Here is a 72,089-nt window from a genome sequence, read left to right on the forward strand (position 1 = left end):
GCAAAAAAGTATTTAGTCAGCCACCGATTGTGCAAGTTCCCCCACCTAAAATGATGACAGAGGTCAGTAAGTTGCACCAGAGGTACACTTCAACTGTGAGAGACAGAATGTGAAAAAAAAAATCCATGAATCCACATGGTAGGATTTGTAAAGAATTTATTCGTAAATCAGGGTGGAAAATAAGTATTTGGTCAATAACAAAAACACAACTCAATACTTTGTAACATAACCTTTGTTGGCAATAACAGAGGTCAAACATTTACTATAGGTCTTTACCAGGTTTGCACACACAGTAGCTGGTATTTTGGCCCATTCCTCCATGCAGATCTTCTCGAGAGCAGTGATGTTTTGGGGCTGTCGCCGAGCAACACGGACTTTCAACTCCCGCCACAGATTTTCTATGGGGTTGAGGTCTGGAGACTGGCTAGGCCACTCCAGGACTTTCAAATGCTTCTTACGGAACCACTCCTTTGTTGCCCGGGCGGTGTGTTTTGGATCATTGTCATGTTCGAAGACCCAGCCTCGTTTCATCTTCAAAGTTCTCACTGATGGAAGGAGGTTTTGGCTCAAAATCTCACGATACATGGCCCCATTCATTCTGTCCTTAACACGGATCAGTCGTCCTGTCCCCTTGGCAGAAAAACAGCCCCATAGCATGATGTTTCCACCCCCATGCTTCACAGTAGGTATGGTGTTCTTGGGATGCAACTCAGTATTCTTCTTCCTCCAAACACGACGAGTTGAGTTTATACCAAAAAGTTCTACTTTGGTTTCATCTGACCACATGACATTCTCCCAATCCTCTGCTGTATCATCCATGTGCTCTCTGGCAAACTTCAGACGGGCCTGGACATGCACTGGCTTCAGCAGCGGAACACGTCTGGCACTGCGGGATTTGATTCCCTGCCGTTGTAGTGTGTTACTGATGGTGACCTTTGTTACTTTGGTCCCAGCTCTCTGCAGGTCATTCACCAGGTCCCCCCGTGTGGTTCTGGGATCTTTGCTCACCGTTCTCATGATCATTTTGACCCCACGGGATGAGATCTTGCCATGGCGGAGTTTGGAGTCTGACTGTTTGAGGCTGTGGACAGGTGTCTTTTATACAGATGATGAGTTCAAACAGGTGCCATTCATACAGGTAACGAGTGGGGGACAGAAAAGCTTCTTACAGAAGACGTTACAGGTCTGTGAGAGCCAGAGATTTTCCTTGTTTGAGGTGACCAAATACTTATTTTCCACCCTGATTTACGAATAAATTCTTTACAAATCCTACCATGTGAATTCATGGATTTTTTTTTCACATTCTGTCTCTCACAGTTGAAGTGTACCTCTGGTGCAAATTACTGACCTCTGTCATCATTTTAAGTGGGGGAACTTGCACAATCGGTGGCTGACTAAATACTTTTTTGCCCCACTGTATGTATGTATATATATATATATATATATATATATATATATATATATATATATATATATATAAAAAACACCCAGCACGCCCCTGCGGGCGGTTTATCCTTCAAGCTCGGGTCCTCTACCAGAGGCCTGGGAGCTTGAGGGTCCTGCGCAGTATCTTAGCTGTTCCCAGGACTGCGCTCTTCTGGACAGAGATCTCCGATGTTGTTCCCGGGATCTGCTGGAGCCACTCGCCTAGCTTGGGAGTCACCGCACCTAGTGCTCCGATTACCACGGGGACCACCGTTACCTTCACCCTCCACATCCTCTCGAGCTCTTCTCTGAGCCCTTGGTATTTCTCCAGCTTCTCGTGTTTCTCGTGTTCCTTCTTCCTGATATTGCTGTCATTCGGAACCGCTACATCGATCACTACGGCCGTCTTCTTCTGTTTGTCTACCACCACTATGTCCGGTTGGTTAGCCACCACCATTTTGTCCGTCTGTATCTGGAAGTCCCACAGGATCTTAGCTCGGTCATTCTCCACCACCCTTGGGGGCATCTCCCATTTTGACCTCGGGACTTCCAGGTTATACTCGGCACAGATGTTGCTGTACACTATGCCGGCCACTTGGTTATGGCGTTCCATGTATGCCTTGCCTGCTAGCATCTTGCACCCTGCTGTTATGTGCTGGATTGTCTCTGGGGCATCTTTACACAGCCTGCACCTGGGGTCTTGCCTGGTGTGATAGACCCCAGCCTCTATGGATCTTGTGCTCAGAGCTTGTTCTTGTGCTGCCATGATTAGTGCCTCTGTGCTGTCTTTCAGTCCAGCTTTGTCCAGCCACTGGTAGGATTTCTGGATATCAGCCACCTCCTCTATCTGCCGGTGGTACATACCGTGCAGGGGCCTGTCCTTCCATGATGGTTCCTCGTCTCCCTCCTCTTTCTTGGGTTTCTGCTGCCTGAGGTATTCACTGAGCACTCGGTCAGTTGGGGCCATCTTCCCAATGTATTCTGAGATGTTCGTTGTCTCATCCTGGACTGTGGTGCTGACACTCACCAGTCCCCGGCCCCCTTCCTTCCGCTTAGCGTACAGCCTCAGGGTGCTGGACTTGGGGTGAAACCCTCCATGCATGGTAAGGAGCTTTCTTGTCTTTATGTCAGTGGCTTCTATCTCCTCCTTTGGCCAGCCTATTACCCCAGCAGGGTACCTGATCACGGGTAGGGCGTACGTGTTGATGGCCCGGATCTTGTTCTTACCATTCAGCTGACTCCTCAGGACTTGCCTGACCCTCTGCAGGTACTTGGTGGTTGCAGCTTTTCTAGCGGCCTCTTCATGGTTCCCATTCGCCTGCGGGATCCCCAAGTACTTGTAACTGTCCTCTATGTCTGCAATGTTGCCTTCTGGTAGTTCAATCCCCTCAGTTCTGACTACCTTCCCTCTCTTTGTTACCATCCGGCTACACTTCTCCAGTCCGAACGACATTCCAATGTCATTGCTGTATAGCCTGGTAGTGTGGATCAGTGAATCGATGTCTCGTTCACTCTTGGCATACAGCTTGATGTCATCCATGTACAGGAGGTGGCTGACAACTGCTCCGTTCCGTAGTCGGTATCCGTAGCCAGTCTTGTTAATGATCTCACTGAGGGGGTTCAGGCCTATGCAGAACAGCAGTGGGGACAGAGCATCTCCTTGGTAGATCCCGCACTTGATGGTGACTTGTGCTATGGGCTTGGAGTTGGCCTCTAGTGTTGTACGCCACATCCCCATTGAGTTCCTGATGAAGGCTCTTAGGGTCCCGTTGATCTTGTACAATTCTAGGCATTCCAGTATCCAGCTGTGGGGCATTGAGTCATAGGCCTTCTTGTAATCAATCCAGGCAGTGCACAGGGTGGTCAGTCTGGTCTTGCAGTCTCGGCTGATTGTTCTGTCTACCAGTAGCTGGTGTTTTGCGCCTCTGGTATTCTTGCCAATTCCTTTCTGTGTCCTGCTCATGTATTGACCCATGTGCCTGTTCATCTTAGCCGATATGATGCCTGACAGGAGCTTCCATGTAGTACTGAGGCAGGTTATTGGTCGGTAGTTGGAGGGGACCGGTCCCTTCTTGGGGTCCTTGGGGATCAGGACCGTCCAGCCTTCAGTTAGCCATTCTGGGTGTCTCTCGTTAACTAGCAGCTGGTTCATTTGTGCTGCCAGACGCTCGTGGAGTGCAGTCAGCTTCTTCAGCCAGTAGGCGTGAACCATGTCGGGCCCTGGTGCTGTCCAACTCTTCATACTGGAGACCCTTTCTTGGATATCTGCCACTGTGATGGTTACTGGACCCTGTTCAGGGAGGTCGCTGTGGTCTGCCCTCAGATCCTCTAGCCACTGAGCATTGCCGTTATGGGTTGCATCCTTCTCCCATATGCTCTTCCAGTATTGCTCCGTCTCCAGCCTTGGTGGTGCTGTTCTCTTATTGTTCCCTTGCCACTGAGAGTACACCTTTGCTGGTTCTGTGGAGAACAGCTGGTTTATTCTCCTGCCTTCTATCTCTCTGGTGTACCTCCTCAAGCGGCTGGCCAAGGCTGTGAGTCTTTGCTTGGCAGTTTCCAAGGCCTCAGGTATGGACAGCTTGCTGTATTTCTTAGGCACCTTATTTGTCGCACCTTTCTGCAACTCCGTTAGTTGGCTAACCTCCCTCCGTGCTACTTTGATCTTGCCCTCTAGCCTCCTTCTCCATGGAGGGTACTGCCCCTTGTCGCTGTTCAACTTGTAGCCAAGCATCTCACTGATCACTGCTGCCGTATTGTAGATCAGCTTGTTAGTGTCGGTAATCGTGGTTGTAGGTATTGCCCGTAGTGCTGCATTAACATCATCTAGCAGACCTTCTGAGGGTACTTCACGTAATCTTGGTAACCGGCTACGGGGGATCCAGGTTTCAAGCTTGGCCATGATCCTATTTTTCAGGTCAGTTCCTCTCGCACTCAACGATCCTTCTCCTATCGCACTTGGGGCTATGTACCCAATCTCGGGTGGGGGTGATGATATCGCCCCCCTGACCTGGGGTCCTGACTCCTCCTTGCCGTAGCATTTGTGTTGTACCTCGTCAATCTCTAGCTGTGAGAGCAGTCCCTTCTTTCGAATGTTGGAACACTGAGCTACTAGTTGTTTCGCCGTCATTGTGGATGTTGGGTATCGAAGAATCCATAGGTCCCTTATCCTATTCATGTAGCCCCTTCCGCCGGGGTTACTTGCGTAGTAGCATTCCAACAACGCCCTGTTTTCGTCTCTTGCCCACCGATGCCTTCTTGTTCCAGTTCCAGTAGCCCACTTTTCGTCAGGGTGCCCTGGTTCCTCAACACCTGACGCGGACCTTGTTGATCCGGGCGACGTCCGAGCCGGCATGCCTTCATATTTATCTGTCTCGCTCATGTCTGCGGTAGGCTTGCTTAGCATAGGGGGTCTAGCCTTAGGACCCTTACTGGATACAGACGCCCCAGGCAGGAATCCAACTTGCGATCCTCTGTTCCAAAGGCGTGTAGTCTAACCGCTACGCTATCCAGCTGGTTTTATATATATATATATATATATATATATATATACACATACATACATACATACAGTACTGTGCAAAAGTTTCAGGCAGGTGAGAAAAAAATGCTGTAAATAAAGAATGCTCTCAAAAATGGAGGTGTTAATTATATATTTTCATCAATCAACATGGAATTATCTTTAATAAATGTATCAGTTCTGATCCATTTTCAGATAAATGTTTTTCAACTTTTTTATATTTTTTCATTTTTACTTTATTACTGATTCTTATTTGCAATATGCTACAAGTGCAACATAGATGGAATAGGTAGTAACACTTTATAACTGTTGCTTAAGGCCCTGCATCTTCATCTCTTGTCACATATTATTGTTCTCTGTGGGTTATAAACCAAACAGATGTATGTAGAAAAACAATCTTGAAAAGTACAATCCCAGTTACAAAAACTGGGGACACTGTGTAAAATGTAAAAAACAAAAAAACAAAACAAAACAGAATTTAATAATTTGCCATTCTCATAAACCCATATTTTACTCACAATAGAACATGAGAAACATATCAAATGTTTGTTTGCTTTAGGGCTAATACCTCATGATTGGCATTGCAAATTTCTGTTTTTTTCCATACTGTATAGAGTGTATTGTAGGTAGGTTTTGGAAGTAGAGTGTTACTCTGATGCTATCAGATACAGCACTTCCTCACAAACCCTCACAGGAATGTGGCATTGATCATAAATCTGTTGTTATGGCATGCACTCTACACCCCTTCTTTAACTCTACAGGCCTGACCAGAGCGTAAGAGGTGGTTGTCATGGTAACGAGGGTGTTGCCTGCAAAAGGGCATCTCCATATAACGAGATGCCCAGAGAGCTGCAGAAGAAGAAACATGTGCTGGTATGAGACCTAAGGCCACTCTCAACTCATTTGACCAATCATGTTAACATTCAGTTTCTTTGATTCATAAAAGTGTATACCGCCCTGGCACAGTGCCTTTGTCTCTGAGCCAGAGAAAGGAGATCCATGGCGCCATGTAAAGCAATTAAAAATTCTAAATATTTCGATGATAAATTTTGAAAACTTAAAATTGGAGCATATTGTCTTCTCTCTCCCTCAACAGTTTCTTAGTTTAGCTGCTTCAATTCAATTCAATTTTATTTATATAGCGCCAAATCACAAGAAAAGTCGCCTCAAGGCGCTTCATAAATACAGAGAAAAACCCAACAGTCATATGACCCCCTATGAGCAAGCGTTTTGGCCACAGTGGGAAGGAAAAACGCCCTTTTAACAGGAAGAAACCTCCGGCAGAACCAGGCTCAGGGAGGGTCGGCCATCTGCTGCGACCGGCTGGGGTGGGAGAAGGAAAACAGCATAAAGACATGCTGTGGAAGAGAGACAGAGGTTAATAACAGATATGATTCAATGCAGAGAGGTCTATTAACTCATAGTGAGTGAGAAAGGTGACTGGAAAGGAAAAACTCAATGCATCATGGGAATCCCCGGCAGCCTACATCTATTGCAGCATAACTAAGGGAGGATTCAGGGTCACCTGGTCCAGCCCTAACTATATGCTTTAGCAAAAAGGAAAGTTTTAAGCCTAATCTTAAAAGTAGAGATAGTGTCTGTCTCCCGAATTCAAACTGGAAGCTGGTTCCACAGAAGAGGGGCCTGAAAACTGAAGGCTCTCCCTCCCATTCTACTTTTAAATACTCTAGGAACAACAAGTAGGTCTGCAGAGCGAGAGCGAAGTTCTCTAATAGGGTGATATGGTACTACAAGGTCATTAAGATAAGATGGGGCCTGATTATTTAAGACCTTGTATGTGAGGAGCAGGATTTTGAATTCAATTCTGGATTTAACAGGAAGTCAATGAAGGGAAGCCAAAACAGGAGGAATATGCTCTCTCTTTCTAGTCCCTGTCAGGACTCTTTCTGCAGCATTTTGGATTAGCTGAAGGCTTTTCAGGGAGTTTTTTGGACATCCTGATAATAATCAATTGCAGTAGTCCAGCCTGGAAGTAATAAATGCATGAACTAGTTTTTCAGCGTCACTCTGAGACAGGATATTTCTAACTTTAGAGATGTTGCGCAAATGGAAGAAAGCAGTCTTACATATTTGTTTAATATGTGCGTTGAAGGACATGTCCTGGTCAAAAATGACTCCAAGGTTCCTCACAGCGTTAGGCCAAGGTAATGCCATCCAGAGTAAGAATCTGGTTAGATACCATATTTCTAAGATTTTCAGGGCCGAGTACAATAACCTCAGTTTTATCTGAATTAAGAAGCAGAAAGTTAGCGGCCATCCAGGTCTTTATGTCTTTAAGACATTCCTGCAGTTTAACTAATTGGTGTGTGTTATCTGGCTACATGGACAGATAGAGCTGGGTGTCATCTGCATAGCAGTGAAAATTTATGCCATGTCTTCTAATGATGCTGCCTAGGGGAAGCATGTATAGTGTAAACAGAATTGGTCCTAGCACTGAACCCTGTGGAACTCCATGATTAACCTCAGTGTGTGAAGAGGACTCTCCATTTACATGTACAAATTGGAGTCTATTAGATAGATATGATACAAACCACTGCAGTGTAGTACCTGTAATACCTACAGCATGTTCTAATCGCTCTAATAGGATATTATGGTCAACAGTATCGAATGCTGCACTAAGGTCTAGCAGGACAAGCACAGAGATGAGTCCACTGTCAGAGGCCACAAGAAGATCATTTGTAACCTTCACTAAAGCTGTTTCTGTGCTGTGATGAGCTCTGAAACCTGACTGAAACTCTTCAAATAAACCATTCCTCTGCAGATGATCTGTTAGCTGTTTGACAACTACTCTTTCAAGGATTTTTGATATGAAAGGAAGGTTGGAGATTGGCCTATAATTAGCTAAGACTGCTGGGTCTAGAGATAGCTTTTTGAGTAAAGGTTTAACTACAGCCACCTTGAAGGCCTGTGGTACATAGCCGATTATTAGAGATAGGTTGATCATATTTAAGATCAAATAATTAATTAATGGCAGGACTTCTTTGAGCAGTTTTGTAGGAATGGGGTCTAAAAGACACGTTGATAGTTTGGAGGAAGTAATTATGACTTAACTCAGAAAGATCAATTGGAGAAAAAGAGTCTAACCTAACATCAATGGTACTAAGAGTAGCTGTAGATAATATTACATCTGTGGGATGATTATTGGTAATTTAATCTTTAATCTTTCTTGTTCTTATATTCTTCTGATTATGCAGTTTATCCCCGTTGATTCAGGTTTATTTTAGGGTATTTAGTTTACTTTAGCTTTTCTCATTCTGTCTTGTCCTCAGTGTCTTGTCTCCATTTTAGTGTACCTCCTTGTGTCACTCTTTCGCTCTCTCGCTCTGTCTTGCTCACTTTGCCTCTCTGTGTGACCCTCATTCTCTCTCTCTTTCTCTCTCTCTCTCTCTTTCTCTCTCTCTCTCTCTGTCTATCGCTCTCCCTCTCTAGCGGTCTCTCTCTATTTCTCTCGCTCTAGGTCTTACTCATATCTCTGTGTTTTGTCTCTCTTACCTGTTCCCATGTTCCTCTCTTTTTGTGTTTCGTCCTTGTCTCTCTAGTCTGTCATGTTGCAGTGTTCCCTAATCCCTGTCCTAGTGTGACGTTCATATGTTTTCGATACTCCTTGTCTCTCATTATATCTTATTTGTTTCTGCTGTGTTTCCCAGCTGTCTCCACTCGTCTATTCTTCCCCTTGTGTATAAATTTTCTCAGTAGCCTCTTGACCCTTGTCCGATTCTCTTCTCATCAGTTTTTGTGTCTCTCGGGGTCCATGTCCCTAGTATTTTCCCAGTTTAGTTTATTTGTTTGTTTGGTTGGTTGGGGGATTTTCTTTGTACTTTAATGTTCAGCCTAAATAAACAGCTCGCTTTTTGCTAAGTAGTTCCTTTTCTCCTGTGTTTGGGTCTTCTCACCACCTCACACATTCTGCAGCCACAGGTCCAGACAAATTAGTTAATCTGTGCTACATAGTAGAAGTGTGCTTAAATTAAAAACAGTAAACAGAAAAAATTTCCAATTAACCAATCACATCTTCATGGATAAACCAGCTGACATATAACAGGTTTGTACTGGTTCATTGGTTAAGTCACACCCAAGTAAATAGGCCATTAATGGTGAAGACAGAGTGAGGACACATAATCCCCACCTGTCTTAAAATAATACATGCATGACATACATCAGATTACAAAGAAAAGCATTTAATGAAAAAGAAGTCAGTGCAGTCATTAGATTAAAAAGCAAGAGGACATCATCACATGGAAAAACATTTGTGGAAAGGTCCTCATTTATCAATGGAGAACTATGAAGTGTCAGCTTGCTTCCTTGCAGCAATGGTGGGATATTGTTAAAATAGAAATTCAGCAGTTCTGTGTTCAATACACATAAGTGAGATGCTAAAATCTATATAAAACATTAGAGACTGATGTAGTGGATCTTCAAAATTTGAGTGAGTCCACAGGAGATCGAGACCATTTTCAGGCACTCAAAAGTAAAAACGCTGTTTTGGGTGATGTGCTAGGGTTTAGAGCACAGGCCGCCCTGGTCCATTCATGTTTTCAAAATTTTGCTGAAATGGATGCTCCCTCAGAATTCTTCTTTAGTTTGGAAAAAAACAATGGACAGAATCGCCGTATTCACTGTATTCAATTTGAGGATGGGAAAGAGCTGACTGAACCCACTGAATTACAGAAAAAGTGTCACGATCCTGGGTCTTATGACCCAGTGTTTTGAGCTTTAGTTCATTTTGATGTTTATAGTATGTTTAAGCTCATTAGGTCTCCTATGTTCATTTGCTTATTAGTTCCCCCTTGTGTTTCCAACCCATGTTAAGTCTCCCCTGCTCTTCATGTGTTTCATGTCTGTGTCTTACGTTGTCAAGTTCAGGTTGTCATGTCTGCATCTCATTATGTTTCCTATTTTATTTTGAAGAGATCTTGTGTTTTTATATTATGGTTTATGTTTTGAGTCCTTTGTTGTTCTTTTTCTTGTTTCCCTAGGTCTCAGTTAGGGTTATCATAGGTTTAGTTCTTTGGCTTTGTAATATGGCTTCCCTGTGTTCCATGTTGTGTCTACTGTGACGTTTTTGTACCATGTTTAAGGTTCCTATGTTCTGTCTCCCCAGTTGCTGTTAAGTTTACATGTCTAGAGTTCAGTCAGTGTGTTTCCTGTTTTACTTTGAAGGTCCGTGTCTCATGTCAATGTTTCTAGTTTTGCTTCCCTTGTCTCGTCCAGCCTGATTACTCCCAGCTGTGCTCTCCTTCTGTGTCTTGTTCCCTCGTTATCCCTCTGTGTATTTGAGCCCTGTGTTTCACTTTTTCAGTGTTGTAGTCTCCCTCATGGCTGTTTCCCTGTGTGTTAGTTAGCCATGTCCCAGTTTAGTTTTCCCATGCCATTTTGCAATAAAGCAGCTTTTTGAGTTTAATTTTGTTGTCGTGAGTTTTGCGTTTGGGTCCTTCTCCTGCCTGTACACAGCCGAAACATGACAAAAAGGCTGTTGATTATTTTTCAAAGCTGTATGTCAGCGAGTTTAGAGAAGATTCCGTGGCTAGTGAAGAGTTTCTCAGTAACTTGCCAGAGGTCTCAGAGCAAGACAGTATCGTCTTGGAGCCTGCCTCAACTCTGCAAGAACTGCAGGAAGCTTTGAGTATGGAAAATGGTAAAGCTCCTGGAATAAAGTTAAAAGGTAAAAATCATACGCCTTGGAGAGAACATTTTAAGGTTGGTTTTGATGTGACACCTGTATGGGGGATGCTGTACAAGCCACCATTAACTAAGAACACAGGTGATTTAGAACAACACGCAGCAACACTACACATGAGCGGGAGGAGGGAGGTATGGGGTCTTCACACACTCCCGTTCTCTGCTAGCCATGGGGGCGGGGGGGCAGGGAGGAGATGTTAGCTGTCCGATTGGCCTCCCTGCTGCTGCGGAGCCTGGGACGGTCTGCTTGCCTACACCCCGGGGGGAAGGGTAACATCTCTTGGGTCTGGGTTCTGTTTCCTCCTCTGGGGGCGAGGGTACCTGGACCCGGGGTATAGAGTATGTTTGGGGAGTGTGATTGTGTGTACATGTCCATTTATGTCAATCCTTACATTGGGTGAGTGCTGAGTGTTTCTATATGTGTGCATGAGGGTGGGAATGCATGTTTGTGTCTGTGTGTGCCTGTTTGTCTGTGTCTATATGTCAGGTCGGGTCTTAGACTCCACCTCTCTGGGAACTCCCAGGCCCTCCAAGGCCTATCTCCCCTCACCACACTCCCTGCCGGTGACTGATGCCCTTAGGGGTCGGTACATTGGTGGTTCTTGGTGTCCGGGGCTGGGCACTCAGGTATGTACCAGCTCACTCCCGGTGGCTACCTGGCGGGGCCTGGCGCCTGTTGCTCGGTCAGGCCTCCTCCGGGGTGCAGGGGGCCCTCGGGCCTCCGGCCTCTGGGCCTGCGGCTCGGTTCACTCTGGCACAGCTGGCTGCCGGCAGAGCCGGCGGGCACGCCGGTGCAGCCCCCTCTAGCTTCTGCTCAGTGGCTACTGGGTGACGCCTCGTCTGGGGATCCTCAGCCCTTCCCATGAGGGTGGCACGGATGCCCCTCCGGTGGTCCTCTTTGGGCTCTCGTGCTGTGGGAGCCTCTGGATGTCTGGGGCCTGGATCTCCTCCATGCCTGCTTCATGCCCTGGGGGACGGGGCTATGGCTCGCTACATCCTCTTGCAGACCATTACATGTGGAAACCATTTGAATACAAGCGCGCTGATCCACACAGGTATGCACACGGGTGTTCACTGTTCGTAGACTTAAATTACACCTTTCTTGGCTGCTACTTCAAAGCACATTGTGCGCTGTCTGTCCTGCGTGCTGCACAACAACATTGAATATTCAGTATTTACTGCTGTTTACACTTAGCTAGATTAATGCGATGGTGTTGTGTTTAGTATGTTGCTTTGGGGTTTTTTTTGCTTGTTTTCTATTCTTCTTCTCTCAACAGGTGATCCAGGAGATTTTTTTTTCTTCCCCCCTTTCTCACTGTCCCTCTCCCCTTCTGTTTTTCTTTTCCTTCCTCTTTCTTTCTCCCTTTCCTATCCCTCACTCATGTCTGTCCCGTCTGTAACATCTGAAAATAAAATATAATAAACAATAAAAACAAAGGTCGATCAAACGGACCAATACGGCAATGCCACGATGATCCATTTGGCAAAGTAAATCCATTGGGTATCCTTGTTGGTCTTCAGACAACAATTCTGATGGCTAAAGAACCAAATGGGACAGGCAAAAAAAACAAAAAAAAACAGGTGATTTACAGTGGCGAATTTTACATGGTATCATTGCAGTTAATGCTCTTATAATGATGATAATAATAATGGATTGCATTTATATAGCGCTTTTCAGGACCCCTCAAAGCGCTTTACAATACCACCGTTCATTCACTCTCACATTCATACACTGGTGAAGGCAAGCTACAGTTGCCTTCACCAGTTGCCTCTTGTGTCCATCATGGGGTTTCAGATAAATGTCCTTTTTGTTCAATGAGAGAAACTATTTTTCATTGTTTTGTACAGTGTTTCGGGTTAATGGATTCATTTTCAGTACTTAATGGTATTTGGAAATACTTTGTAGAATTTTTTTTTTCAAAAGAGTGTTTTATTTTTGGCTTTTCATATGACAAAAGGAAGAAGAAAAAGGGACGATGTATCATTTTTTTCTTGGGTCAAGCAAAGTTGGTAATTTACTTGAGTAGAAAATATAAAATTTATAATGGACGAAATATTGATTGTGTAGAGCTCTTCAAGAGTATGTTAAGAGCAAGAGTGATGTTAGAGTATAAATATTATTTCAAAATGGATGGCCTGGATGTTTTTCAAAATCTTTGGGACTATAAAGGTAGTCTCTTTACTTTAAATAACTCTGAACTTTTATTTAGCAATGTGTTGGTTTGAGCAGAATTTTTGTATGATTCACTATTAAGTGAATAAATGTGTTTTTGAAAATCAATCTCTCCTGCTTGCCTGGGCGCAGCTCATTGTGGGCTCTCCCTCTTGACCCATGCACCTGCGGTGATTGCCTCCATCTGTTGCTGATCTGCTGGAGCTCCGTATGAGTGTTCGGCACGAAGCAGTCTTCGCTGGAACATTGAATCACAGCTTGAGCAAACTCTCTCTGTGTATTTTGCCTGTTGGATCTAATCGTGCTCTCTGTGTACACATTTCCCCGGAGCTGGTGATGTACCCTTCCCTGTGATCCCTGAGTGTGGCAGCATGAGTAGCGGCGGTTATTGTGCTGAAGAGGAGAGCACGTGTGTGGATTCCCGTTTTGTAAATAAACTGTCACCTTTTGCTTGCCAGAACTCCGGCTGCAGGTGTGTCCATTGGTTAGCCATGACAGCCCATACTTAATGTCAACACAAATAAGTAGAATAGGTTTAAAAATGATGTAGTGAACTGACAGTAGTCTCTTTTTACATAAGGTATAGCCTGTGGCTAAGGGATCAGAGGTAAGATAAAAACACATGAGAAGAAAAGTAAATTTAACAAATCAGTGATCTGTGAATTCATATTTTTATTTTTTGTCTTTAAATTCAATAAAGCTGCTTTACACTTTTCATCTCCCAGCATTCAGCACTTCAGACACTCAACACCCCACCCAGACGACAGCCTTACCATGACCTGATGAGAAAGATGGATGACCAAAGGACAAACCGGAGAGTGGTGCTGTTTTCCAACTATGTAAGTTATCATACATTTAGTCTTGGAAGACTAAATTCTTCCAGTAGTTGGTATAAATCATGGTTTGATGTCAGCAGCACTGTAGGTTTAAGTTTATTTAGTTTTCATGTGTGTATGTTGGATTTAAATTGTGTTTAACGACATTTAAATTGTTGCAACAACCAACAATGAAAATCTGTTTTGTGTTAAAATGACAACTTTCTTGTGTTATTGCTTTGCAGGGCAGTGTCTTTAGCAATCCTGGAACAGCTGAGAGTGGACAGAGCTGCACAGAGGACCAAAGATCCACTCTCAGCACTTTATATCTGACCGGCCCCAGCACCACCCCTCTTCACCCAACATGAGGAGGGTCCTGACCCCACCTGCACAGAGGGAGTTGTGGACATCCATTTCTGTGTCAGTGAGTTTAGGAACCTCCTCACACACACACGGATGTACACTGTCACTAGAAGATGTCTCCATTGCATCAGCAGGATGTAAGCATTTATACAATACTGCAGTTTGTGATATTTCATACATGTTTTTATCTCTTCAGTTAAAACTAGGAGATATAAAATAAACCAATTTTCACAATATTTTCTGTCTATTTCTTTCACAAAAAGTTATTTGGAGTTATTTCATGGGTGTCACGGCCAGAGGATCAGCAGGCCGCTGACTAGTAGTGTTCTCTCTCTCGCCAGGGCGGAACTCATGGTGGGTTCACGTCCTTGGCCCACGCCCCTCTGAAGAGGAAACACCTGGGCCTCATCAGCGCAGCCAGCATTTAAGCCAGGGTGTGGCTTCTACTCATCGCTGGATCGTTGTGTGTGACTCGCATCCCCTGGACCCGACCCTGCATTCCCCGAGTGGATTCCCTTTTGTGTGAGTGTTTGGAGAGAGAGCCAGAAGAGGAGCAAGTGTCTTTTCCCTACCTGGATTTCCCCGGAGCCCTTTCCCTGTCACCGCTTTGTATATAGCACTATCCCCTGCACTGTTTGTATATACACCTGGTGGAACTGTAATAAATACTGACTGTGCCTCTGAGTCCTGCATGTGAGTCCTCAAGCAAACCGTGACAATGAGTCATCTTTCCGTGTGTCCGCTACTTTGAAACGCTTGGGCCGCTCTGCCCGCCACAGTTTCAAACTGGTCATGTGACTGCATGGCCTCATCTGATTGGTAAAAAAGTTACGGGAAACTCCACTGGCGGCATGCTATCTAATGTGTTAAACTAATTATTTTTTTTTAAAAGTAATGAGTCAAATTTTGCAAATATAGCGGAGTAAAAGTACAGTTCTTCACAAATGTACTCAAGTAAAAGTAGAAAGTCTTGTACTTGTTTTTACACCTTGCAATGTTAAAGTTGGCCTCTGTGCCTTTCAGTGTTGGAAATACACTTTGTTGCACTGAGGTCTGCTTATTTTCAATATCTTGTACCTTTTTTTTTTTTTTTTACACCTTTTAATGTTAACTGCCACTCTTTGCCTCCATCCTAAATTCCACATTTCTCAAGTTGAACTAGTTTATTCTACTCCACTGTGTAAGATTTAAGATCTCAGCTAAAAAGATTTTGTGTTGAAGTCCTGCAGTGCTAAGCAAAAGAGAGTGAAAAGGGTGAGATGAACCTCCAATGTTCAGCTCCTTGGAGGCTTAATTTGTCTGATAAAAACCTTCCACACACTGTAACTGCTCACTGTTTGCGTGATGGTGCATTTTTCAGTATTTTCCATTTATCCACCTTGTGCAATTTGTTTAATGAAACATTTTGTAGTTTTAAAAAAAACATCAATGGATGAAGAATTAAATGTTACCTATATAACTTTTGATGGACATGTGGAAATTAACAAATACAGATATGTTTATTTTTTTATTATGTTCACATTATATATTCTAATAACTTGCAGTAACTCTATTATTATATACCTCATTTTGATCCACAAAAATCTCCACAAACCTATGTACACTTTTATTGCAGCATTGCTACTGAATGTTGTTATTTACAGCACAACTGTTTACCCAAAACTCCTGATTGACTTTTTATCTGAAAAACAAATCATATCATATTCAGCATGTCTCTTTCAGTTTTTCATAATTTATTCTCTAGGTTGTTCTGAGTTTTTTCTCTTGGCAGCCATGGCCTATGACAGATATGTGGCTATATGTAAACCTCTACAATATCCAACCATCATGAGAAAAAGCACTGTGAGTATTTTCTTGGTCATAGCTTGGCTTGTACCTGCTTCTAATATTGCCGTCCAAGCAATAGGAATGGCTAAAAGTAAACTGTGTTCCTTTCATTTAAAATCAATATTTTGTAACAATACAATTTACACTCTTCAGTGTGTAAAATCAAGGTTAGTTACTGTATTTGGAATTGTTAGTTATTTAGATCTCGTAGTATTTCCTATACATATATATACATATACAAATATATATATATATATATATATATATATACATATACAAATATATATATATATATATATATATATATATATATATATATATATATTGTAAGACCCCGAGACTCATTTATCCTATTTAGATAAGCTAGTCGTGCTTGCTTTTTGGTGACAAATCCACAGTTCTCAAGCATGACATACATGTTGGTGACCATCAGCCCATTAAACAGCATGCCTACTTTTTAATCTACTGAAGTATTCATACTTTACACATACACAAAAATGTTCTTCATGTCTTATCGAAGTTGTAAAGAAATTAGGAAGAAAGCTGCAGAGACCTCTTTACCCCACCTTACAGTTTTAATTAGCTTTTCCTGTTTAAGTTGCTATGATGTCGTTATAGCCCGAGTGGAATCAGATTTTCCAAAAACTGCACGCTTAATAATGACATTACAACTAGCTTTGTATCATCCTTTGTTTAATCCATTTGTATATGGGCTTAAAATGAAGAATTTTTTAAACACCTGAAAAGGTTGTGTTAGAGTGAATTGTTAAATGTTGTCATTTTATGCTTGCCAACTCTGATGAAAGGAATTCCACTGTCCTTCTCCCCAAATTCTTGAGGTTCTGGATGGGGGCTGTAATGTTTTATTGCAGATACATTCTATCTGGAAGATCTGTTTCTTGTGATGTTGCTCCTGCTTTTATGACCATTTGGTCAGCAGGAGGTAACACACACACATTCTTACACACACACACATACACATTCTCACATAACACGCACATACACATTCTTACAGAAGTTCACACATATACATACAATGCCTTGTCTTAGAACCAAGTGGGCGTGGCTTTGCTGTGATGTGTTTTGTGTGAACTGTCTCTCAATAAAAGGCAGCAAGAGGAGGTCAGATTTGGGGTCATTTCCGTGGTGGACACAGACGGGGCCTCCCTTGCGCAAATAATGGCTCGATCGACTGTCTTGTTTTCTTCATGATGAATAAGTCTCTAGAATTAGCGGGGCTTGTGGAAACACAGACCCAACATTTATTTGGTCCTCCGAGCCGGAGCCTAACATATTGAACTGTCGCGGTTCGAATTTTGAGGAAGAGACATACGACTGAAAGTCCATAGTGGGTCAACACAAATTATTTTATTAAAACACATATACAGTGGGGCAAAAAAGTATTTAGTCAGCCACCGATTGTGCAAGTTCCCCCACTTAAAATGATGACAGAGGTCAGTAATTTGCACCAGAGGTACACTTCAACTGTGAGAGACAGAATGTGAAAAAAAAATCCATGAATTCACATGGTAGGATTTGTAAAGAATTTATTCGTAAATCAGGGTGGAAAATAAGTATTTGGTCACCTCAAACAAGGAAAATCTCTGGCCCTCACAGACCTGTAACGTCTTCTGTAAGAAGCTTTTCTGTCCCCCACTCGTTACCTGTATGAATGGCACCTGTTTGAACTCATCATCTGTATAAAAGACACCTGTCCACAGCCTCAAACAGTCAGACTCCAAACTCCGCCATGGCCAAGACCAAAGAGCTGTCGAAGGACACCAGGAAAAGTATTGTAGACCTGCACCAGACTGGGAAGAGTGAATCTACAATAGGCAAGCAGCTTGGTGTGAAAAAATCAACTGTGGGAGCAATCATCAGAAAATGGAAGACATACAAGACCACTGATAATCTCCCTCGATCTGGGGCTCCACGCAAGATCTCATCCCGTGGGGTCAAAATGATCATGAGAACGGTGAGCAAAGATCCCAGAACCACACGGGGGGACCTGGTGAATGACCTGCAGAGAGCTGGGACCAAAGTAACAAAGGTCACCATCAGTAACACACTACAACGGCAGGGAATCAAATCCCGCAGTGCCAGACGTGTTCCGCTGCTGAAGCCAGTGCATGTCCAGGCCCGTCTGAAGTTTGCCAGAGAGCACATGGATGATACAGCAGAGGATTGGGAGAATGTCATGTGGTCAGATGAAACCAAAGTAGAACTTTTTGGCGGAAGGAAGGGGGCCGGGGACTGGTGAGTGTCAGCACCACAGTCCAGGATGAGACAACGAACATCTCAGAATACATTGGGAAGATGGCCCCAACTGACCGAGTGCTCAGTGAATACCTCAGGCAGCAGAAACCCAAGAAAGAGGAGGGAGACGAGGAACCATCATGGAAGGACAGGCCCCTGCACGGTATGTACCACCGGCAGATAGAGGAGGTGGCTGATATCCAGAAATCCTACCAGTGGCTGGACAAAGCTGGACTGAAAGACAGCACAGAGGCACTAATCATGGCAGCACAAGAACAAGCTCTGAGCACAAGATCCATAGAGGCTGGGGTCTATCACACCAGGCAAGACCCCAGGTGCAGGCTGTGTAAAGATGCCCCAGAGACAATCCAGCACATAACAGCAGGGTGCAAGATGCTAGCAGGCAAGGCATACATGGAACGCCATAACCAAGTGGCCGGCATAGTGTACAGCAACATCTGTGCCGAGTATAACCTGGAAGTCCCGAGGTCAAAATGGGAGATGCCCCCAAGGGTGGTGGAGAATGACCGAGCTAAGATCCTGTGGGACTTCCAGATACAGACGGACAAAATGGTGGTGGCTAACCAACCGGACATAGTGGTGGTAGACAAACAGAAGAAGACGGCCGTAGTGATCGATGTAGCGGTTCCGAATGACAGCAATATCAGGAAGAAGGAACACGAGAAACACGAGAAGCTGGAGAAATACCAAGGGCTCAGAGAAGAGCTCGAGAGGATGTGGAGGGTGAAGGTAACGGTGGTCCCCGTGGTAATCGGAGCACTAGGTGCGGTGACTCCCAAGCTAGGCGAGTGGCTCCAGCAGATCCCGGGAACAACATCGGAGATCTCTGTCCAGAAGAGCGCAGTCCTGGGAACAGCTAAGATACTGCGCAGGACCCTCAAGCTCCCAGGCCTCTGGTAGAGGACCCGAGCTTGAAGGATAAACCGCCCGCAGGGGCGTGCTGGGTGTTTTTTATATATATATATATATATATATATATATATATATATACATACATACAGTGGGGCAAAAAAGTATTTAGTCAGCCACCGATTGTGCAAGTTCCCCCACTTAAAATGATGACAGAGGTCAGTAATTTGCACCAGAGGTACACTTCAACTGTGAGAGACAGAATGTGAAAAAAAAATCCATGAATTCACATGGTAGGATTTGTAAAGAATTTATTCGTAAATCAGGGTGGAAAATAAGTATTTGGTCACCTCAAACAAGGAAAATCTCTGGCTCTCACAGACCTGTAACGTCTTCTGTAAGAAGCTTTTCTGTCCCCCACTCGTTACCTGTATGAATGGCACCTGTTTGAACTCATCATCTGTATAAAAGACACCTGTCCACAGCCTCAAACAGTCAGACTCCAAACTCCGCCATGGCAAGATCTCATCCCGTGGGGTCAAAATGATCATGAGAACGGTGAGCAAAGATCCCAGAACCACACGGGGGGACCTGGTGAATGACCTGCAGAGAGCTGGGACCAAAGTAACAAAGGTCACCATCAGTAACACACTACAACGGCAGGGAATCAAATCCCGCAGTGCCAGACGTGTTCCGCTGCTGAAGCCAGTGCATGTCCAGGCCCGTCTGAAGTTTGCCAGAGAGCACATGGATGATACAGCAGAGGATTGGGAGAATGTCATGTGGTCAGATGAAACCAAAGTAGAACTTTTTGGTATAAACTCAACTCGTCGTGTTTGGAGGAAGAAGAATACTGAGTTGCATCCCAAGAACACCATACCTACTGTGAAGCATGGGGGTGGAAACATCATGCTATGGGGCTGTTTTTCTGCCAAGGGGACAGGACGACTGATCCGTGTTAAGGACAGAATGAATGGGGCCATGTATCGTGAGATTTTGAGCCAAAACCTCTGATAGGTTTGTAGCTTGAACCCATCCGCTGGAACGTTGAAGACAATATAATTACACTGCTAAGCAAGACACAAATAGGCAAAGTTCTTCATGTTACTCGTGCACGGGAGAGACCGGACAGAGCGCCGTCCCTTCGCTTGACCCCAGTCGCTCTCGTCCGTCCTCCCGTAACACTGTCCTTTTATTGAGGTTACATGAATATGCATAGGTTCATTAACATACGACGTCTACATACAAACAAAGAGTACCTTGCCTGTGTGTGTGTGTGTGTGTGTGTGTGTGTGTGTGTGTGTGTGTGTGTTGCTGATCAAAGTGTCAAACATCCTTGGTCAGGAAGAGGGTAGACTAGACCCCCCCCCGGTGAGGAAGTCCAGCAGTTCATCTAAACAGAAAAGCACTTAGACTAGAACAGACGTAGCTACGTTAATCCTACCATAAAACAATTAAAACAAGATGCGACCTCTTCCCGTGCTCCCAGGATGTAGGTGTGCATTCTAGTGTGGAATGCACACCAAGCCTCTGTAGCCTGTTAAAGATCACACAACTTATCACTACACAATTGATTATACACCTCTAAGCATCTATGGTTAAATATTTCTAAGCATAAATAACAATCAACAATACAAACTCTAACATTCCCCCGTTTTTGACCTTTATGCTAGAAAGTTCCCAGTTATGAATACCTCATGTCTGACAGTTTCAACGCAAACATTTATTTACTCAGCATATGTCAAATCACCCTAAATTACTGTAAAAGTTACACAGTTTAATAAATGTATTAGCAGTTACCCCATTCATTGAGCTCATCTCATGGCAAACTGCATCTTACGAGCAACCAAAGAAATTGTTAATTTAATAGTGAAACTAAGAAAGTAACATTTTCAAAAACATCTCAGCTTGGTGATGCTTCCTCCGGGTGTGCAAATCACATGTCTCTCTGCAGAGTGGTTTGAGTTCTGCAGGGCGTCATGAATGTCTCTTCTAGTTGTTTCGTTGTCCATAGGACCAGAGTCCAAATGTATGTAGAATAAACATTCAAACATACCAGTTAGTTTTGTTGTTTGTCAACATGGGTCTCAGCTATTTCCAAAGCTGCAGACCTCTCAGCACTCTAGTTTTATGGCCTCCCATCACCTCACTTCAGGCCTTCATCCTGCGAGGGGGATATTTATGACTCCTTCATTGTCCACGCTCTGCAGAGAAACACCTCTGTGGAAAGGGTGCAGGGTTCAGTTGTCTTACTGCTGTTATGATCCCAGCAGCCTTCAGAGTGTCATCGTATGCACAGTATAGTGGCACAGCATTAGGTGATGTTCATAGGAAACTGCTGTCATCACCACCATAGCTTCTGGTTCCTGTGCTTTCACAGAATCATGATGTCATCCTCGAACTCCTTCTGCGCTGTCGATGGAGCTTGGCACGCTCCCCTCATCCCACGAGTTTTCATGTTCCAACGCTGCTGAAGGTTTAAGGCAGAGCACGTCGTACACCTTAGTTGTCTTCCTCAGCGTCAATATTGAATCTTTCATTTTATTTAAAATCTCCTGGAAGCTCAGTAGCACAGCTCTCTGTGTGATGTCTGCTGTGCTGAAGATGATCTCTGATCCTCCTGAAGCCTCTCTCCTGGCCTCAGCTCCCATCTTGTGGACGATCCTCTCCTCTATTTTGCAGGCAGTTTCATGGTCCTTGCTGTGGCTCCAAGGTCTGATCTCATGATGGGCCCCAACCAGCTTGACCTTTGACCTCAACCACTGCCTGGCTGTCAGCTATGCCTGGAATGGTTCACGCTTCTCACTGGGCCTCTGAAGATTTCTCAGGAGATTACTGCTGCACCTGTATTTCCTTGCTAAGAAAAAAAACTTCTATTTGGAGAGCATGTCAACAATCATCAAACCACATTCTTTAGTTCAGTGAACTTCACTTATAGGCCATCAAAGCCTCATCTGAACATGGATGCACCACTTGCATAGGTTTAATACTTGTAAATAAACGGCTAATCACACAAATCACTGCAACAATAATAGTAAACATTGTTTAATGTTAATCCTTGCACTCCACCTCTTGACGCATGGACATTCCCATGCGTCAACTCACCAAACCTGGATCCCTGTCTTAAAGAAAAAGATTAGCTAGATCATGTCCCAGGCAACATCAGGGCACCTCCTCCGGAGTAGCTCCGTAACCCTGCAATAAAAGATGTTAGCGTGTGTTGCATATTAAGTTTGCTTAACACCTGGCTCTCCCAGGAGCCAGCATACACACCATCACGGCCTGGAAAGCAAAATCTGGAAGTGAAATCAAACTTCATACCTGTAAACAATTGTATCATAAGAGTAATAAGCATTCAACATCAGCAAGACAAGTGTCATGTGCAGGTTTTCTCAAATCAGTAACTACAACTATTACCCTAATTCACCTCAGACATGGATTATCCCATGTACTCTGTTAACATTAATGTAATCAGTGACTTCTCTTAAGCAAAGTCACTCCACTCATATATTATTATTATTATGGGTTCAAAAGTGGCCAGCAAATGAGCCCATAATAAACTATTCCATAATTACCGTAATCTCTTATTTGTTTTACTCATGTCACTTGTCCGCTTCAGCTGAATCTTCTAAATGCAGTCTCAGAAAAACAAACATTAGCAATACACATTGACCATCCTGGTGGGCAGGCGTCGGCCATCCACATTCCAGAGGTGCCATAAAACACCATAAAGTTAACACTCGCTGTGGAAAAAGTAACACTGGTCTCATCACAGTATGTCTCAAACTATATTAATTTCTCCATCAACATATAGCCTGTAACTGCAGTTTTCTTCACACATAAACCCAGAAATCTTGTAGTAGAGAAACATTAGCCAGTATTCCTATAAATCACATGATCAAACACATGAAGAACCGTAATGCTGTAAAAACGAAAATGCAAATGTTAGCGCTTGCGCAGGCGTATGCATACTTTGTCACAGTTATCTCTGTGAGCACACAAGCTAGTGAATGACACACACATAGTAAATTCACAGACACAGAAAATGGCATTTAAAATGTTAAATCATCACGCAACCTCGAGTGTTGCTGTCATCTTTCTGCTTCTGTAAAGGGAAGCACACACAGACTCATCTGCACCCCTGCCAGGCGGGGGTCAACTTCACACAGTCGTGTTACATCAGTAAAGTCTTGTCAGCTTTTGTCAGCTTTTACCAGTCAGTCAGTTTGTTTTCCTTTCACTCACTCATTCATGCATTCATTCTTTCTTTCTTTGCTGATAGTGGAACCTATCGTCGCATTTAGTTTCCACTCTCAGCAAAATGACGTCATTTCAAAAAGAAAAAGAAGAACTTTAGTTTGGATTACATCGCTGAATCCTTTTGGACTGGGACTGTCATTTAATAATTGTCCCAAATAAGTGGCTTTCTCCAGAGTCCATTTAAATGTGGAGAACTCACTTGGCACAATTTTCTCGACGACGTGTAGTGCTTTTAATTCCCGACGTGCAGATCTGCTTAAAGAACAGAGATTATCGAACAAAACTTTCAGTGCACTGTGAAAGTATCAAAATAAAAAGGCCTTGTTAAGTCATGACACAAGCTCCTCATCTCAGGAGGGTAAATCATACCATTAGCATGGTTCATCATACCATCATACTAATCGGCAGGCTCAACTTCACAACAAAAGAAAAATCATCAGCTAGATTCACTCCAAATCAACCATCAGCTGCACAAAACAACATAACCTTAATGCCTTATTAGCTATGAGTTTAATCACCAGGTCTGTGCTCTTCACTCATTTAGGTCACAGATCTATTTTATTCAATTTTCCTTTTCCCTTCATCATAAAACATGTGACATGCTGTCATGCACTTCACAAAACAGTCTGTTCTGACGTATTCAGAGTTGTGTATCTAAATACAGGATTCACTCGCACATCAAAGCAGGAAACTCAGTGTTTTAGAGTCTCCACTCAACACACAACAACTCCAACACATCTCATTCACTCGTACTAGAATTCAGTCACCTTTCATTAATCTAAAACCGATCAACTAATTTGCATATCAGCTATTAACCCACTAAGTTGACAGGACGACAGAAAAGCATGTTCAAAATAGTATCACAAAAGACAATTTCCCTCATACAGTAAATCACTTGTGCTGCATTAATCAAGCAGGAAGCTTCTCCCAATTTACTATATTAACAACTAAATTTATTGTCTGATCACTGGTCGGTCAAACCAGAATCTTTTTTCCCACAAAAGTTAAACTGTTGTCCTGCAACTTAGAGAGTCATTTTTTTTTTTTTTTTTTTTTGCATTGGATAAATTCAGCATTTGATAACAAGTGTCTGCTAAATTGACACTATTTTAACACTGATGAAAGATAACAAGCTAATTTTCATTACATGTGTTTGTGTTATTAGGCAGGTCTAATGCATGTCTGTGGAGCTGCATCTCCAGCAGAGCATGTTCTTAAAGCTGCCTTTCCTACACACTTCTCTGCTATTATTTAATCATTTCTTAACTAATGTGCTATGAGTCTTCATGAGTCATTTTGTGTTTGGAATTGTTAGTAGGGTTAATGCATGTTCTGCTTGTGTGTGTGTGATTTTGTATATGTTTCTATTTTCGCAATGTTTCAGACTCCGTCTCAATTTTCCAACTTAAGCAGTCAGTTTTCTTTTCCCCAGGTTTGCTAACCCAAATTTTGATTTCCCACATTAAATAATTCCTATGTGTTCTCACCTAGTCTTCTCACTCTGTTGTCCTCTCACTCTTTTGTCCTCTCCCACTTTAACAGTCCACAGCCGGCAGTTCTCCTTCAGCTTTGTCCTGTGTTCCACTGTCTCTTCTTGCCATTTTACTCCACAGGTGGCAAATGTCAAACTCCAACTGTTCAGTTCTCCTCAAACGTTTTCTTCACATGCACAGTGAAGTTTCAGCTTGTTGTAAACACAGTGCCATTCATCCGATCAGTCAGGATGATGGGTTTGCTCTTCTTCTCTGATACTGTTTGTCCACATTGCTGCTGCTTTGCTGGGACTCTTTGCTCAGGACTTGCTGCTGTCTTTATCTGCCATGTTATTGCTCTTTGGAGCTGCATTCCTTGTCTTCAGGGAGGAGTGAGAGCTTGCTTGTGAGGTTGAGAGACACATGGCGCTGTAAATAAGTCAGCCAGAAACTTGGCCTGCATGTTTCCAATGATGTTAAAGTATAACTTTCTTCCGACCGCTGCATGTGGAAAATTGATTCAGGTCTGCTTTTCACCTGAAAGTGACAAACTAAGACATGTTCATTATTATCATCACTGCTTAACCAACACACATCTCTCTCTCTCTCTCTCTCTCTCTCTCTCTCTCTCTCTCTCTGTTTTTGTGAACAATCCTTTCTTAAAAGCAGAAAATGAAATTATAGTTGTTTTTTTGGTTGATCAACACAAAACCTTTTTCCTATGATTATTTTTTTCCTACAATATAAATTCTCCCTCTTATTCACTCTTTTTTTTTTTTTTTTTTTACAATAGCTGGCGACCTGCAAAATCACCGCTGTCACTCACAATCAAAGGCAATTACTTTTGCACAGTGCACAAAAACACTGTGATGTCAGACACATTCACACTCACTTTGTCATCTGCATAAATAAATCATATGGCTGGAGATATGTGCCATGGTGATCCATAGGCATGATCACACGTTTATTTAATTATTTTCAACCCAACAAAACAAATAAACAAACACATGATGCTGATGCTATGAACACTCCACACACAAGAGTCAAGATTCAGGAAAACTGCTCATGGAAACGCTGCACACTCCAGTTATCACAGTTATCATAGCGCTGTTTCCCTCTCTTAGAGTAGTTCTCAGACAGCTCTCGATCTGATAATGTGTAGCCTGCTCATCAGCTCAGAAGAAAAAAAAAAAAACCCGCAACGCAACATCACACAGTAGTTGCTCTGCCCACAGCGGCAAAGTCTTACACTTTCATATTCAACACAGCTTCTCCATCATGTACTTTTAGATGTTTCATACAGGGTTCAGCATAGTTGTTTTCACAGGTGTGCTGTATATCTCAACAATGGTTCATAATAAGACGACAGTCTTCCACACAGGTCAAGTGCCTCTATGCACTTCATTAGTTTAAATATTTATCTATATCACTTCACCTCACATGTCATCGTACTGAATTTAAGCAACCACAAGCGTAATGTAGATGACTTTTAACAACTATCCACCTCAATTACGTCTATGGTCTGGCACACAGGCTGAAGAGTTAACGTTTTGTGTCAGCAAGGGGTGGGGGGACAGCCACCCACCAGAGCATAGCTGCTGATGTGGGCTGGCCTTCTCCACACGCTCTTCAAGGCTGGTGTGTTTTCTGAAAACTTCTTAACATCTTAATCTTTTCCATTTATAAGCCTGCGATTAACCGCACGGCTCAGGTCCGCGTGAAACCCGCGTGACCGCGCTCGCGTGAACCCGCGCAGCTGTGGAGCCGTCGCTCCCTCTCTTTTTTACATAAATACTTTGTGCTGCCAGGAGCAAAGTCCAGCACAAACGTCTGTCTCCCTCCGACTCACTCTTGGTTGCTTAGAAACCCATGATAACAACAACAGTCAGTGTCACAGACCACGTGTTCTGCTCCGCACACACCCACACAACAACAACAACGACGACAACAAAAACAACACAAAATAGGCCTATCGTCCAGCACAGTCTGGACCCCGCGGAACCTCTCAACGCCCCACAAAGTGGCGGAGAACTCACCTCTCGCCACACAAAGTAGCGAGGAACCTCTTGCTCCACAAAGTAGCAAGGAACCCGGGTATCGCTCCACAAAGTAGCGAACTTCTCAACGCCTCACACAGTGGCGGAGACTGCACAACCACACGGTTATAGAGTCGGGCTCTTCTCAACGCCTCACACAGTGGTGGAGACTGCACAACGACACGGTTATAGAGTCGGCCTCTTTAAACTTACTTGGCATTGCTTAGAGTGTAATATCAGCCCGAATCCCGCCGACCGTCATTCATCGAGGAGAAAAGACAGACCGCGAATCCACAGGAACTTCCTGGCTGACGTCAGTCTTTCAGCGTGCCTCTCCTCCCCTCGGTGAATGCGATTCCAGGGCTCCGGCATCGAAGGACCAATTAATGATAGGTTTGTAGCTTGAACCCATCCGCTGGAACGTTGAAGACAATATAATTACACTGCTAAGCAAGACACAAATAGGCAAAGTTCTTCATGTTACTCGTGCACGGGAGAGACCGGACAGAGCGCCGTCCCTTCGCTTGACCCCAGTCGCTCTCGTCCGTCCTCCCGTAACACTGTCCTTTTATTGAGGTTACATGAATATGCATAGGTTCATTAACATACGACGTCTACATACAAACAAAGAGTACCTTGCCTGTGTGTGTGTGTGTGTGTGTGTGTGTGTGTGTGTGTGTGTGTGTGTGTGTTGCTGATCAAAGGGTCAAACATCCTTGGTCAGGAAGAGGGTAGACTAGACCCCCCCCCCGGTGAGGAAGTCCAGCAGTTCATCTAAACAGAAAAGCACTTAGACTAGAACAGATGTAGCTACGTTAATCCTACCATAAAACAATTAAAACAAGATGCGACCTCTTCCCGTGCTCCCAGGATGTAGGTGTGCATTCTAGTGTGGAATGCACACCAAGCCTCTGTAGCCTGTTAAAGATCACACAACTTATCACTACACAATTGATTATACACCTCTAAGCATCTATGGTTAAATATTTCTAAGCATAAATAACAATCAACAATACAAACTCTAACAACCTCCTTCCATCAGTGAGAACTTTGAAGATGAAACGAGGCTGGGTCTTCCAACATGACAATGATCCAAAACACACCGCCCGGGCAACAAAGGAGTGGCTCCGTAAGAAGCATTTGAAAGTCCTGGAGTGGCCTAGCCAGTCTCCAGACCTCAACCCCATAGAAAATCTGTGGCGGGAGTTGAAAGTCCGTGTTGCTCGGCGACAGCCCCAAAACATCACTGCTCTCGAGAAGATCTGCATGGAGGAATGGGCCAAAATACCAGCTACTGTGTGTGCAAACCTGGTAAAGACCTATAGTAAACGTTTGACCTCTGTTATTGCCAACAAAGGTTATGTTACAAAGTATTGAGTTGTATTTTTTTTTATTGACCAAATACTTATTTTCCACCCTGATTTACGAATAAATTCTTTACAAATCCTACCATGTGGATTCATGGATTTTTTTTTTCACATTCTGTCTCTCACAGTTGAAGTGTACCTCTGGTGCAAATTACTGACCTCTGTCATCATTTTAGGTGGGGGAACTTGCACAATCGGTGGCTGACTAAATACTTTTTTGCCCCACTGTATGTGGCGAAGATAGGCTCTGCAAAACATCAAGCTCCATCTCCCCCCTTACAATAGGTGGGTGTAATATTTATTCTTATGATGACCAGTAACTCACGTCACTAAAACAGAACAGTTCCTCTTTCAGTTCCTCCACCGCCTCCCAGATGCATCCTGTTATTACACTTTTCTAGACTTAGACAACCCTTGCCATCAGTTTACCCAGACAGGCTATGTGTCTGTGTCGTTAATCTAAGTGCATGGCCCCCCTCTACATCATCTGTTACCAGGCAAACATCCATAGCAGCCTGCTGAATGCACACAGGCAACATGTAGTAAATTTATACTGTAAACATGTAGGCAACCTTTCAATAGCTGAACTTTGCTCCATTGATCGGCCAGACATCGCGCTGCCCGTAGCTTCAAACCATTAATTAACTTAACCGAGCTTCAACCCTTTAATTATGCAATATGCGTATAACATGATTACATTTGCACCTGCAATAAAAGATTATTATGTGCTTATGCTAACACCTGAAATACAGACTTTAATATAACATCATCAGTTTCAATAAATGTGTCAATGAAATGATAATAATGATAAATCATAAATGATACAACAGTAATAATAAGGATTATGGATGTAACATAGATTATGAAAGTAAAATAATATTTCATCTCGACAGCATCCACCGAGGAGAGGGAGAGTACGCCACCGCAGTCTGCTAGCAGCCAGCGTCTGGGACGATTGACCAAAGCCCTGGTACTTTGCTTTGTTACCAGGCCGGAAAGTTTGCGCCTGAACTCCCCTCGGGGTGGATGGCGATTGACGGGATCAGAAGGCCTTAGAGAGCGGCTACGTGCCCGTGCGTTAAAGCAGGTACGTGAGTGCGCAAGCTGTGCGTGTAGACGCAAGCTGCCTGGTTTCTCCGCCAGTGTTTTTGTTTTATTCTTTTTGATTTATTTAAGGAGGGTTAAGTCGGTTTCTCCACCGAATAGGAGGGTAAGGACGGTTTCTCTACCGAAAGGAAGTTCATACATATACATACAATGCCTTGTCTTAGAACCATGTGGGCGTGGCTTTGCTGTGATGTGTTTTATGTGAACTGCCTCTTAATAAAAGGCAGCAAGAGGAGGTCAGATTTGGGGTCATTAGCGGGTCTCTAGAATTAGTGGGACTTGTGGAAACACAGACCCAACAGGTTGTTTTCTCCATCCCCAAAAATTTGATGCATTGATTCTAAATTGTTAAGATTCTTAAGCTATTTTAAAAATAGTTTTATTAAATATTAAAGTCCTGAACTTGATTTATTCTCCATTTTTTGCATCATTGTTATAAATTTAATCTGCAGAATTTAAACCTTTTTTTTAACCTGTTTTTTGATCATGATTTTTCTGTTACATGTTTATTGTAACATAAATGTGTTATGCTTTATATTTTGAATTACAGGAACTCAAGAGTGAAAAATCTACTAACTCCAGTAGTATAAATTAAACTGACAGGTATTATGTTAAATCTCCAAGAGAATTTTCTGTATCAGTTAACTGTATACAGCAATATTCTTACTGTAACTCAAACTAAATAAGCAATGTGTGGCGTTTCAAGATGTTTTAGTGGAGAAAATATTCTACCACAAAATAAGAACTTTTTTATGTTTGATGACACAATTTACAAATAACAAAAGTTATTTCTTCATGGTACTTTCAGTGTTTTTACCTGCTATTTAGCAATCAATAGTTTCAGCATCTGTAGAGCACAAACAGTTTGCTGCAGGTTTACTTGGATTTAAGATTCCTTATAAGTTAAGAGCATTAGCAGAGGCGGAGGCAGACATTTGTTACACCCGGGGCTTAGCCCTAAAGGGTAGTATGCATGTGGGATTGGGGTAGAAATGACTGAAAGAGTAATAGGCTCTGTTTTGAGTTTTGTTCAAAAAAGAATGACTTCATGTAGGGAAAAATATATATCAAGTATGCAGGACAACTTAAACTAGTTTTTTAATTAAGCAGCAAGGCAGAACAAAGTCGGGGCTGTATCAAGACACAAGGACTAAACCCCAATTCAACCAGACCCAGAACTGATCCGGAGTTAAAACAGAACTACAACAGTTCAAAATCAGGACTACTCAGGACTTAACCAAAACAGAACCAGAATCAGAACTAGATGACAGTAGCACTAAAAATCATCATAGACCTGCACTACACTTATTTTTTAATTCTACCAAAGTACACTATTTAGATTGAGAAAAGTTTATATAATTATTTAGCCTTGTTGTGCAAACAAGCCTGCATAACTTAATAAATATAGAATTTGGAAAATAACAAACCTAAAAAGAAACACTAGGTACGAGATACATGAATACCTATGATACGGTGATACTTTTGGTAAACGACCATTTGACTAACGTGTGTGTCACCTGCTCTTGTTCCCTCTCTGTTCTGTCCTCATTCTCCTCTCTCTCCCTCTCTGTTCCTCTCTCTCCCTCTTAGTGCTGACAATCTAGCCAAACAACAACATCATCAAATATACAGTTGAAACCAGATACACAAACACTTTTTAATTGTAACATCAAATCAGACTAAATGTTTATTTATTTTTTTAGGTTGATAAATATAAAAAAACATATTTGTTAACTTTAAGAGTAAAGAGAGAAACTATCTATATTTATGTCAGTTTTGGCCGGCGGTCATAGGTTCTGTCCAATAATATGACGCGAGACTGGAGTAAAAGACATCCATGGATTGGCACTTTATTAAAGAAGGAGCATGATAACAGCACAAAACACTAACCACAACTAAACAAAATGGCTTCGTTTTATACTCTACCTTTTCAGGTGAGTATCCGGAATAGCCCAAGTATGGGGGTTAACTAATCAACATGAAACATAACCCTCCACCCAAACAAACATACCATAACATTAAAGCACATCACAAACATATACATATTTCCAACACATACTATAAACAAACCAATAACATAAGCTTCACTCATTTCTATCTAAATTAAAACCCTCTTTAACCACACTCCCTAACACTGGTCTGCTCCAAGAGCTCTTAAACAGGTGATTGAGCCGCTTTCACTCTTTTGCTCCACATCCTGCAAGAAGCAACCAGGACAGGTGAGTACCTTTACAAGTTCTCATTTCACATATGTTTAGGTTATTGATAAATGATTAACTGCAAGCAGCTCTAACTTTGGCTCTTCTCCGACACAGGTAGGACGGCCAGTCCCACTGTCTCTTTTCTGTTACAAGCTGTCAATTTAATCGTATGTCAAATAACCTAATAAAAGACTCCATAAGAACTAATGTGTTTTCTTTATTACCGCATTTTAAATTCCCAATCCAACAATTTATTATTAACAATACCAACCAGGTAATGGAACCCCTGGTCTCCATTACAATTTATTAATTGTACATGGCACCAAATTGTATTCAAAATTGAGCCACACTTATGGAGCTCCACAATTCTTTTCCTGGTGTTTTGGTTAATATCTCTTGATTTTCCCATGTCAAAGAAACAGGCTCAGTGTTTTGCCTTATATGCATCCACAGGTGTGCCACCAATTTACTCACATGGACTCTACTAACCTATCAGAAGCTTCTTCAGCTCAGAACGTGTCAATGGAAAATTGTACTTAGTAGTCAGTATAAGCTTTTAATGATATAAGTTTACATGTGATAGAATACTGCATGATGACCTCTTTATTACTTAAAACTGATTGTTCTTTATAAAACTTGTTCTGATATTTTTATCTGAATCTTTCCACAGTGATAGTAAGAAGCTGAACAAGCAGTTCTGACCTCTTACCAGGAAAAAGAGCTGCTCCCCACATTCCACCACACACACACACACACACACACACTCACACACACACACACACACACACTCACACACACACACACACTCACACACACACTCATCATCATCATCATCATCATCATCATCATCCTAATAACAACACACACACACACCTCGGGGGGTCACCACGACCCACGCCCCGAGAACAGGCGGGCGCACAAGGGTTAAAGCGTTATCTAAAGGACCTTTTAGTCTCTTTTAACACTTCAGTTCGAGATGCGAGGGCGGCCTATTTCTCAGACTTAGTGTCTAAGAGCAGAGGTAACCCTAAGGTACTATTCGACACCATTAGTGATATTGTTGCTCCTGCTCCACCTGCTGTCCCAATTTCATCAAATGAAGATTGTGAAAAATTTCTTTCTTTCTTCGTTGAAAAAGTCAGTAACATGAGGAACAGTATCTCTCCTGTGTCTCTCTTGTTTAAAAATGTCTTTCAGTCTATTGGTCCCTGTGTGCTCACAATTACTAATACCTCACTGGTTTCTGGTCAGGTCCCTGTTTATTGTAAGAATGCTGTTATTCACCCACTGTTAAAAAAACCTAAGCTTGATGCTTCTCTTCTCAGTAGCTACAGACCGATTTCAAAATTACCGTTCATTTCTAAGATTTTAGAAAAGGTTGTGGCTAAGCAGCTTATAGCTGTTCTAGATGAATACAGCATTCTGGATAAATTCCAATCTGGCTTTCGTAGAGCTCACTCTACTGAAACTACACTTCTTAGAGTCTCCAACGACATTTTAATGAGATGTGATGCAGGAGAATGCTCCGTTCTGTTGATGTTGGACCTGACCTCCGCCTTTGATACTGTGGACCATCATATTCTGCTAGATAGGCTGAGAGACTGGGTGGGTATATCAGGGGCTGCTTTGGACTGGTTTGAATCCTATTTGCATGAACGATCCTTTTCTGTGGCTACCTCTAAGTACAGTTCCTCTTCTACTTTTCTTGCCTATGGTGTGCCACAAGGTTCAGTTTTGGGGCCTTTATTGTTCTTGCTGTATTTACTTCCTCTTCAACACTTATTGAGCACTTTTAAGGACATTTCGTATCACTGCTATGCAGATGATATTCAGTTATATATCTCCTTTAAGCCCCATGATGTTTCCAAGCTACAGATTTTGCATAAGTGCATAGACTCCATTAGAGGTTGGATGGCTGGAAACTTTCTTCAACTAAATGAGGAGAAGACTGAAGTTCTTGTTTGTGCTCCTAAAACTTTTGTACCTAGTGTTATGGAAAACTTGGGTCCACTTGCTACATTTGCAAAACCGTCTATCAGGAGCCTTGGTGTTAGTATTGACTCAGCTCTGACTTTGGATGCCCATGTAAAATCTTTGGTTCGCTCCTGTTTTTATCATTTGAGAAACATTGCTAAGCTGAGTCCCATTGTATCGCGCTCCGAATTAGAAATTGTCATTCATGCATTTGTTTCATCTCGTCTGGACTACTGTAATTCTTTGTTTACTTGTTTATGTAAAGCCTCTTTGGATCGTCTGCAAGTTGTTCAGAATGCTGCTGCAAAGCTTCTGACCAAGTTACACCCCTGCTGATTCAGCTGCACTGGCTCCCCGTTAAATTCAGGATCCAGTTTAAGGTTTTGACCTTGACTTTCAGGGCCCTGCATGGACAAGCACCAACATATATAAGTGAACTTTTGCATCCATACATTCCCAGCAGGTCCCTGAGGTCATGTGACCAGGGCTTGCTTGCTGTCCAGCACACGAGGCTGAAAACAAAAGGCGACAAAGGTTTTGGAACTGTGGCCCCCAGATTGTGGAACTCTCTCCCTTTGAGCCTGAGATCTGTGGACTCAGTGGTCGCTTTTAAAAAACAGCTAAAAACCCATCTTTTTAAACTTGCTTTTAGTTGATTTTTATTTTTAGGTTTTAGCTTCTGTGAAGCACTTTGTGATTTTTATCTTGAAAGGGGCTATATAAATAAAGTTTTACTTACTTACTTACTTGTTATTTTTGTTTTCATTTTTTTTTTTAAATTTTTTAAAGGAAAAAGCTGAAAATTTAAATAGTTAAAAGTTGAAATGTGAATAGCTGTTTTTTGTATTATATGATTTATTTATTACATTTTATGTGGAATGAATAAATAAAAGTATATTTACGGTGGCCCCTACAGACAAAGCACGTACAAACTTCAAAACACGCACGTACAAACCCTGAAGCACGTACAAACTCCAAAACACGTAAAAACGCCGAAGCACATACAAACTCCGAAGCACGTACAAACTCCAAAACACGTAAAAACTCAGAAGCACATAAAAACTCAAAACACATACAAAAGACAAAAGAAGTGCTCCAGAATGCTATGCGCAGTGTTGAGCTTTTGTTACTAAGGCTACGTTCACACTGCAGGCGAAAGCGCATCAAATCCCCATGCGACCCATATCCGATCATGCTATGACAGTGTGAACGGCGCAAATCCGATATTTTCAAATCTGATCTGTGTCACTTTTGTATGTGGTACTGAATCCGATACATATCCGATGTTTTAGAAAGCGACTGCTGTTTGTGTCATGGTCTGCGGTGGGTGGCTGGAATTTCCATAAGGCTCCTGAACTTACCTGGGATCCGCCCCTGGGCAGGGCCAACTCCAGCTCCTGCACACCTGGAGCCTATTGCAGGCAATCAAGCCAGAGGGATGTTCATTCACTGCCAGTTCATCATCAACACATGTTGGTAACAGGCCCTTATACTTCATGGTCTTGCTGTGATCTATCTTGTTAACAAGACTCTCTTGTGCTGCAGTTGCTGTATTCACCTTGGCTCACGCTCCACCTCCGGACTCAGGATACCAAGCAATAATTTTGAAAATCTCTCTGTGACTCACCTGCCTGCCCTCCTGCCATCACACTCCATCTGAAGCCCCGGATCTCAGGTCAGCCTTTCCATGCCACTCAACCTCCCCTGGATTCTTATCACCCCCCTCTCAACACTCCATGTCCCCTACTGCAAGTAAGAATTGCTACTCTTACAACTGGCCACTTCAGAGCTGCCTCCACTACCTCCCTAACTCCTCTATCTTCTCTCTTCAGTGTAACTGTTCCCTGCTCAGCTCCACTCCGCATCTCAGGCCTCATTCCCTCGCCCTAGCCACGTTCCCCAGGCCACGCCTCGTCAAACTCCACGTCTTATTGTTTTTTTTTTTGTCTTTGCTACATTTTCTTTTTTTGCACTTAAGCCTAATAAATTGTTACATCATCTCCTGTCTCTGCTCTGGGTTTCTGCACCTGAGTCCTGTTCAGTACAGGCCACTCGGCCCCGTGACAGTTTGAACAGTCATGTCGCATTAAATCCCAAGAAGACATCGCGAACGCTTCCTGGCCATCCAGCGTAGATGTCAGTGAAACTGTTGGGAAGACAACGTTGGAGAAACGTGAACATTTTATTTGTACTGTATAATCTGCAGATTCTGACAGAAATCTGCAACTATCCTTTGAAGCACCGCTCCTCTCTTAAACAGCAATAAGGATAATTATTAGGTTATTTACATTATTATGTAAATAACAAAATAACTTAACCCTTGTGCGCCCGCCTGTTCTCGGGGCGTGGGTCGTGGTGACCCCCAGAGGGGCGTGTGTGTTGTTATTAGGATGGTATTGTTGATGATGATGATGATGATGATGATGATGACGATGATGATGATGATGGTGGTGGTGGTGATGGGGGGGTCTTGGTAACCCCCCTGGGGGGGTGGGCATATGTGTGTTTTATGATGATTAGGGTGGGGGTCGCTAGGACCCCCATGGGGCATATGTGATGATGATGCTGATGCTGATGATGATGATGATGATGACGACGATGATGATAGGGTGGGGGTCGCTAGGACCCCCTCGGGGCATATGTGTGTTATGGTGATTAGGGTGGGGGTCGCTAGGACCCCCCCCCCCTCCTTCGGGCATATATGTGTTATGATGATGTTGATGATGATGACGACGACGATGATAGGGTGGGGGGGTCGCTAGGACCCCCGTGGGGCACTTGTGTTATTACGGCGTCGGTGGCGTTTGGGGAGCGGCGGTGCGGGAAGAAGCGGTGCAGTTGGGACAGTACGTGATGGCGCAGTGTGTACACACGTGCGCTCGGCCCTCGTGGCACAGGATCTTGGTCTTGACGTCTTTGCTCCTGGGACACACGCGGCACCTTCGCGTCTTGACCGGAGAGGAGTCGCGTGGCGTAGCGTTAGAGGCGGCACGAGTAGTACGATCGTCGGCGTCGGCACCGTCGGCCTCGGTGGTAGCGCCTCGGGCCGCGACTCTGCCTCCTCCTCCTCGTGCTAACGCCCTGGCTTCGAGCATAGGGCGCGCGAGCGCTTTGCCCAGTCGCTCGAGGAAGAGCCTTCGCTTGTTGAGCTTGCCCGCCATCCAGTTGGGGTGAATTTCCCTCCACAGCACGAACGCGTTGTAGGCCGCGACGTCGACCATGTTGTGGAAAAGGGCCACGGGCCACCTGCAGGTCTTTCTCCTGCAGCTGTACGTGCTCACGAACTTGTCCAGGTTGTCGACGCCTCCCTTGGTTCAGTTGTAATGCAGCACCAAGGGCGGTTTTGCGCTGCTTCTGTTGCTGCCGCTGCTTCTGTTGCTGCTGCTGCTGCTGATGCCGTTGCTGATGCGGCGGCTAGGCCGGGGCTCGGGGCCGGAGCGATGGTGGTGGTGGTAGCGAGGAGCGGTGGTGAGGAGCAGCACGTTCTTGTTCTTCTTGGCCACGTAGGTGAGGATGATCGTGTCGGGCCCTCGTCCTCCTCCTCCCCCTCGTTCCGCAGAGCCGCCGAGTACTACGGATTGGACGGAGCCCACGGCCCTGCCCTTGACGCAGCGCAGCTCTCTGGGGATCTCGGGTCTGTTCGATCGCAGAGTGCCCGGCACGGTGTGGCCTCTCTCGCGATAGAGCCTGTCAGCGAGCTCGCGCGAGGTGAAAAAGTTGTAGCACGTGACGTTGCGTCCCGGCGTCAATCCCTCGGTGAGGTCCATGACCACTCGAGTGGCCAGGTGCTTTTCGGGAGGGCCGCGCTTGTCCGGCTTGCCGGTGTAGACTTGCATCTTCCACGCGTAGCTATAACGGGCGTCGCACGCCACCCATATCTTGATCCCGTACCTGGCCGGTTTGCTGCGCATGTACTGTCTGAACGGACACCGTCCTGATGGCGAGAGAGAGAGCTTGAGAGAAAGAGAGAGAGAGAGAGAGAGCTCCTCGTCTGCGAGCGTTCGTTCCGTCGGGTCGTCGTTGTCCCCCTCGGCCTCTTGCTCCTCTTCCTCGCTCTCATCCTCCTCCAAGTTCTCCTGTAGCTGCTGCTGCTGCCGCCATCGCTGCTGCCGCCACCGCTGCTGCCGCCACCGCTGCTGCCGCCGCCGCTGCTGCTGCTGCCGCTCTTTGTCTTCCTCGACCCCTAGCCCTCGATAGCGAAACGTGGCCGGTCGCAACAACGGAGCGACCTTAGCCGACCCCGCCGCGTACGCCAAACGCGCTGGCGACGGTGATGGTGATGATGATGGCGATCGCGACGGCGATGGTGAGCGGGAGGAGGAGGAGGACGACTATGACACCGCCGGCGATTGCGATCCGCCTGTACTGACCTTATTGCTCTTTGGCTCCCACGGTCTAGTGCGTGACATTGTCTTCTTCGTCTTCTTCTTTCTCGTTGGCACCTTGTTGCCGTTGTTGTTGTTGTTGTTGTTCTACAGCACGCGCCCGGACACCGCCTCTGTAACCTGTAACCCCGACACGCTTAGTACCCGCCATCCACGCTCTTATCATCTCGCCGCGCGACGCGCTGTGCTTTCGCCGGGGTGTTTCTCGACCACCTTTTACACAACTTTATCGTCCACGCTTGCACGTGTATTCTCTGTCAAACTCACGTCTCTCCCTCCCTCTCTCCCTCCCTCCCTCCCTCTCTCTCTCTCCCTCTCTCTCTCTCTCTCTCTCCATCCCATCCCCTCGGGGGATCTCGCGACCCCAACCTCCTCCCTCCCTCCACGGGTGACCCTCATCCCCCGACCCCGCCCTCCCATCCCATCCCCTCGGGGGATCTCGCGACCCCAAACCTCCTCCCTCCCTCCGCGGGGGACCCGCATCCCCCGACCCCGCCGCTCTCCCCCTGGCGGGTGCATCAGGGTTAAACTAACACTTAACACAGTGTTTGCTGCTATAACTACACATGTTTCTTGTTCAGCTATTTATTTATGAGTGACTTATGTATGTATGTATGTATATATATATGTATATATTGTACTATTCTTAGTTAGTGTATTGTCTGTCTTGTCTTAATGTTGGTTTATAATGGAGCACTGTAACAAAAAATAATTTCCCCCAGGGATCAATAAAGTATTCTGATTCTGATTCTGATTCTGATATCACATGTTTGGGGGTGTGGCCTTGCCAATTGTCTTTTTCCCACCTTTTCAAAATGGCTGGCATGCCCACAAGCACATTTTATGGAAGAAAGAATGGTAAGCATGATATTTACATTTAAAATGTTTTTTTAAAATCAGATTTTGATTAATTTTCAAAATAAACATCTAGTAAATAATTTGAGGGGTTTAAAAATTAAGCTTATTTAGTTTTACAGAGGAAATGACTAATTTATTAATGTGTACTCTAGTGCACGTCGGGACTTTGTACTTATATTTATTTCACTTTTTCCTAGTAGACAACTCTTTGACAGTGGCAGAGAGAATTCTTAACAGAATCATTGAGGGAGATTCAGACATAGATTTTTCAGAAGATGAGAGTCATGTGAGCCAGATAGGAGAGGGTGAGAACCCAGGAGGAGCCACACAAAGATTATCGAGATGCAGTGGCAGATGTAATAGAGAAAGACACAAGGCTACCTGAAATCTGTCGTCCTATCTGGTCCAAAATCAACATGTAGGAGAATCTGGAATTTTTGATTTTGAGTTAAAAATAAAATATGGGTAAAATGCAGAAATGTTTTCCAGTAAAGTAAAAAAACAAGAGTCGCAATTATAGCTGAATCCATGACACCTGATTGTTTCTACAAGATCACGTCTTTGCTGACAGTTGTCAATGATCTCAATGTGTGAAAAGAACTCACAGTATCTGGAGTTCAAGCTCCTCTTGGCTGAGAAACCAGGGACAAACATGTGAACAAGACCTGAATAATACCAGTGATGAAGAGTTCTCTCCAAAAATCAAGAAAAGGAGGCCCCAACCAGATGAGAGTGTAACAAAATATGATTCACTCCACTTGCCTGAAATGGTTAACAGTCCAAGGCATTTTAGTTGTAGAATGGTTGGGTGCAACAGTAAAACATATGTGAGATGTGGGAAGTGCCAAATGTTCCTTTGTGTCTCCAAATAAAAAAATCACATTACTTCCTCAGATAAATGAATTGACTTTTGTGAAATAGAAAGCCCAGTGCAATCACTTGTTCCTGAACCAATGGCTTCAAATCAAATCAAATCAAATCACTTTTATTGTCACATCACATGTGCAGGTACATTGGTACAGTACATGTGAGTGAAATTCTTGTGTGCGAGCTTCACAAGCAACAGAGTTGTGCAAAATACAATAATGTAAACAAGCAAAATACAAGAATGGCTACATCTGAAACTAATAAATATATGTACAATATATAATAGTATATGCATTTCTGGATGTGTATACTAAATATTTTTCTACGTGTGTGTGTGTGTGTGTGTGTGTGTGTGTGTGTGTGTGTGTACACATATTTTACAAATTAAATAGAGTAAACAATAAATAAAATATATAAAATAAAATATACAGAGTTGAGACATGTGCAAAACAGTGGCATTACTGTACAGTATGGAGTGCATAATGTTAAAGTTCCAGTAGTGAAGCTGAGGTGTCTATGAAGTGTTCAGCAGTCTGATGGCCTGATGGAAAAAGCTGTGGCTTACAGCTAGTGAAGTGTCAGTGACTTCTAAGTTGACCCATGATCTACATTTTTATGATATTGTTATATAAATAAGTTTTAATATCCTGCTTACAAAAATTTCAGTGGAGCATTTAATTTTCTGAAATAGCTCTTGAATTTTGTTAGTTTCACATTCGTGATCAATGAACTCCCCTTGTGCACTGAAGTGCACATGTTGTAAAATTTAAATGAAATTAGTTTTTAAAAAATTGGTTTTTTTATGTGTTTTTTGCCATCCCAACACTTGATTTATCTGAAAAAAAAAATCAAAATAGTTTTTTTTCCCTGGGTCTCAGGAGGATATGTCAGGTTGGGTCTTAGACTCAACCTCTCTGGGTACATCTCAGGCCCTCCAAAGTACGGAGGCCTATTTCCCCTCACCACACTCCCTGCCGGTGGCTGATGCCCTCAGACGTTGGTGTTTTGGTGGTCCTTGTCGTCTGGGGCTGGGCGCTCATGTATGTACCGGCTCACTCCTGGTGGCCGATTGGCAGGGCCTGGCGCCTGTGGCCTGGCTGGGCCCCTTCCGCGGGGTGGGATGCCCTCAGGCCTCTGGCCTCTGGGCCTGAAGCTCGGTCCACTCTGGCACAGCTGGCTGCTGGCAGAGCCCGCGGGCACGCCACTGCAACCCCCTCTGGCCTCTGCTCCGTAGCTGCTGGGTGACCTTTCTTTTGGGGCTCTCCTCAACTCTTCCCAGGAGGGTGGCATGGTTCCCCCCCTTTTGGTGGTCCTCCTTGGGTCCTTGTACTCTGGGGCCTCTGGATATCTGGGGCCTGGATCTCCTCCATACCTGCTCCATACCCTGGTGGACGGGGCTATGGCTCCCCACACTCCCTAGCAGATCGTTACATGGAGAAACCTTTGGAATACAAGCATGCTGATCCACACAGGTATGCACGCAGGTGTACACACGGGTGTACACAGACGCGGACTACACCTTTCTTGGCTGCTGCCTCAAAGCACATTGTGCGCTGTCTATCTTGCGTGCTGCACAATATCGTTTAATATTTAGTATCTACTGTTATCTACTGCTAGCTAGTTTATTGTGATGGTGCTGTTTTTTATTATGTTGCTCTTTTTTTTTGTTTACTTTCTCTTCTGTTTTTTTTTCTCCATACAGGTGATCCAGGTGTTTTGTTTGTTTTTCTTTCTTTCTTCCCCCCTTTCTCACCGTCTCTTCTCCCCTTTGGTTTTCTTTCTCTCCCTCTCTTTCTTTCATTCTTTCTCCCTGTCCTATCCCCCAGTCATGTCTGTCTCGTTTGTAGCAACCGAAAATAAAATAAATTCATAATTATAATAAAGGTCAATCAAATGGACCAATATGGCAAGGCCATGATGATCCACTTGGTAAAATAAATCCGCTTGGCATCTTTCTTGGCCTTAAGACAACAATTCTGATGGCTAAAGATCCAAACGGGACACGAAAAAAAAATAAATAAATAAAAAAGCTTAACAACCGATATATGGAGCGACTGCCTCTTCTCTCCCCCTCCCTCTCCTGCTGCTACTTCAATCATGAAACTGATCAGTGATCAGCTGATCGGCTTTTCTGTCGCGAGTCCGTCTCTCTTGTTTGTTTATCTCCCACTTTGCACCAGAAAGAGGAAACCAGCGGCTGAATAACAGCAGCACGCTTAAGCTTGATAATCTGTTGTTAGAATTTATTCAATCTTACTTTCTAGACCAGGATTATTTTCTACGTAGCTGACGGCTGGTAACTGTGCAGGGGCGGATCTAGCAAAGTTTAGCCAGGGGGGCCAATAGGGCATTAACAGGGAGAAGGGGGCACAAAGACATACTTTTCTTTCTTATTCTCATTTAAAATGTCTAGCTTTTAATAAATAATTATCTGAATCTTACACCCAAAGTTTTAATCTGATGTAAAATGAATAGAAGTCCATTACTGCATATAGTAACTATTAAGTCTAATATACCCTGGTAAGCTATAGTACTTTTTCCTTTGGGAAGGTACCATCTGTGCAGTCTGCAGTTCTGTTGAAGAAATATGTTGAATCTATTTAATTATTCTTGAAAAATAATTTATTTCTGTGCATTTTTTTCACACTGCATCAAATTAAAGTTGATTACGTCGAATAAGCATCATGAGGTGGAGGGTGGGGGGTGGTTCCTTATTTTTTCGTTTGTTTTTTTTCGCTAGGAGTTTTAGAGCCCTATTAGTTAGGTTGCTTACTCTTTAACATACCAGAGTAGGGAGGATGGAGTAGGTTTAAGTTTATTAGATTGATCAGTATTGCTGAACTATGAAATATTTTGGGTGCAGTGCATTTTTTGCATACAGGTATAACAGAATAGCTTTAGTGTTTTTTTGTTTTGTTTTTTTTAACTTGAGTATGAACTTATGCAAAAAGTAGCAAGATATTTAAAAAACAGTTTTATTGATTAAAAAACACACAATATCGGATTCATATTGGTATTGGCCGATATCCAAATTTATGATAACGGTATCGGTATCGGACATAAAAAAGTGGTATCGTGCCATCTCTAATAAATACACACACCAGGTAATTAGGAAATGGCAGACTGGCGGGGACACAGCTGGAACTAATGGACATAATGACACAAACCTACAAAGTAAAACAGGAAACACACAGACTGTTTTACACAACCAACTGGGGACACAAACAGAACACAGAGGAGAGACACAGGTAGGGATGATAGAAACACACAACTCAAACCCTAAGAACAAATACAAAATCAGAATAAACTAGAAAAATGATAATAATAAACTTAAAGCGCTCGGTCACCGACCCAGGACCATGACAGATTACTTACCTGCGGTTTAGAGGGTCAAGCTGAAATTGAAGCAGCCATTGAAAGACGGGAAGAGAGAAAGCTGGCAGCTTGGTCAGCACTAGTGGCCTCTATAATATATGCGAATACATGCGGGTCGGAATCCCTGCCTCCCAGCACACCCATGAATAAACAAATAGCCAATTACAGAAACATGATCAACACAATTGCACACAAACAGAAGCATCGTGGGTCCCTCGTGGGTTTCTTGGCGTCCTATGCCCTGGTCCAACCTCCTATGCCCAGGTGATTAATTTAAGAGGGGTTGTCTAAGGAGATTGACAATAAAAGCGTCTGGACTTGTTTGAGTTGCTTGGAGACGTTTCACCTCTCATCCGAGAAGCTTCCTCAGTTCTAAGGGTCAAATGGTGGAGAGTCCCAGATTTAAACCTAGTGGGACCCCCTGATGATCCTCTACCTAATCACATGAGCCAAGGTGTGAAAGCGGGTGTGAGTCCCAATCAGCCAGGGTTTCGGGTGAGCTCATTGTGAAACCTGGCCCCACCCTATCATGTGATTTCCTGAGGTCAGATGGCCCAGGATGTGAGTGGGCATTAAGGCGTATGGGAAGGGTTCTCAAAACTGGATTATAGATGGCAGACAGTTGATGTCGTAAACCACCGCCAAAGATGGTCACTCACAATGGACATAAATGGCTTCTTTCACTCCTCTTTCAAACCATCTGTCCTCTCTGTTCAAAATGTTGGCATCCTCGAAAGAGTGACTTTTGTCCTCCAGATGCAGATGAACTGCTGAGTCTTGTCCCATGGAGGTGGCTCTTCTATGTTGTGCCATGCGCTTGTGAAGTGGCTGTTTGGTCTCTCCAATGTAGAGGTCTGAGCATTCCTCGCTGCACTGTACAGCATACACCACATTGTTAAGTTTGTGTTTTGGAGTTTTGTCTTTGGGATGAACCAGTTTCTGTCTGAGTGTGTTGCTTGGTCTGAAATGCACTGGGATGTCGTGCTTGGCGAAAACTCTCCTGAGTTTCTCTGATACACCGGCTACATAGAGGATGACAATGTTGTTGCGTCTGTCTTTCTTAGCCTCCCTCACTAGTGTCTGGTCTTCTTTTCTGTACATCTTTGCTAACTTTATAAACACCTAATTAGGATAACCGCATGTTTTAAGTGCTTCCTTTACATGTGTGTGTTCCTTCTTTTTCCCTTCAGGCTTAGAGGGAACATTTTCTGCCCGGTGGTGTAGGGTCCTAATTACTCCAAGTTTGTGTTCCAGAGGGTGATGGGAGTCAAAGAGGAGGTACTGGTCCGTGTGTGTGGGCTTCCGGTAAACTTCAATGTTGAGGTTGCCATTCTCTTCAATGTGCACAGTGCAGTCCAGGAAGGGCAAACAGTCATCCTTTGTGTCTTCCCTGGTGAACTTGATGTTTTTGTCCACGGCGTTCATGTGCGCAGTGAAGGATTCCACTTCTTGTGTTTTGATTTTGATCCAGGTGTCATCTACATACTGTATGTGGCATGCGATCGCGTCATTGACAAAATGTGTGGAACAAGGAGTGGACCCTCAGTGAAAATTCACTCATGCGCCTTTTTGTCGCGTCGGTTGTCACCTGCTAAGAGAAATTATGACATGGGCGACCGGGAACTGCTCGCAGTGAAGCTGGCACTCGAGGAGCGATGTCATCTGCGCCCTTTCATGGTCTGCCTCTGAAAATGCGTAACTGCTCATTAACCACGTTTTTAAATTACATGGCATTTTAGCGGAAACCGTTCCAGATAGGGGTCCACAGTTAGCAGCCCAGGCCTGGAACACGTTTTGCTCTGCCCTGGGAGCCAAACCGTATCTTAGTTCAGGTTATCACCCCCAGACGAACAGTCAGACTGAATGGCTGAACCAAGAACTGGAGACAGTGCTCCGCTGCTTCGCCTCACACAATCCGGCCTCCTGACATCCGCCGCCACTAACCTGTCGCCCTTCGAAGTGGCTTAAGATTATCAACCTCCCATGTTTCCTGAGAAGCACGTGGAGCTGACTGTGCTCGGAGGAACGCATGTGGGTTCCTCATTTGTTTATTCTTGATCCGTCCCTGATTTCTGATTTTCTTAACCCTCCTGCCATCCTTTAAAAAACTCACACCCATCACCCTAGGGACCATTCTCAGCCACGCCATAAAAAGACCATATATCCATATTTTATTCCACTTTAAATTAGCCAACCTTGTAAAACTACTTCTCCCTGAAATATTCATGTAAAGTTTTAATTATATTTTCGTTGTTTTAACCCTTCAAATCCCAGTGTTATTACATGAGCGCCCTGTGTTATAAGCCCCAAAAACCAAAAAACGAAACTAAATATTTCCACAAAAAACCAGTTGAAGTAATATGTGATTGTCATTATAAGTAGGCCTTTAGATGGACCAAAGATTGGCACCAACATACATTTTGACCTGCCATTATTTTTTTTGCATTTTTTTTTGCAATTTAAAAATTAAAACTTCAAGGCCCTGAGTCTTCATTGACATCCAAGAAAAGAAGAAAAAATAAAATCATATGATGATAATTTGGGGTTGAAAAATAGCGTTTATAATGGAAGTCAATGGGCAGAAAATGGTCCCCAGGGTGATGGGTGTGGGGATTTCTGCTGCTCAGCCATTTTAGGCTGATTTAAGGAATTCACACTGGAATATTAACATTGACAGGTAAAAACTATCCTGTGGCAAGTTTGGTTATATTCCACTGAACACAGTGGAAATGGCAGCCATTTAACACATAGCAGTGGCACAAAAAGGTCCCAAGAAGGCAGGAAGGTTAAGTCTCGTCATGGGTCAGAGGTGGATCGGTTCACAGTTCATCCACTACTCTACTCCTGCCTGCCACCCGCTCCACGCTTTGTTTTCGGCTGAACCAAAGTAAGACTGTCTATATTTTTTAATTATGGTTGCACTTTATGTTTTAATAATTATAAGTAATTCAGTGATTGTCTTCCTAATCTGCATTCATCACAATCTCCATGAACCCATGTACATTTTTATTGCAGCTTTGTCAGTGAACTCTGTTCTCCTGAGCACTGTGACCTACCCAAAACTCTTTGTTGATGTGTTATCTGAAAAACAGATTATTTCTATTTCAGCATGTCGATTTCAGCACTTCATGTGTTACTCAATAGCTGGTTCTGATTTCTTACTGTTATCAGCAATGGCATTTGACAGATATGTGTCTATATGTAAGCCTTTAAAGTATCCAGTCATCATGAGACAAACAACCATCAATACTTTGCTATTCTTATCTTGGTTTGTGCCTGGTCTTCAAATTGCAGTGTTGCATACATTAGTTCTTAATAATAAACTATGTAATTTCACTTTGAAAGGAATCCTTTGCAATAATTCATTGTGGAAACTTTACTGTGAGAGCCCACGAGCAACATTAATTTATGGTTTAGTTGTGATGCTAAGTGTTGTTATTTTTCCTGTGTTTTTCATACTTTTCACCTATGCAAAGATTTTTCTAATAACCTACAGAAGCAGTAGAGCTATCCAGAAAAAGGCAGCAGAGACCTGCTTACCTCACCTGTTTGTTTTAAGCATTTTTACTACTTTGTGTGCATATGATGTCATTATAGGTCGATTAGAACTAGATTTTCCAAAAACTGCACAATTAATAATGACTTTGCAAGTGATTTTTTATAACCCTCTCTTAAATCCGTTTATATATGGTCTGAAAATGAAAGAAATCTCTAAACACCTAAAAAGGTTGTTTTGTCATGTCAGGTGTAGCTAAGTTATAATAATTTCTCATGTCATTGTGAGACAGTAAAAAGTGACTTTTCTATTTTTCCATCTTGTATTCTATCAAAATTTGGTAGTACTCTTCTGCTAACAGTGATTTTAATTACAGTAGTTTCCTAATGCCTCAGTGTAAAGATGATGTAGAGAGACTTATAAAAAAAACTGTTGGGGTGAGGATTACTAGCGTTTAAATTCTTTTTAGCAACAATTAAAATGGTTTTTTTTTATGTCTGATCAAAATTTTACTGATTTACAACAGGGTTCGGGAGCGGGAGTGAGGGTACAGACATATTCAGCATCATTATAAACTGCAATAACAATGCAACTTTGGCAACAAAGCAAAGAAGAATAGAAGAAAAAAAACAGAGGAAGAACAAATAATAATACGTACACAAAGTTACAATAAGTTATTGCCTCTGCCAACACATAATGTTGGATGGGAAGATTTTCCAGGCTTTGACAGATGTAGGTCGAGCCTTATTAAATCTTGCAATGGTATGTTTGAAATTAACGATACAGCGAAGACATTGTATCCAGAATGATTTCATACAAATGTCAGGACTGAACCAGTGCTTTGTAATTGTCTTTTTTACGGATGTGAATCCAGCAAACAGCATTTTGCATTGGATTTGTTTGAATAAGATGTCAGAGGTATCATTAAGGAGGCAAAGACCAGGATTAGAAAACTTAAATCTGATGTACTTAAAAAACTTTAGTACATCAGATAACACAAAGTTTACATAGACCCAAAAGTCAGATATACCTGGACTGTTCCGAAGTATGTGTAGAAATGTGGCTGGTGATGAATTGTTGCATATGTGACAGTAATATGTAGCCTGTAGTTTCATCTGAAAACTCTTACAGGGTGTAATAAATGTATTGTGGAGGGTTTTGAAATGAATTAGTTGATAAGCAAAGTTCTGTGGATCAGGGAAATTATTTTACTGCTATTGTTAAATAATCATCATCATTACCATTGCATTAATAATATAATTTACAGTATTGATATTGCATTCAGATGTTTAAACAGTGTGTGTGTCTTTCAGAAAGACTAAGTTGCAGGCTGACAGGAAGTTGCAGGCTTTGCAGAACTGAAACCGAAAGTAGTCTAAGTGGAGGTTATTTTGAGGATTACAAGTGAGGATGAGCCTCGGTTCTGGTAAAAGGTCAGAAGTGCAACGGGTGAATTGAGAGAGCATTTGAGGACGACATAGACACACACACACACTTAGTTAAAGAGAATCATTTATAGGTGGAAGTTTAATCATGTTTTGCTTGGGGTTGCAAAAAGAGCAGTTTGTCGCAGAACTGCTGCTGAGGTGTCAAGATGACAAGCGAGCATCCGGCAGTGACAGTTCTTTTAAACTGTGTTAAAAGTCATTGTGGTTTTGATTTGACGTATGTATATATTCTGTCTGTGACGTATGAAGGGGCGTCATTAATTCAAACCCTGATGCTATAAAAATCTGTGTATGCTTTGATTAAGTCGAAGATCAATCCCTGTCTGCGTACAGACTGGTCTTCCCACACGTGTATTCATTAAAATCAATTGTTTGACCAAGCTCTTCTGGACCAATGGTTGTTTGTACTCTCCTTCCTCAATAAGTGAACCTTAACATTTGGGGGCTTCGTCCGGTGGTTGAGGAGGGAGAGAATTGGAGGTGTAGACGGTGAAATTTGGTGGTCCGTTGTGGTCAGACAGGCAGGCGTGACCCGGAAACCAAACTGAGGGGACAGGCGCCTTTATAAAAGAGGTAGGCACAGGCCTGTTGATTTTATCCGAAGTGTGCTGAATTGGATGATAAAATTAAATGTCTATTCAGTAAAAGTTGCCGGTAAATGTCTGCTTTGATTTTGATGAGAATCTCATGACAGTACTGAGGATTTAAAGCAGTTGGACTGCTGAAAATGATTGAATACGGTTGGACCGTAAAAAGCAGTTGGACTGCTGAAAATGATTGAATGCGGTTGGACCGCTAAAAGGATTTAATACGGTTGGACCGTGGAAAGCAGTTGGACTGCTCAATGATTTTAGTATGTTAGGGAATTTAGTTATTTTTTGGTTATAAGGTTGGACCTGCTTCAGTCTTACACTTTGTTGGGTGTTTTACTGTTGTTCCAAAGTATTATAAATTACTCAAGAACGCCAGTTGGACTGGTTAGAAGCGCATAGTCCGGAGTTTACGCTCCCTCCTTGTCGTGGACCCGCGACATTGACCTCTCGGCGAAGAGGGTTAGTTCAGTGTGGCTTAACTGTGGGGTACAGGGCATCCTGGAATAAGCTAGTGGTTGGACCACTTTACCGTTTGTAACAGTAATCTGCGCTTTTTTGGGCAGCAAAGGTTGGACCTTGGGAGTTGGACACTCTTAAGTTGAGTTAGGGATTTTAGAGATGAGGCCAGAAACTGTTGGACAGATACTGGTTAATTGATCACAAAAAAGTTGGACTTTTTTTTTTTTTTTGCCTGTCCCGTTTGGCTCTTTTGCCATCAGAATTGTTGTCTAAAGGCAAAGAAAGATGCCCAACGGATTTACTTTACCAAATTGACCATCCCAGCCTTGCCGTAATGGTCCATTTGATTCACCTTTTATTGTTTATTTTATTTTCACTTACTGAATACGGGACAGACTTGACTGGGGGAAAGAAGGGGAGAAAGAAAGAGGGAAAGAGAAACAGCTGAGAAGAGGGACGGGGGAGAAGGGCAAAAGACAAAAACCAACAGAACGGGCAGAGAAAGAAAAAAAAAAGAAAAAAAATGCATATATCAATCACCTGGATCACCTGCTGAGAAAGAAAAAAGAAAAGAAGCAGAAGAGAACAAGAGTAATAGAATAAACAACATCATAATGATAAATGGGATTATGACAGTAAATACTAAATATTAAACATTATTGTTCAGCACATAAGATCAACAGAACACAGTGTGCTTTGAGGTAGGAGCCAAAAAGGGTGTAGTTTGTGGGTGTGATCACCCGTGTGTACACCTGTGAGCATGGACGCGCTTGTTTTTTGTTTTTGTTTTTTTTTTTAAAAAGGTTCCTTCATGTAATGATCTGCTAGAGGGTGTGGGGGGGGGGGGGGGGGGGGCACAGCCCCGTCCTCCAGGGCATGAAGCAGGTATGGAGGAGATCAAAACTCCAGACATCCAGAGGCCCCCAGAACACAAGAGACCAAGGAAGACTAACAGAGGGGCAGCCGCGCCACTGTCCCAGAAAGAGCTGAGGAGAGTCCCAGATGAGGGCTCACTCAGCAGCCGCGGAGCAGAAGCCAGGGGGAGTTGCAGTGACGCACCCGTGAGCTCTGAAAAAAGTTGGACTTTATCGGTTGGACCGTTAACTTAAATTTGTCAAAATTGTTTAGCCGCTAAAGCTGTGTTGCCAGATAAAGTAGGTACAGTCAGGTTGCGGAAGAGTGTCACTCTCCTGCCACAAAAAGAATATGTAGTTTGGGGAAAGCTGCCACCTTCTGCCCTTGTGTCTCCAGGAAGTACTGTCGTTGTGGAACCCACGTCAGCCCGTTCCACTCCAAAGAACATAATGGTGGGGCGCATTATAACACCCATGTGGGGAGATCGTTGGGTCCCTATGAAAGTCCTTAACCCAACAGAGAGCCCTGTGACACTGCGTCGCAATGCTAAGATTGCGGATGTCTTTCCTTGTATTGCTCTGGAGGACCTGCCCATCACTCAAGGTCTCTGCGAGACTCTGACTGACCAGCATACCAGTTTTCCCCCCTCATCAGACTCTGTGCCTGACTCTGCACAGCTACTCAAAGATGCTGGGTTGGCTGACATTGATATTGAGGGCTGTGAAGTGTCAGATGGGTGGAAGAGGAAATTGGTGGAGCTTGTGTTGACTTACCAAGATGTGTTCTCTAGAGAGAAACTGGACTGTGGTGAGGTGAAAGACTTTGTCCATCGTATCCACCTCACTGACGACCGCCCTTTCAGGCTTCCCTATCGCAGAGTACCCCCGGCTCACTAGCATAAGATGCGAGAGGTGCTGTCAGACATGGAGATGAAAGGCATCATCAGTAAGTCCACCAGTGAATACGCCTCGCCACTGGTAATGGTTTGGAAGAAGTCAGGTGACTTGAGGATATGCACTGACTTCCGCTGGCTCAATGCCAAAACCATTAAGGATGCTCACCCACTGCCCCATCAGGCTGACTGTCTTGCTGCCCTTGGTGGGAATGCTTTCTTCAGCACCATGGCCCTCACATCCGGGTTCTACAACGTTCCCCTCCATGAGTCTGACAGACGGTACACGGCTTTCACTACATCTCTTGGCCTGTATGAGTACAACAGACTTCCCCAGGGTCTATGCAACAGCCCAGCATCTTTCATGCGGATGATGCTCAGCATCTTTGGTGACTTGAACTTTTCCAGCCTCCTGTGTTATCTTGATGACCTGCTGGTGTTTGCGCCTTCAGAAGAGGAGGCCCTAAAACGTCTTGAGATTGTTTTCTCTTGCCTGAGGACCAGCAATCTGAAGCTGGCGCAGAAAAAATGTCACTTTCTCAGACGCTCTGTGAGGTTTTTGGGTCATGTCGTGGATGCTGGTGGTGTCTTGGTTGATCAGGATAAAGTGGGGGTTATCGCCAGTTTTCAGAAGACTGACCTAATGGATGGTGACGGTTGCACCCCTTCTCAGAGGAAAGTGAGATCCTTCCTTGGCATGGTGATGTTTTACCAGCATTTCATTCCAGGGTGCTCTCGTATTGCGAAGCCACTCTTTGCTCTAACTGCCGGTCAGAAGAGGACTAAAGGCTGCCATGGGAGTCGGAAACCTGGAACCTTTCGCAAGCTCACCCCTCAAGACTGGACTCCTGCTTGCGAGAAGGCATTTGAGGGACTCAAAGGTGCACTCCTCAGCTGTGCAGTGCTGGCACATCCTGATTTTGAGAGGCCATTCATCCTTTCAACTAACGCTTCCATGGATGGGCTGGGTGCTGTCTTATCCCAGGTGCCAGCTGGTGAGGAGAGAGCAAGACCTATAGCCTTTGCTAGTAAGTCTCTCAGCCGCAGTCAGGCCAAATACCCAGCACACCGGCTTGAATTTTTGGCTCTGAAGTGGGCTGTGTGCGATAAGTTCAGCCACTGGCTCAAAGGTCATCGGTTCACTGTCTGGACTGATAACAATCCTCTCACATACATTCTGACTAAGCCAAAGCTGGATGCCTGTGAACAGCGTTGGGTCTCTAAGCTTGCACCATACTGCTTTGAGATCAAGTATGTTCCTGGAAAGCTGAACATCGTGGCAGACACCCTGAGCAGGGAACCGTTTGTGAGGCCTTTGGCCCAGCGCCTCTTGTCGGAGCCCTACTTTGAGCTGCTAGAGCAAGTCAGTGATGTGAAAGATGCCAGTGTCCAAGATGCCTTCCGTTTGACCTGTCAACCTCAATCGATACGCAGTGCTCCACCCTCTGCTGTGCTTGATGTGTCTCTGTCAACTGATGACGTGTCTTCTCTCATGTCTTCCCTCTGTGAGTGGGAGTCTGCTTCTCGCCAGCGTGCAACCTCCCTCGCTGGTCACCTAACCTCCATTAGTCCACCTGACTGTGATGTTACTCATGCGCTGTCCCGTGCTGATCTCCTGTCTCATCAAACAGGGGATCCTGTGATCTCCAGAGTAGCCCGCTATGTTGAGCATAAGCGCAGACCCTCCAGATGTAAGCGCTGTCATGAGAACCAACATACGTTGCAGCTCCTGAAACAATGGGAAAAGCTCGCATTCCTCGATGGTGTCCTCTACAGAGTTGTGAGGGACCCACTGACCAAACACAAGAGATTCCAGTTTGTGCTACCTGACTCCCTAAAACAAGTGGTGCTGTCTGGCATACACGACAATGCTGGTCATCAAGGTCAACCTCGCACACTCTCCTTGGCTCGTCAGCGTTTCTTCTGGTATGATATGGAGAAGGATGTGTGCGATCATGTGAGAAATTGCCGCAGGTGTGTTCTCAGCAAGACCCCAGAGCCAGCAGCTAGGGCCCCGTTGGAAAGAATTAAGACCTGTGCTCCACTGGAACTTGTGTGCATTGACTTCTGGTCAGCTGAGGACAGCAACAACAAGTCTGTGGATGTCCTTGTGATTACTGACCACTTCACAAAATTAGCACATGCATTCCAATGCCCGGATCAGACAGCTAAGAGAGTTGCTAAAAAGCTCTGGGATGGATTCTTCTGTGTGTATGGTTTCCCTCAGCGCATTCACTCTGACCAGGGAGCTAGTTTTGAGAGTGAGCTGCTTGCAGAGCTTCTGGTTTTGGGTGGCGTTGCCAAATCCCACACTTCACCATACCACCCCATGGGTAATGGTACCACGGAGAGATTTAATCGCACCCTTGGAAACATGTTACGGTCCCTCCCCCCCAGATGTAAGCAGAAATGGCCGCAGATGATACAGTCCATGACGTCTGTGTATAACTGTACGGCACACGAGACCACCGGCTTTGCGCCATTCTACCTGATGTTTGGGAGGGTGCCAAGGTTGCCAGTTGACCTCATGTTTCGGGATGTCCTTCATGATGACACCATTTGTGACTATGATACCTATGTCAAGTCACTGATGGATGACCTGCGCTCTGCCATGCTCCGAGCCCAGGAACACAGCACAATGGAGCAGAGACACCAGTCTGACCAGTACAACAGAAAGGTGAAGGATCTGCCTCTTTCACTAGGGGACCAGGTGTTGTTGGCAAACAAGGGAGTCAGAGGAAAAAGGAAGCTCTCTGACAAATGGGAACCTGTTGTGTACACGGTAGTTGACTTGGATCCTGCTCTTCACATCTGCCGTATCAGAGACAAAGAAGGTCATGAGCGTGTGGTGCATCGCAACCTGCTCCTTCAAGTTAACTTTTTGCCCTTGGACACAACACTGAATGACGATGCTGCACATCCTGCTGTGAGCGTTGTCAGTGGCCCCGCTGAGTCTGACCTGGATGGGTCTGTGACATCTTTTGGGGGCACAGGAGCTGTACCTCCTGCCACCCGTACTGTGGATTCCGTCTCCAGCATTGGCGAGTGTGATGACCGCACACTATCATGGATCCATCAGCAATCCGCCACTGACCCGGTCTATGATGGCGTTCATGAGACCCCTCCCATAATGGGTGTTCCTGATCTTGGTGGGCTGGCTGGTGATGGAGCCTCCCCAGGCTCCCCTGCTACTTTCCCATCCCACACTTTTCATTCTCTTGAACCCAAAAATGTGGACGTAGATCAAGGACTTACCACACATTTTGGTAGAATCATTAAACCAGTTCGTCGCTTAATTGAATCAATGGCTCAACTTGAAACACTCCTTGGTGTTGAACCTGTTCAAGCAGCGGTTATTGATGTGTGAATTTGTTTATTTCTGTATGTTTTTCATTGCTATTGTTTTTGGAAAAGAATAATACAAGCACAGAGTTCATTGTATTTTGTCAGTCTGTGCAGTCTGATAGTGATGCCCATAGATATTACGGCCTGTTTTGTGTGGTGTAAATGGCACCTCATTTTGTCTATAGTGTGTCCTGGGATCTTGCTAGGCACCGAGCGGGTCTCAGGTCTCTTATCCTCCTTGGATCAAATTCATTGTATATGTGATGTGAATTTGTTTGAGGCCACTGTATCTGTTATTGTGGGTTTATACTTTTTTTTTTGTTATACTCTTTAAGATTTTGTGTAATTCTTGGGGGGTGAATGTAACAGGGTCATAAATCACATTGTTATAATTACACAAAATGTGTTCTAAACCCCCAAACTGCTCCTTTTATACCTGACTTTTAGGACCTCCAAGCCTGTAGTTGTGTTCATTATCAGTTAGAGCCCCTCCTCATTCTTTTCTTCTTCTTCTTTGGTGCAATACTATAAATACAGTGTACCCCTTTTGCCTCTCCCCTTTTTCTACAATTCCCCTGTGGGAGAGGTGGGTGTCATTTCTTTCCAACACCTTAAAAACACACATAAATGGTAAATAAATATATGGTAAATGGCCTGTATTTATATAGCGCTTTTCTAGTCCCTAAGGACCCCAAAGCGCTTTACATATCCAGTCATCCACCCATTCACGCACACATTCACACACTGGTGATGGTAAGCTACATTGTAGCCACAGCCACCCTGGGGCGCACTGACAGAGGCGAGGCTGCCGGACACTGGCGCCACCGGGCCCTCTGACCACCACCAGTAGGCAACGGGTGAAATGTCTTGCCCAAGGACACAACGACCGAGACTGTCCAAGCCGGGGTTCGAACCGGCAACCTTCCGATTACAAGGCAAACGCCCAACTCTTGAGCCACGATCGCCCACATAAATTCATATTTAGCCACCCTGATGTTTATGATTGCGATGTTAGTTCAGTTATTGTCATTATTAAGCCTGTTTTTGTAAGATGTGATAAGTGTGTAGTATGTGTGTATCATAAATGTGTTTTAGGCGCCATAAATGCTAGCATGAATATATACTCCTTGCTAGCTTGGGAGCTGTGGTGGGTTGAGCTAACCCTCTTCCCCACTGTTTGTATTTGGTCTAGGAGCTGGAGTGGGCAAATTATTTACTTGGAGGTCTTTCTTTCTTTTACCTTTTTTATCAGGTATGTCGGATTTCATGTTGTTGTTTTTGTTTTATCTTATGTCAAATATGTTACGTGTAAATGCATATTTTATGTTTAATGTAAAAATAAATGCCAGCCCCTTTTTCTACAATTCCCCTGTGGGAGAGGAGCTGGAGTGGGCAAATTATTTACTTGGAGGTCTTTCTTCCTTTTACCTTTTTTATCAGACACAACGCAGAATCACACCGGTTACACTCGCACTTGTCCCGATCCTGAGAAGAAGCTCAAAGGACAGTTAATCTCCTGATGAAGACCGACAGAACGTGGACTTGAGAAGAATTACAGTAATAGCAGGCAAAAGTCAGTGCTACTGAACCATTGACACTGTCGACTGGTGATATCAGCAGCAGCATGTAAGGAACCACGAGGTGGAAACATGTACTGTGAATTACAGGCTGGGCAGTTGGACAGTGGGATAATGAATGGTGGTAAAGCACTGGACACTGATTGTCAGATTTGCCATGCTTGGAGTAATCTTGAAAGAGACAACTGAAAGGATGAACAGAGAAGAAGAAACCACGTGATGAAACATGCACGGTGGACTGCAGGCTGGTAAGAACAGTGTGACATAACTGTTTAAAGGCACTGAATGTGATATTTTGCCAGGCTGGGACTTAATCCAAAAGGAAAATACTGAAGAGAAACAGAGAAGAAACGGACTGTGTTTGCTGGAGAAGTCAAGACAACAAAAGGACACTGAGAGAAGAGGACAGGGACCAGTGAGAGGTGAAGCCGGATGAGTTCGACTGTGAGAATAGAGGGTATAATTGGGTTGAAATTAGAGATGGACCGATCCAATATTACGTATCGGTATCGGTCCGATACTGACCTAAATTACTGGATCAGATATCGGAGAAAAATAAAAAATGTAATCCGATCCATTAAATATCACGAAAGCACCTCACAAAACTTGCAACACGCCGTAACTCACCTCAGAACGTTAGCACGTCGGAGCAGTATGCATCACGTGATAGAGCGGCTGTGGCATGCGGGACCTGTCAGTGGTCTGGATAGCATTTGAAGCTTTGCTAGCAACCCGGCATTTCATCTCCGACAAAGTTATCACCGAGAGAAGTAAAGCAAGTGTGTAAGTCCATCTCTGAATGTTTGTAGAGCATTCCTGCGTTAAGCTTAACAAGCGACTGCCTCTTCTTGCTGCTACTTCAATCATGAAACTGCTTAATGATCAGCTGATCGGCTTTTCTGTCACGAGTCCGTCTCTCTTGTTTGTTTTTGGCCCACTTTGCACCAGAAAGAGGAAACCAGTGGATAAACAACAGCAGCACGTTTAAGCTTGATAAGCTGTTGTTAGAATTTATTTAATATTACTTTCTACTCGAGGATCTTTTTCTACGTAGCTGACGGCTGGTAACTGTGCAGGGGTGGATCTAGCAAAGTTTAGCCAGGGGGGCCGATAGGGCATTAACAGGGAGAAGGGGGCACAAAGACATACTTTTCTTTCTTATTCTCATTTAAAATGTCGAGCTTTTAATAAATAATTATCTGACACCCAAAGTTTTAATTTGATTTAAAATGAATAGAAGTCAATTACTGTATATAGTGACTATTAAGTCTAATATATATACCCTAGTAAGCTATAGTACTTTTTCCTTTGGGAAGGTACCATCTGTGCAGTCTGCAATTTTGTTGAAGAAAGATGTTGAATCTATTTAATATTTCTTGAAAAATAATTGATTTCTGTGCATTTTTTTTTCACACTGCATCAAATTAAGGTTGATTACGTCGATTAAGCATCATGAGGTGGAGCGTGAGGGGTGGTTCCCTATTTTTTATTTATTTATTTTTGTTGCTGGGAGTTGGAACCCTATTAGTTAGGTTGCTTAATATTTACGCTAAGTACTCTTTAAAATACCAGAATAGGAAGGATGGTGTAGGTTTAAGTTTATTAGATCGATCAGTATTGCTGAACTATGAAATATTTTTTTTTTGCATACAGGTATAACAGAATAGCTTTAGTGTAGTTGTTGTTTTAAACTTGAGTATGAACTTATACAAAATGCAGCAAGATATTTTAAAAAAACAGTTTTGTTGATTAAAAAACACTATATCGGATTCATATCGGTATCGGCAGATATCCAAATTTATGATATCGGTATCGGACATAAAAAAGTGGTATCGTGCCATCTGTAGTTGAAATTGAAGCCTGAACTCATGATGGTGTTTAGAGATGTCCACCAGAAAACTAAAGAGGTAAAGAAAAAGAAGGTAAAATGAAGAGAGAAAATAACTGACAATTACATCAATGAATAGAAAACACACATACACAAAGTGTTACATGTGAAATTATTTCTGGAAAGAATCAGAAGTGAGATAGTTTTGAATTAAGAAATCAGTGAAAAGATGCATGAGTTAAACCTGATTATAACATACAGAGGCAATGAAGAAAGCAGCTTACACTCACTGAACATTAACATACATACATAGGAAAAGCAATGAAGACCTGCTTACACTTATACACACAACATAAGTTGGTATTTCTGACCAGAGAGAGGGAAACAGGTAGTTTAAGTACTCATGATAATAATGAAAATCTCTCAAGTGTGTTTCTTCAGGGGCGAAACAGACCTGGATCAATTCTCCACATGCAGCGGTCGGAAGAAACCTATAGGTTAACATGACTGGACATGTTAAGGCAAGTTTTTGATTGAATTGTTCACAGTGCCATGTGTCCCTGAACCTCACAGGCAAACTCCGACCTATGTTTGAGGACCAGGAATGCTGTTATTTAAGGTGGGAACTTAAAATTTGGGTTAGCAAATTTGGGAAAGAGAAAACTGACGGCTTAGGTGGAGAATGGTGCAGGAGTCTGAAACACTGCAAAAAGCAACATATGCAAATTTACATACACAAGCAGAAAATGCATTAACCTTACAAGGACAAGCTCATAAAGATTAATGCATAGACACTGATTAAACCTGGCTAAGAACACAAACATACGCAATGAAGAACAGCTTGCTATTTGTATGAGTGATAGAATGGTGTGAATGTTTAATAAAATACATTTGAGTTAGAAGTTGAGGAATAACTCAAAGAAGCTATGAGTTATGAAGGGAGTGAGTTATGGAAAAAGAAAAGTGATTAAAGTAGTTTTAAAAAAAAGTGACTTAGGAGTGCTCTGGTACTGAGTGATCAACACTAGTGATCACTGTAGAAAGAAATAAAATAATTTAATAAGTTGGTAATGTTTAAACATATGTTTCTCTTGTTACGGCAACTTCTTGAGATATGACTCAGTATGCAAATTAGCTGGAGTGAGTGGTGACGAAGGAGCTTCCTGTGTGTGTGTGTGTGACTGAGGCTTTCAGGAGAGGAAGCATGGCAGAATGTTCAGGAGTGCAGATTTAAATAGGGAATTTATAGTTTAGTGATGATACGTTGTTGTAAGGGGGTTATGTCTTATGTTGAATCTAAGTATGTTAAAGTGCATAAAGGGGGTGATTGTTGTGTGCAAATTGTGTGGTTTTAACAAGACTTTCGGTGTATTGGGGAGGTGAAATTATGTGGTGGCAAAACTTCTGTGTGTTTAAGGTTTTTGAGGTTGTTGTGGTGATGGGTTGATTCTGTCAGTTAGGTTCGGGTTGTTTTTGTTTTTTGTTTTAATAGAGGGAGTTTTAGGAAACATGGACATGTCTAAGAGGGGGCCCATTATTTTTGTAACAGTGCACTTAGAGAAAACCTGTCAGGTGATTTTGTTTTGTGTTTTCATGAGCTAATAATCAGCTCTCTTTTTCTCATTTTTGTTCTAAGCAGGCCTGCAACAGTGAATACCAGCGCTGACAAATTCTCGGGAGAGCAAATATAAGGTGGGCTTTCCAGATTACAACTGGCTGAGGAGAAAGCTACCTGTGGGGACCTGATCAGGTCGTAAGTCCCTGTCTAAAAGGATTGTAGCGAGTCAATCCAGTCCAAAAGCATAAAGAACTGTTTTCCTATGGAAAATAAAACAAATATATGAGCTCATTTTGCTGAGGGTGGAGAATCTGATCACTTGCGCAGGAGGCTCCACTATTAGCAAAAAATATGGTGTGAATGCATGTGAGTGGATGTGTGTGACTGGATGAAGGTGGGGATGAATAAATGTGGACAAACAATTTGCTTTTACCAGAGAAAATTTCTGTTTTGTTGAGTAGGGTTAGATTATTGTATTGTATTGTGATACCATATTTCTAGGCTTTTCAGGGCCGAGTACAATAACCTCAGTTTTATCTGAATTAAGAAGCAGAAAGTTAGCGGCCATCCAGGTCTTTATGTCTTTAAGACATTCCTGCAGTTTAACTAATTGGTGTGTGTTATCTGGCTTCATGGACAGATAGAGCTGGGTGTCATCTGCATAGCAGTGAAAATGTATGCTATGTCTTCTAATGATACTGCCTAAGGGAAGCATGTATAATGTAAACAGAATTGGTCCTAGCACTGAACCCTGTGGAACTCCATAATTAACCTCAGTGTGTGAAGAGGACTCTCCATTTACATGAACAAATTGGAGTCTATTAGATAGATATGATACAAACCACTGCAGTGCAGTATCTGTAATACCTACAGCATGTTCTAATCGCTCTAATAGGATATTATGGTCGACAGTATCGAATGCTGCACTAAGGTCTAGCAGGACAAGCACAGAGATGAGTCCACTGTCAGAGGCCATAAGAAGATCATTTGTAACCTTCACTAAAGCTGTTTCTGTGCTGTGATGAGCTCTGAAACCTGACTGAAACTCTTCAAATAAACCATTCCTCTGCAGATGATCTGTTAGCTGTTTGACAACTACTCTTTCAAGGATTTTTGATATAAAAGGAAGGTTGGAGATTGGCCTATAATTAGCTAAGACTGCTGGGTCTAGAGATGGCTTTTTGAGTAAAGGTTTAACTACAGCCAGCTTGAAGGCCTGTGGTACATAGCCGATTATTAGAGATAAGTTGATCATATTTAAGATCGAAGAATTAATTAATGGCAGGACTTCTTTGAGCAGTTTTGTAGGAATGGGGTCTAAAAGACACGTTGATGGTTTGGAGGAAGTAATTATTGAAGTTAACTCAGAAAGATCAATTGGAGAAAAAGAGTCTAACTTAACATCAATGGTACTAAGAGTAGCTGTAGATAATATTACATCTGTGGGATGATTATTGGTAATTTTTTCTCTAATGATAAAAATGTTATTTGTGAAGAAGTTCATGAAGTCATTACTAGTTGACGTTAAAGGGATGGTTGGCTCAAAAGAGCTCTGACTTTTTGTCAGCCTGGCTACAGTGCTGAAGAGAAACCTGGGGTTGTTCTTATTTTCTTCAATCAGTGATGAATAGTAAGATGTTCTGGCTTTGCAGAGGGCTTTCTTATAAAGCAGCAAACTATTTCTCCAGGCTAAATGATGATCCTCTAGATTTGTGACACGCCATTTCCTCTCCAGATTACGAGTCATCTGCTTTAGGGTACGTGTTTGAGAATTTGTCAGTGGTGTGTGACATTTTTAAATACGATGAAGGAATACAAGACAGTCATAAGGAGTTTCATAGAGCTACGTGCACGGGTGAGTGATCGGGTGATACTCACAACCGAGGCATTGCAGTCAGATTTATTTATACCAAGAGACAGTTGCATAGCATTTCCTGTTTTTCAAGCTTACTTATCAGCATGTGTGTGTGTGTGTGTGTGTGTGTGTGTGTGTGTGTGTGTGTGTGTGTGTGTGTGTGTGTGTGTGTGTGTACGTGACAGGATGTAATGGCATGTGATACAAAAATATATGAACATTTTAATACATTTGAAAGCTTTATAACGGAGGTATCTTTTAATAATAGACATCTGCAGTTTAAACTTAAAAGTTACTTCTATCATTCCCTGTTGTTGTTCAAATATTTTGCATCTTATCAACTTCTAGTCACTTGCGGGTACATTTTCAACTAGAGTGTCATTTAGCAAAGTTAAATGTTCAACATTATAAATTCTTTTTCCTTATTTATATGTCGTCCTCTTCTTCCTCAGAGTCTGTGTCACTTTCATTGTTTTCAAGGAGCATCATAGTCTCTGGTGGGGATGTGACATGGGGAGTTATGGCTGTTGCGATAAGTCTGTTTATCAGTGCTCTGATACAAGGTATGCAACAGCATCCGCACAAGGTGAGTATGGCTGCGAATACTGCTATGGATACCAGGATTGATGACACCAAACTCCGATATTTCCCAAACATGTCCATCCAGTTGTCCCACGTGGAAGTGTCAACTCCAGAATGCTCCTTCATTTTCTCGTTCAGAGTCTTCAGGCCTTCTAGGGCTCTGGTCAGACTTCCATCAGCTGCTGTGTTGTTAGGGATGAAGGTACAACATTGCTCTCCGAACATCGAACACACCCCATTCTTCTCGCTCAGTAGCATGTCCAGCGCGATTCTGTTCTGGAAAGACATCAGTGATGTAGCTCTCAGTTGCTCAGCTACTGCATGGAGGCCCGATTGTGTCAGGTTTCCTAGGCGTTGCACATTGTAATGGACGTAGTTTATGCGGTCCACGTTCTTGTTGATTGTGCACCACCAACATATTGAAGATTCAAAACCGGCAGCCACTTGGTCCACCAGTTTGTATTCATCTGGTACTCCTCGGGGAATTCCTATGGCGTCGACGTAAGTTGGATCTGGTCCAGGTTGTACTGGTGCCGATCTCTTCTTTCGGCCCTCCAGTTTCAGTTGTCCTGCTGTTATGGTGATGTCAGTGGCTGAGAGTTTGATGACTTGGACGGGCAGCAACAGTGACACCAGTCCAGTTTCCGGGCAGGCGGTTGTACAGTTGTGGGTCCCCACACCACCACCAGACATCGGCTCTGCTCTCTGGTTTGAATGAGGGGTCCACTTCTGTACTGGTTAGACAGCTTGATGCATTAAGGCTTCCCAGCCTCTCTCCTGGACCTGTCATATTTATGCAGGTGTGGTTTGTTGGTGTCACGTCTCGTGAGAAGATGGGTTTTCTCTTTTCTTGTTTGGTGATGGGGAAAATTCTGTCCCATTTTGTGCAGTTTGAGTTTCCAATGTTGGTACAGTTCATGACAGCTGTCAGGCAATCTTCTCCTATAGGTGCAGGTACCACTCTCAGTATTGGTCTTGGTCCTAGGCAGACCATGCAGTCATCACTAGCATCTTGAGCTGCTTGTTCTGCCAGCAACAGCCAGTTGTTTGTGTGTCCTGTGATACCTGTGGTTATTCGGAACCAGTCGTCTGATTTCAGTTTTGGCCCTACTATCATCACTGCTGTCATGGTTGTTGATAGTGGGCCTTTGGTCAAAACAGGAGTTGTGTCTGTAGAAGAGGGGCTCGTTGAGGTGTTTACTTCCTTCGTTATGTTGTTACATATTGACAGGAAATGATGTGGGTCTTTTCCACTCTTGTATATGAACAGGGTTAGATGATAGCAACTTGAGTCTCCTGCCAGCGTTCCACTGAGCGTGCTGGATTTTTTAGTTGTTGGAACCAGGTGGGTTGTTTTCTGTGAACTTGGTGTTTCTCCAGCAGTGGGTTGCTTTCTGTGTTGAAGTTCAGTATCAAATGATCATTTGCTTGAGTCAAGTCCAGTTGTTTTGAAAGATTTTTTGCAGACCCTTGTAGTTTATCTTCTTTGTATGGTATCCAATCGTTTCCAGTATAAGTGAAAACGGTGTCCCATCCTGGGTTGTTTCCGTCTGAACTGGATAGGTACCAGTCGTAGCCTTTCCAGGCTTCGGCTTTGTATCCTCCTACGTAGAATGAGTTAAAAGGTATCCATACGGTAGAGGTGAAGCTTGTCTTGTTGTAACACAGGTAGAGGTCGTCTGTTTTCTTTGCCTGTCCGTCTGTGTCATTACAAGGGTTGAACCCGTGTGTCTGGGAGACAACCAGCAGGCTCAGAAGAGTTGGTAATAGCATGTTGGTCATCTTGATTGGATGATTTTCCCTTGGGTGAGCGTCTCTTCTTCTTGACCTTGTGTCTCTCTCTCAAGACCCCCAGTGAGTAGACCCCGGCCAGAGAGGTGGGTTCACGAGTGTTGCCACCTGATCACCCTACCCCCCACCGGGCGAACACAAAGAGGTCTGGAGGAGACTAGGGTCTATGCTTTAGATAGGCTCTACCCTTTTGGTGTGACTTTGATGAATCCACGAAGGTCGTTCAGCAATTTTGCATGCCGTGGGCGTGGTGATCAGGACCTGGTAGGGGCCTTCCCACCTGGGAGTGCTCCAGTTTTTTCTTTGGAGTACTTTGATCAGGATCCAGTCGCCTGGTTTCAACCTGGAAGAGACTGGAAGAGAATCACTCGGCAGTTGATTGTTCGTTATTATTTCTTTATTCTCTAGCAGCTTTGCCATCCATTCTGCTAATGTTGTTTCTCTTATTGATTTATCTATTGGTTCACTAGTAATAGGAAGGGGAAAGGGTCGCCCATGCACTATTTCAAAGGGTGTTAGTTTGTTTGAGCCCTGTGTTAGTCTCATCCACATTTTAACCAACCCTATGTATTCAGGCCATGGGCGGCCGGTTTCCTCCATACATTTTCTCAATCTTTGTTTTATAGTGCCATTTGTCCTTTCCACCAATCCTGCGCTCTGTGGGTGGTATGAACAGTGGTGTTTTATGCTGAAACCTAACGCTTCAGATACCTTTGATATGACTTCATTCACAAAGTGTGTGCCATTATCAGATCTTATTAGACTTGGTATTCCGTATGTTGGAATATAGTGATTGCACAGACATTTTGCTACTGTTATTGCATCAGCCTTTTTCACTGAATAGATCTCAGGCCATTTTGAAAATACATCTATTATTACTAGTGCGTACTCTAGTTGCTGGTGTTTGTTTAGTTGGATGAAATCCATATGTATGGTATGAAATGGGTGAGGTGGAGTGGGGAAATGACCTCTTTTGGGCCTTAGATTCCCTTGGGCATTATGTTTCTGGCAAATCATGCATGTTCTGATAGGCTCTTGTGCTGAAGCTTCAAAATTTTGAGTATAGAAGTGTTTGGGGAGGATACTCATCATTCCACCCCTTGACAAATGCTTTAAGCTATTTGTCACTAATGCTGCTGTCTTGTGTAGCAATTTTGTAGCCGTGCTCCACACTTTAGCCATTTCTTTCGCTCCGCTATAGGAGCGGCTTCCTATTCATCTCTAAGTACATCAAGTGGTATTAGCTGTGAAGTTTCAGACATTAAAGTTCATATTGATTGCTGTGCGGCCTTCTTTGCGGCTTGGCCTGCGAAGTTATTGCCTTTAGTAACCTCTGAATTACCTTTTGTGGTGTGCAACGCATATTGACTGTCAGTGTGAATATATATATCTTGACCTTTGCGCAGCATGCACGTATGATAACCGCTAGTTCTGCACTCTGTGCTGAAAAAGAGGAAGCTAAAGGTTTCGCTTCTAAAACAGTAGGCTGCAGTGTACTAAAAATGTCTGGTCGGGGTTTCATTTTTTCAGTTAGCTTCTGCATACAGCTGTGTTCGGCACCATCTACTTCCGCAGGAAGGAGAGTGCTTGTCACAGTCAGGCAAAGCTAAAACTGTGCTTGTTTGCAGGGCAAGTTTCAAGTCAATAAATGCTTTATCTGCCTCTGGTGTCCATTCTATTTCATCTTTCAGAGCTAAGTGTTTGCCATAGATCAGGTTTTGCAAAGGTCATGTACTAGTCAATATTTCCCCGTGTTTGCTTTTTTCACTGGGAAAATCGGAGTGTAACAGGTTGTTTCAGTTGTTTCTACTAAAATGCCTGCCTTTTCCATATCTGCAATTACTGGCCTGATCCCTGTTTTTGCTTCTGTGCTTAAGGGATATTGTGGTTTAACTGGCCTGTAAGTTGTGGTAATTTTTACTACAACTGGATCTGCTAGATCTGACAACAGAGGGTTTGTGTTCAGAGCCTAGAAGTAATTGTTCTATGTTATACACGTCCGTGTTTCCATTGCTCTTTGCTTCTTCTTCTTTGTTTTTTTTTTTTTTTTGTTCATTACGTTTTCACTTGAGGCATTCCTAGATACCTTCTAGTTTTTCAAAGAATTCACACATTTCACACATCTTACATATTTCAACTTTGAAGTTAAAGTTTCCTTATTTTTATCTCTCTCTATATATATTTAAACTTTGAATTGCTCACAGTTTACAGCTCTAAAACTGGGCATTTGTAAATCATGTACGTGAATTTGCATATGTTGCTTTTGCAGTGTTTCAGACTCCTGCACAATTCTCTGCTTAAGCAGTCAGTTTTCTTTCCCAAATTTGCTAACCTATGGGTTTCTTCCGACCGCTGCACGTGGAGAATTGATCCAGGTCTGTTTTGCTCCTGAAGAAACACAACTAAGACATTTTCATTATTATCCTGAGTACTTAAACTACCCGTTTCCCTCTCTCTGGTCAGAAATACCAACTCATGTTATGTGTATAAGTGTAAGCAGGTCTTCATTTCTTTTCCTATGCATGTTAATGTTCAGTGAGTGTAAGCTGCTTCCTTCATTGCCTCTGTATGTTATTATCAGGTTTAATTCATGTATCTTTTCACTGATTTCTTAATTCAAAACCATCTCACTTCTGATTCTTTCCAAAAATAATCTCACATGTAACAATTTGTGTATGTGTGTTTTCTATTCATTGATAGACTGCTCCCTGTGCTGTCCTCTATGCAGCTTCTGCTCTGAAACAAATAAATAAAAATGTTTAACTCGCTCATTAGCTTAGTAGTGTCCACATATTTAAATCAGCTTCTCAATCTTGTAGCTTTAGCTATTATCTACAGGGTTTGGCTTATTAGTTGTCATTATAAATGTGCTCTACATCTCAGTAATATTTATCTAGGATAAATGACAGATTTTCAAGCAGGTTAAGTACCTCTATGCACCTAATGCACCTGGTTTAGATATTGCCTTTATTTTCTTCATCTCATATGCCATTATACTGAGTTTGAGCAAACCTTAAGCTTGATGCAGACTACTTCATAACAATTATCCATCTCACATCATACTGACTAGGATACTTGTCATTAATATTATATTTTTATTAATATTATCATCTTTTTCTTTCTATATAATGACAACAGTATATTACAACATTTTATCAGTGTAAATCACTATACTACTACTGAGCCAATTTAATAGTTTAGGATCATCTTACTCAGCAAACAGATAATTTAGAATTCATCCAATCTGTACAAATTTGCTTTTTCTCTGAACAGGTTTGTGCCTACTTTTTAGACTGGTCTTCTGTTTGCCTCATCTCAGATCCAACCTTCAGTCACATTCATTCTCTCTGTTGCATGTCGAACCAAGTAATTTATTATTATTTTTGTTTCTATATTTTATTTTGTATCCATCAAGGGCTCTGGGTGGGCTGCAGTCCCACCCGTCATCCAGGCTGGAGACATTTACCTTTTCACACACTTTCCTTGGCTGAACAATGACACAGCCTTAATCTACCTTATGCATCTCTCTTTTTATAGAAAAGGTTTTCATGTGAATGATTTCCTTTTATTTATTTTATACAATCTGGGCATGATCGTCATGCCAACTATATTTCATTGTTTAGTTCTGTTTGTAAGGTTCCTCTTAAAACAGTTACTGCAGAGGGACTGCAAACCATTTGGGTTCAGCGGGTGGCTTCTTAGCCTGTTTGTTCTGCTTTTCTTTTCTTTTTTCCTCGCGCCTTTTACTCTCCTCTACCGTTAGTTCAGGTTTTGTGGGTTTGTTTCCCATGCTTTTATTTTATTAATACTGCCACACACACACTGTGAGACTTCTTGGTACTAGAGTCAGAGGAGGTTATTAACCTCTGGGTGGTCTTGGGTCGATTTGTGCCATTTTTCATTGTTCGTATGCACGCCATTTGCACTGTGTTGAACGGAATATAGCCAACTTTCCCAAAAAAAAGTCTGGTTACATATATTTCAAAATTCCAGTCTGACTCCCTTAAATTATCTTCAGTGGCTGAGCTACAGACAAACTTACACTATTGGTCCTAGTGGTCGATTTGTGCCCCATTGAAACCCATTATAAACGCTATTTCCCATTCCACGGTCATTACAATCAAATAATGGGCCATCTTCCGAATGTTGGTGGTACTCGGGAGTCCGGGCCTTGGAATTGTATCTTTTGGGAAATATTTGATTTCTTTGTTTTTTGGGGCTAAAAAAACAGTGCGGCCATGTGACGAAACTGGGATATAAAGGGTTAAAATCCGCGAAATGTAATTAAAACTTGATATGAATATTTCAAGGAGAAGTAGGTCTAAAAGATTGGCTAATTTAAAGTGGAAAAAAATATTAATATATAGATATTTTATGGCACTTTTCATGGCGTGGTCGATTTGTGGCTCTAAGCCCAATAGTGTATGCATTTTTCTAGGACCCCCCAGAGGTTAAGGCAGCCTTCTACCCTGAGCTAAACCCAGGGCGGCCTCAATTTTATGCGTTGAAGCGCAACCTTCCCTCTTTCTCACCAATTGGTGCTCACAGGAAAACAGAAGAGTAGTACAGAGACCTGGAGTCTCTATTCAAATATGTACTTACTCTTTACACACACATACATTGCGCGTTTAAATGGAAACCTGCTTTTAATCGACACTCTTTTTCGTAGTCAAGTTTTTAGCGGGGGTCCACACAGGACATGCAATCCCGTCTTATAGGTTACTTTCTAACCTTCGGTCCACACAGGACCTCTCTTAGTATCCACACAGGATTCTCTTATTATCCACACAGGATTCTCTTATTATCCACACAGGATTCTACATTATCCACACAGGATTCTACGGTCATGAGTGTCGTTCTAAAGTCGATTTATTCTAAACGCATGATGTTCATGACTGTGTTATATTCACCTTCAAAGTAGCGCTGTGTTCTTTCCCGGTGTAATCGAGTCCTGCCGCCGTGAAGCCTGTGTAAGACACTGGCCAGTAGACGAATTTACGACTCTGGGCTTTCCTCGTCTTCCTGGAAGCGAGCGTTTGCAGTGCAGGCGATCACGACGTCAGGATCCGATGACTCCGTCTGTGGACAGTTAGATGATATAATAATATCAGTCAACTCTCCGGCTCGGAGGACCAATTAAATGTCAGTGGTGTGTGACATTTTTAAATACGATGTAGGAATACAAGACAGTCATAAGGAGTTTCATAGAGCTACGTGCACGGGTGAGTGATCGGGTGATACTCACAACCGAGGAATTGCAGTCAGATTTATTTATACCAAGAGACAGTTGCATAGCATTTCCTGTTTTTCAAGCTTACTTATCAGCATGTGTGTGTGTGTGTGTGTGTGTGTGTGTGTGTGTGTGTGTGTGTGTGTGTGTGTGTGTGTGTACGTGACAGGATGTAATGGCATGTGATACAAAAATATATGAACATTTTAATACATTTGAAAGCTTTATAACGGAGGTATCTTTTAATAATAGACATCTGCAGTTTAAACTTAAAAGTTACTTCTATCAGAATTATACCACGTAGTCAGGTACTTCTGATTAGAGACCTTAGTTTTCACAGGAGCTACAGTATCCAGAGTCGTACGTAGTGAGGAGGTGAAATTATTAACAAGATAATCGACCTCTGTTGGGGTAGCGTTCAGATAGCTGCTCTGCTCTGTGTTGGTACAGTGCATTGAAAATGATAACAGTGGGTGGATTATATTCTTAAACTTAGTTACAGCACTTTCAGAAAGACATCTACTTTGATAAAGTCTACTCTTCACCGCTGTGTAATCAATTATTGTAAATGGAAATGTTATCAGGAAATGATCAGACAGGAGAGGGTTTTCAGGAAACACTGTTAAATGTTCAGTTTCTATGCCATATGTTAAAACAAGATCTAGAGTGTGATTAAAGTGGTGGGTGGGTTCTTTTACATTTTGAGAGAAACCAATTGAGTCTAATAACAGATTAAATGCCATGTTGAGGCTGTCATTTTTAGCATCTACATGGATGTTAAAATCACCCACAATAATTATTTTATCTGAGCTCAAAACTAAATTAGATATAAAGTCTGAGAAATCAGACAGAAACTCTGTGTAAGGCCCAGAGTTAATAACATGATTAACTCTCAAATCCAGCAGGTAGTTCAGCCTTTTTAAGGAATGGAAACAGCTAACAGTGGCCTTGTCTAACGTAAAACTGCTTGAAAAACTAACACTTAATGTTCAATTTACTTATTAAAAAAAAAGCTATAGTATAGCTTACTAGGGTATATTAGACTTAACAGTTACTATATACAGTAATGGACTTCTATATATTTTACATAAGATAAAAACTTGGTGTGTAAGATTCAGATAATTACTTATTAAAAGCTAGACATTTTAAATGAGAATAAGAAAGAAAAGTATGTCTTTGTGCCCTCTTTTCCGTGTTAATGCCCTATTGGCCCCCTGGCTAAACTTTGCTAGATCCCCCCCTGCACAGTTACCAGCCGTCAGCTACGTAGAAAAGAATCCTGGTGTAGAAAGTAATATTAACCCATTAAGACCTACCATAGAACCAAGTCCGCCAGAGCTTATATTATATTTTTACATGCTGTAGTGCCATTTTTGGGAGCATTTCAAGTTGATATACATCAATACAACAATTATAGCCCAAATTTTAGTAATATGTATGCATTAAGTGCATAGTAATTACATAAATTGCAAGGGAGGCTTATCCCTCAAAACTGTAAATACAAAAAAGTTGCAAAAAATAGTTTCCCACCACAGGAAATTTATTTTAAGTGTCTTCATAGTTTTATTTTTGAAATACACCAATTTTCATATACTGCAGGAAAAACGAAAATAATATTATAATGCAAATTTGCAAAAAAGCAGCATATGCATCAAAATAAACTATTTCCATCAGTGCAATATGAGTCCTAAGCATCCCAGAAACTATTCAGAAAGTCATAAAGTCAAAGATAACTTTAAAAAACACAAGTATGGGCTCATGAGGCCCTGATGGTAAAAAACTACATTTCCTCAAAATGACGTCACTTCCGGTTTTGGGCAGGTCATGGCGGACATGCGATAGTTCACGCCGATGAACGTAGGAAGTGTTATGAACAGCTGAAAGCGTGTTTCTGGAATATTATGTTTTTGTTGCTGCAAGTGCTTTTTATGCAGTTTTTGCAAAGCTATATGTGGAAGGAAACTGTGACCTAGGACAAGCTGATGGCATAAGATATAAGTACAACTCCTCCGGTTTCATATGCAAAAAAAAATATTGCGCTAGCTTACCTGGTTGCAGTGCTACCGGGATTCTAAAATAGTAGCAAAACGGAGCGTGTCCGCTCCGACCGGCTTTAAAGGGTTAAATAAATTCTAACAACAGCTTACCAAGGTTAAACGTGCTGCTGTTGTTCAGCTGCTGGTTTCCTCTTTCTGGTGCAAAGTGGGCCAAAAACAAAGAAGAGAGACGGCCTCACGACAGAAAAGCCGATCAGCTGATCATTGATCAGTTTCATGATTGAAGGAGCAGCAGGAGACGGGGGAAAGAAGAGGCAGTCGCTCCATATATCGGTTGTTAAGCTTAACGTGGGAATGCTTTACAAACATGCAGAGATGAACTTACACACTTGCTTTACTTCTCTCTGGGATAACTTCCTTGGAGATGAAATGCTGGTTTGGTAGCGAGGCTACAAATACACACAGCCGCTCTATCACGTGAGAACACTGCTCCGACGTGCTACGGTTATGAGCCGAGTTACGCCGTGTCGCAAGTTTTGTGAGGTGCTTTTTTGATATTTAATGGATCGGATTACATTTTTTATTTCTCTCCGATATCCGATCCAATAATTTACGTCAGTATCGGACCGATACCGATACGTAATATCGGATCAGTCCATCTCTAATCTTTACCAACCAAATTTGTATCGGATTCATTTTCCTGGAAGATGCCTGCAGTTCAAACCCTCTTCCTGGATTTGAAAAGCTGGAAATGTTCTGCTCTGTGTTTGTGGAGATTGGCCTGATAGAGGACAAGCTATCACTTACCACTGAGCAGAGGAACAAGGTCCTCCAAACCTGGAATACCATGGAGGAGCATGATGAGCAGCCACAAAAGTTTAACCAGCTGTACAAAACCCACTGGGGCAACACCCTCTACTGCCGCATTAAAAGGGATGACTGATAGGTTTGTAGCATAAACCTATTCGCTGGAACGTTAAGACAATATAATTACACTGCAAGCAAGACACAAGTAGGCAAACTTCTTCATGGTACTCGTGCACGGGAGAGAACCGGACAGGCACCGTTCCTTCGCTTGACCCCAGTAGCTCTCGTCCGTTCTCCCGTATCACTGTCCTTTTATTGAGGTTACATGAATATGCATAAGTTCATTAACATATGACGTCTACATACACAAAGAGTACCTTGCCTGTGTGTGTGTGTGTGTGTGTGTGTGGACTGCTGATCAAAGGGTCAAACATCCTTGGTCAGGAAGAGGGTAGCCTCCCCCTCACCCTAGATGGTTCATCCTAGATAACACGGTGAGGAAGTCCTGCAGTTCATCTAAACAAAGAGCACTTAAACTAGAACAGACGCAACTACGTTAATCCTACCATAAAATAATAAGACACGGTATGACCTCTCATGCTCCCAAAGTGCTGTCTAATACACACAAAGTTTGCAGACTATCAAGGATCAAAACCTCTACCAATCTACAACTAATTATAAAACTCTAAGCATATATAAGTAAATATTTCTAAGCATAAATGACAATCAACAATACAAATCTAACAATGACCTTCTTGATGCTGCTCTTATACAGAGAATAAAGATGTCCAAGCGCTATGCACCCACACAACATGACACCAGCGCTCAGAGCAGCACTCTGGTTTAACTTTTGTGGTTGCCCTCCCCTCAGGGGTGTCGCAACAGTCCAGAGAAATTTTCTATTTTAAAGGCTTACGAGCGAATACAG

General features: G+C 43.0%; 3 pseudogenes; 1 reads left to right on the forward strand and 2 right to left on the reverse strand.

Annotated features, from left to right (window-relative positions):
- The first annotated feature begins 15,409 nt into the window (after positions 1-15,409).
- Positions 15,410-35,253, forward strand: LOC146615750 (olfactory receptor 6N2-like; annotated as a pseudogene).
- Positions 35,254-43,284: 8,031 nt separating this feature from the next.
- On the reverse strand, positions 43,285-44,273 carry LOC146615751 (uncharacterized; annotated as a pseudogene).
- Positions 44,274-61,180: 16,907 nt separating this feature from the next.
- LOC146615752 (uncharacterized) lies at positions 61,181-63,118 on the reverse strand (annotated as a pseudogene).
- Between the last annotated feature and the right edge of the window lie 8,971 nt (positions 63,119-72,089).

This window comes from Diplotaxodon limnothrissa, linkage group LG16, assembly GCF_057381915.1.
Source record: "Diplotaxodon limnothrissa isolate DT_005_m linkage group LG16, D_limnothrissa_male_GT1.1, whole genome shotgun sequence".
NCBI lineage: Eukaryota > Metazoa > Chordata > Actinopteri > Cichliformes > Cichlidae > Diplotaxodon > Diplotaxodon limnothrissa.